This window comes from Tasmannia lanceolata, unplaced genomic scaffold (assembly GCF_043159265.1).
Source record: "Tasmannia lanceolata isolate RefF3 unplaced genomic scaffold, GAP_Taslan_0.1 ptg000013l, whole genome shotgun sequence".
In the NCBI taxonomy this organism is placed as follows: Eukaryota; Viridiplantae; Streptophyta; class Magnoliopsida; order Canellales; family Winteraceae; genus Tasmannia; species Tasmannia lanceolata.
The window spans coordinates 14,680,589-14,743,874 of record NW_027518690.1 but is presented as its reverse complement, the minus strand read 5'-3'; the positions used below and the strand labels follow the sequence as shown (position 1 = coordinate 14,743,874).

General features: G+C 38.6%; 2 protein-coding genes across 2 annotated transcripts in view; both read right to left on the bottom strand.

The window, feature by feature from the left end:
- Nucleotides 1–12,435: 12,435 nt before the first annotated feature.
- On the bottom strand, nucleotides 12,436–34,700 carry LOC143890996 (uncharacterized). Its single transcript, XM_077395657.1, has 7 exons — nucleotides 33,383–34,700; nucleotides 32,916–33,232; nucleotides 32,231–32,528; nucleotides 31,810–31,909; nucleotides 12,793–12,856; nucleotides 12,644–12,691; nucleotides 12,436–12,534 (listed from the first exon to the last, which is right to left on the bottom strand). The coding sequence occupies exons 1-7, from the start codon at nucleotides 34,698–34,700 to the stop codon at nucleotides 12,436–12,438; spliced, it is 2,244 nt and encodes a 747-aa protein (XP_077251772.1).
- Nucleotides 34,701–60,525: 25,825 nt separating this feature from the next.
- The window catches only part of LOC143890833 (putative WRKY transcription factor 75), a 3,596-nt gene continuing 835 nt past the window's right edge, over nucleotides 60,526–63,286 (bottom strand). The window contains exon 2 of the mRNA XM_077395509.1: nucleotides 60,526–60,872. Coding sequence (XP_077251624.1) covers nucleotides 60,695–60,872 — 178 coding nt within the window. The 3' untranslated portion in view covers nucleotides 60,526–60,694. The remainder of the gene's footprint in view (nucleotides 60,873–63,286) is intronic.

Genomic DNA, 63,286 nt, shown 5'->3' with positions numbered 1-63,286 from the left:
GCATCAGAGTGTTGGAACCCCGATCATCATTTCTTCCGTTTTGGCAACCAAGAAATGTGTCCCACTTTTGAAGAATGGTGTGCCTTGTTGGAATATCCTGTGGATGGCCCTCTAGTGAAACCATCCTGTGTGCCGGATTATCGTCCTTTGTTCCTTCGCTTAATGAATAATCCAGATGAATCCATGGACTCCTTCATAAAAGGTCAAGAAGTGTCCATGCAACAGTTGATCGACACTTACCCTCCTATTGGACACCTTGGCGTTGTTGATATTCAAAAGGCCCGACGTAGCGCTCTGAGATTCTGCTCTTTCGCTAGGTTCCTCACTGTCCAGCCTTTTTGCTTCGCGTCAGCTGTTCTTTTAGATCTCGTTGATCAAATGGATCGTGGCGCCAATCCAATTCCTACTATACTTGCAGAAACCTTCAATGGGTTAGATGATATGGCTCGCCTTCGTGCTAGCTCAGATCCAGGTCGTTATGTTCGCTCTTTCAATGGGTCCTTCTCAGGATGTCCTGCATTACTCCAGGTGTGGTTGTGTCACAAGCTGAAGATCGCAGCTCCTGTCCATTTTGATCATACATTGTATACCTTTAGCGAGTGGTGTCGTGATGTTTCATTTGATCACAAAAATGATTGGGTTGACTAGTTAAATTCTCACTAACAAGATCAGATTCGTTGGCAAATTCCTGGAATCCAAGAAGCTGTCTTCAATACTGGAGAAGCTAAATACGTTAGCCTTCTTGGTCTCAAAAAGACTTCCTTTTATGTTCCTGCCAAGATTCTGCGTCAGTATGGAAGGAGCAATCTATTGTGCCTCTCCTTCGTCATTTTTATCCGCCTGAGGATCTCAAGCCCAAGATTGTCAGAGCCGTTTCATCTGCTTGGGATGTCAAAATCATCAAACCTTTAAAGGAGTCAGTTGAGGAAGATTATCGTCCGAAGAAGAAGTCTAGAAAGAATGTTTAGTTTCATGTTTAATCTTATTAGTCTATCTTTGAAAGAGTGAACTATGTACTCAAGCTTTAATGATTGATCAATAAAGTCCATCTTTCTCTTTCATTATCTTCGTCTATGTGTGTATCATCGTCTATTTTTCCCTGTGATTTTAAAATATGTCTTTCAAATATTTCAGCGAAGTAACACCATAGCTAAGCCTACTACTCCTTTGGTTTGGATTTCTTCACGATTGGAGAGGAAATCTGTCTCTCCGCCACCTTCTCTGAGAACCTCAGCATCTCCTCCTTTCTCATCCTCATCCTCATCCTCGCCAATGGCAGAAAACCAAGATAATCCTCCACCCGTTGCTATTACCGATACTCTCGCCTTAATTCTTCAGCAACTTCAAGAGCTCAAAGAGGAGAACCAAGTTATCAAGGCCCAGCTTTCGGAGAAGTTGGGGCATCTTCTAAAGGTAAAGAACCTATGCACCATACAACTACTTCTGTGGCACCTACCCAGCCAGTGTTCATCCCTATCCTGGATAAAACCGAAGAAGAGTTGGAAAAAGAACAGTACATCGAAGATCACAGTAAGCCTTCTCAATCCACGGTTGATAAGACGATTATGGAGAAATTAGAAAGTCTTACCAGGAAAGTCCAAGACATCTAACTTCAAGACCAGGGTGGTTTCAACCCAACTGATCTTACATTGTTCCCCGAAATCCGTCTCCTGCCAATTTTCAAATGATTTCGATAAATATGATGGTGTGGGTTGTCCAATCACCCACTTACAGATGTTTACCATCATGTGTCAGCCTCAAGGCTTATCTCCTGAGCAAATGGCCCAACTATTCCCTGTTTCGCTCACTAAAGTTGCTAGGAGATGGTTCATGGTCCTAAACAAAACCCGTTATAAGATATGGAAGGACATCGGTGAACAATTCATCAAGTAGTTCAAATATGATGATGGGACGAAAATCACTAGAAAGGATTTAGAGAGAACCAAGCAAGACTCGAATGAATCTTTTCTAACCTTTGTGAAAAGATGGAGGAGACTAGCAGCACAATTGATGGAACGCCCTTCTGAGGAAGAGCAGGTCCAAATAATTATGAAGAATATTTCCCCCCAACTCCAGTATCACATGTCTTTACAGTATTACCCGGATTTCAACATTTCATCGTGGCAGGCACCCAAATAGAGGAGGCTATGGCTCAAGGTGTATTCAACCGTAGTAACCCAAACACCAGGGATTTCAAAAAGTCTCCCCCGGCCCAAGTTAGTAATATTTCTCGTTCCAATGCTCAGTCATCTAGGTCCCAGGAACCTCTAGTTATGGACTATGCCCAACCCGCGGCTGCACCTCGACAACGAACCCAGGTAGAATTTACCCATCTTCCTATTCCACCTTCAGAGATACTTAAGCAGTGTATTGCCTCATAATGCATAACCCTACTCGCCATCCGGCCTCCCCCCAATCCTTTACCTGCAAATTGGCGAGCTGACCAACACTGTGAGTATCACAGGGGTCCTGGTCATCTTACTGACAACTGCATTGCCTTGAAATTTAGAATTCAGAAACTCATTGATGAGAAAGGCATTGCATTCCAGCTAAGACCCAATGTTACCCAAAACCCATTACCTGGTCATGCCAATCCTCCTGCTGCCATTAATGCCATAACCATAGGAGATTCTGAATTTGACACTCTCACCCTCATCTGTGCCTTAGAACCCGTTTCTGAACCTCAAATCATCTTCTGTGATGAGTCATACCTAAGAGAGTCTGTATCTCCCTTGGTGATCACCTATGAGCCACACGTTCCTCAAGTTACTACTTATGACGAGCAAGAGTTAGATGAGGTCAGACATGTTACTAGGGGAGGAAGGATCTTCAAACCTGTTGACCTAAGAGTCAAAAATCCAGGGGCATTGGCTTGAGGAGAAGAGCTGCAATATGTGAAAGACCCAGACGATGAGGTTGTGCAACAATTGAAGAAAACTCAGGCTGTTATATCTGTTTGGGGATTATTGATATCGTCAAAGAAACACAGGGAAGCCGTGTTAAGAGAATTAAATACTACACATGTATCCTCATAAATATCTCCAGAACAATTGGCTGAGGTTGTTGCTCTAACCCAGGCTGTCAGAGTCATTAGCTTCTCAGATCAAGAGCTGCCTCCTCAAGGTCGGAATCATGCTAGAGCTCTTCATATCACTATTGTTTGTGAAGGCAAGAAAGTACCATCTGTGTTAGTAGATAACAGATCTGCATTGAATGTGTGTCCGTTGAGAACTGTCATTACCTTGGGTTTCGGACCCACTAATTTTACCGAATCAACTCTTGGGATCCTTGCATATGACAATACTCGCAGAAATGTGGTTGGGATCCTCACCACCAAGGTCATGATAGGTGGCAAAGAATTCGAGGTTGAATTCCAAGTCATTGACATCAAGGCCTCATTTAATATGCTTCTGGGACGTCCCTGGCTGCATAAGGAAGGTGTTGTTGCTTCGACTCTCCATCAGAAACTAAAATTCATCAGAAATGGAAAGATGATCACTGTCAGAGGTGACGAAGATTCGAAAATAGGACAGATCACAGGAGAAACTCTGATCTTCCCAGTTGCAAAAGCAGAAGACTACAACTTGAATGGTTTTGCGTTCGACGTTGCTGCTATCTCCTATGAAGAGGCCTTTCATGAGGAGTTGTGTTTGCCTTTTGCCATCAATCCCGTTGTTGCCAAAATGATGAGAAAAATGAATTACTTTCCTGGCATGGATTTGGGCCGTGGTCTCATTGGCGCCCAAGCAAAGCAAATCATGGAACTTTTGGTCTCGGATATGTACCTACTGAGGAAGAGGAGGAAGCCATGGAAGAATTGTTGAAATTAAGAGATGAACTCCGTCGCACTGGAGGAGTACTCCCAATGGCACCGTACTCTTTATCCATGAATGGTCACTTTGTCAGGGCAGGCGAGACTTCACCATACAATGGGTTTTCCAAACCATGGTATGACTCAGTGACAGAAATCATGATACCTGGTTTTGAAATATTTAGTGGCCTTGCTCTCCCAGAAACAGAACCGCCGGTGCATTATGTTGAGAAAACTGTTGAGGACTGGTTAGTCTACGTTGAGCCAGATATGTTGGAGTCCTTGTTTGAAGAAGATGAGCCTGATGTTGCTTGGCAGGAGTTGCCAATTTTAGACAATTCTGAAGAACAAGAAGAGACAGACCGTGAAGATGTGCTAGTAGCGGCTATTCAGAGCGATGCTACCTTTACTGAACCTCAGAGTCAGATTGCACATGCCACAAAAAATCTTTCAAACTGGAGTTCTAATGTTTTTCCTACTTATCTTATTGCTAAGTCGAGTCGAGTCAAGACGGTTAAGTCCGTGTCAGTGCCTAGTTCAGGCGAGTCATTTTCTGATTTTATTTATAATGTGAATCCTGAGCCTGTTCAGGATGAGTCCAATGATGATGATGTAATTTCTTTCAAGTCAATGAAATCCGATTCTCAGTATGTCTCTGTGTTTGCTTCTGACTTTAATAATGTGTAACGACCACCCTCCTTAAATCTATAAAATTAATTTTTTAAAAAAAAACGTGTGAACTTTTTTTTTTTAAAATCTAATTTTTACAGAAGGTCTTGCTATTAAATCGATCTAACGTTCATAAAGCCTTTCAATATTCATAATTAAGGGAAGTAATTAATTTGATGACTAAATTAAAAAGGCTAGTAACGTTAAAAAGGAAAAACGGTTGGAAATTATGAAGAAGGAAATCACGATCTCAAAATTTCAAGAGAAGAATGGGCAAAAATAAAGATTTCTTTATGATCGTATTTATTTTGTGGTAACACCCATCCTTGCTTAGAAAAACTTAAAAATCCCACCCAAATAAGTTACATACCTTATTGTTAAGATAAAAAATCAAGAGAAGAAGAGGGGAAAGAATACAGTGAGAGAGAGAGAGAGGAAGAAAAGAGAGGCTCAGACGGTTCTTGGAAGAAAATAAATAAAGTGATCTATTCTTTACCCATTCAATTTTCAATTTCTCCATGCTAAATCTCACGATTTCATCACCTGCAAAACCCACATCTTTGTTAAAAAAAAAATTAAGGTTGCTGTAAACAAATGAAGCAAGGCAGAAAGGAAAAAAATAATAACGTAATCTTCATATCTTCATATGCTTATGCCCCTTGTTTTACCTTGAGACACCCCCTTTTTGTTCATTCGTTTTTTTAAAAGATATACGTCTGTTCCAGCATTTTTGTATTTTTGGTCACAAATGAAACCTATATAAGGGACTTTTAATTTCCCAAAAAGAAAAGAATAGGGAGGCTGCTGATGTGGGCGTTCCCATGTTTAGCAGCAGTGTATTTTTATGCAGCAGATTTATCAATTTAATGTTTTGATAACCACACAAATATAGCTTGTCTTTTCTTAGGATAGTGTAGCAAGCGGCTGATTTTTAACACTCCAAAACTTTGTAAAAAAATTCACAGCCTCGGTCTGTTTTTCTTGATTGATGAATAGTTGCTGATTTTCAGCCCAGTAGCGTTTTGATAACTGCACAAATTAAGATCGTCTTGTCCTATTTTAATGCGAAAACCTTCACAAGCAAGGTAGTCACAATTGTGTTTTTATATATTTCACCTCACGAACAGACCTTCACTAGAGAAATAAATGCATTTAGGCATGTTCTCCACAAAAGATCTATTCGTATACTAAACACTTTTAAAAGGACCAGTTTATAAAAGTAAGCCTTCAGAAAGCAATCTTAAGATAAAATGGTAAGCTTATGAGGAACTCAGAATAATGGTATGTGTATGGCCTTACTTCCAGGTTGATCACTCCCTAGTCTTGTTGGGACTTTTCGGTTTCTATCTTCACTCAGAATTTGAAAAGGCAGGTGACAGCTAGACCTTGCCTTGTAATAGTTTTCAATATAATTTGTCTATGCAATGTAGCTCTACTTATAAAATTTTGCCTTATTGATACCTGCTTAGTTAATTTATACTTGCTTGCCTGGAATAAAATGAATTGAAATGAAAAATAAATTGTTCTAAAATCTTATGCGAAGTAATGCAGGAAGAGAGACAAAGGTAATGTACTTTAATTTCCTAATTGCATATCATACATGGGGGAGAGTGAAGGGGAACTTAAGGGTGTGGTGGTATCATCATGGGACCTAAGGTCCAAAGGCCAACGCGAGAAGCGTGTACAGCCTTTCGTTGGCAAACCATCCAAAAGGGATAGTATCCCCGAAACGGCTCGGCATTAAATGCGAGACCGAAATCCGAGTCCATAACGCCACTACCTTCAGACAGGGGTAGTGGGTAGTCGTGCGGCAAGGACACCGGCAGAGAAAATAAAAATAAAAATGAGAAAATCAGAAAAGAACTGACAGAAAAATAAACTGGGGAAAAGCCGGATGTACCTGGGGAATGTGCTGTCTCAATTTATATAATTGTTGCATACATAGTATAAATTTGAATTATTGTCACTCCTTTTATTTATATTGCCATGGATTATATTGTATGCACTGTTTATATTGTCTCTCTTACTCTGCTCGGTCTCTGGAGAACCCTGCTCTGATGTTGTTTCCTCCACCACAGGGGTTGAGGCGTTAGATGGTGGAGCGTTTGCAAATGACGGAACCTTGGGATAAGTGACTGTGTGATCAGAGAGTTTGTTTCTGGGGTTTTTGCATTTTGACGTCTTGCGTCATTTATCATTTTAATTTCTATCAAGACTTTATTTAGTTTGGACTTTGGTAATTTAAAACTTTACTTTTCTTTTGAAGTATGAGGATTGGAATTGTTATGGTAAGACATATTTAATTTGGAATAAAATTTTATCGTGGTTGCTGGAAAAAAATAAATATTTCCATGATTTTTGCGTTCTTTTGGTCGTAACGACTTGACGGAAATCGGGTCGTTACGGTTGTGGTATCAGAGCTCTAGGTTTTTGTGAAATACCTGGAGTACGTGAGTGTGGGTAGGTTATAGGATTGGGGTAGGCAATTAATACTTGAAGACCAAAATCTATGCACTCTGATTTCTATACCCTTAAAGGGAAGACACAGAATTAAATTTTAATACCTACTCAATCAATGGCAAACAAAGATTTCTATTAGTATGGTACTTCCTAGTAAAAATAATAATTTATGTCATCGATATATACATATGACTATGTATTGTTCATTTTGCAGATGTATCAGAGGAGGGGAGCTGCTAACCAGGCTAATGTCCCTAATAATGATGGACATGAACCAGTTCAGCCCGGTGCGCATGGCCAGGATGGACCTGACCCAGCTCAACCCCAAAATCAGGATGGTGTGCAAATGCTGGCAGAGATTCTTAGACAAAATCAGATAGCTAATCAGACTGCCCTTCAAGCCATCGCAACCAATCTCGGGGCTCGTCAGGAGTCGAGGCCTCGTGAGGATGCCTCGCAGGTGCACCGTCAGTTCCGGGACTACCATCCATCTGAGTTTACTGGTTCAGGTGACCCCTTAGTGGCAGATCATTGGCTTACAGAGGTAGAGGGGATCTTTGCCGTGATGGAGTGCTCTAACATTCAGAAGATTCGTTTTGCTTCCTTCCTACTGAAGGGAGAGGCGGGTGTCTGGTGGCGGACTATGATTCAGAACTATCCCGCAGTTTTGTCTGGAACTTGGGGACAATTCAAGTCTCGCTTCAATGAGCAGTTCTTTTCGGAGCGCATAAAAGATCAGTTGGGGGGGCAGTTCGCAGAACTAAAGCAGGGGGCGTTGACTGTGGCTCAGTATGGAGCCAAGTTTAGAGAGCTTTCGCTTTTTGCACCTGGATACTCAGCGACGGAGGCAGATCGGGTTCGGAAATTTGTTAGCGGTTTTCGCCCTTCCATTAAGGCGAGTATCGTTAACCTTGGTACCAGGACCTTGGCAGAGGCCTGTGAGAAGGCTGAAGTGGCAGAGGACTGCGAGAAATCAGTGCAAGCAGCTAGATCTCAATCATTTGTTAGCAGGAATCAAGGACCTCCACTCAAAAAGCAGAGGTCAAATGGTGGTTGGCAATCCAAGACCTTGTGCTCTCTTTGCAGAAAATTCCATTCAGGCCAGTGCTGGAAATCAATGAACGTTTGTTTCAATTGTGGGGATCTGAACCACAAGCAGAGGGATTGCCCTAAGAAGAAGCATCAGCAGTATGCCAGGCAGCCATATCAGCAGCAGCAGCAGCAGCGGGCTCTTCCTAGACCTCCACCCCAGCAGCAGCAGCAAAATCAGTGGAGGGGAAACCCAAATCTCATACCGGTCCAAGGAAGAAATGCACCCCAAGCTCCTATCAATCGGGTCTTTGCCTTGAGTCAGCGCGACGCTGAAGCATCCGATGCAGTTAACGAAGGTCAGCTTCTCGTTAATGGTATATCTGCTCATGTCTTATTTGATTCTGGCTCTACATTATCATTTATATCGCCTGATTTTGTTCGAGAATTAGCTTTATCCCCTGTACCCTTACTACATTCGTTGAGAGTGGTCACACCAGTAGGCGATGTGGTAGTTACTGACTTGGTATGCAAGGGTTGTAAAATTAAAATTGGGGACCGTGAACTTTTGGGAGACCTTGTCTTGTTGAATATGAATGACTTCAAGGTCATCTTAGGCATGGACTGGTTGGCATCTTATTACGCCAGTGTGGATTGTTTCCATAAGGTGGTGGTGTTCAGAATACCCGGAGAGGAAGAGTTCATGTTTGAGAGTGTGAAGCGCCCTGGCAAAATCAAAATTATTGCTGCATTAAGGGCCCAGAAATTGTTAAGTAGAGGATGTGAAGGTTTCTTGGCGTATGTGAAGAAAGAGGATGATGGTGTAGGGTTATCAGCAGCTGATATTTCCGTGGTGAGTGAGTTCCTTGATGTTTTTCCAGAGGATCTCACGGAGTTGCCTCCCCACAGGGAGATCGACTTCACCATTGCTCTCGAGCCAGGGACCTTACCCATTTCTAGAGCACCTTATCGGATGGCCCCTGCCGAGTTGAAAGAATTGAAGGAGCAGTTGTCTGAGTTGCTTGAGAAAGGATTTATCAGGCCAAGTTCTTCGCCGTGGGGTGCTCTTGTTTTATTTGTTAAAAAGAAGGATGGCAGCCTCCGTTTGTGCATCGATTATCGGCAACTGAATAAGGTTACTGTCAAAAATCGTTATCCTCTGCCTAGGATCGACGATCTTTTTGACCAGTTGCAGGGAGCTTGTCACTTTTCTAAGATTGACCTCAGATCAGGGTATCATCAGCTTCCTGTCAGAGATGATGACATATCCAAGACAGCTTTCAAGACCCGATACGGTCATTATGAATTCGTGGTAATGCCATTTGGGCTGACTAATGCTCCAGCCATCTTTATGGATGTAATGAACAGGATCTTCAAACCCTTCTTAGATCAGTTCATTGTAGTATTTATTGATGATATACTCATTTATTCTAAGTCCAAGGAAGATCATGCAGAGCATCTGAGGAGAGCACTTGAAACTTTGAGGCAGAATCATTTGTTTGCCAAGTTTTCCAAGTGCGAGTTTTGGTTAGAGAGCGTGACATTCTTAGGTCACGTGGTCTCTAGGGAGGACATCTCAGTTGACCCAGTTAAGGTAGAGGCAGTGTTACAGTGGAAACAGCCTACTAACGCAACTGAGGTCAGGAGTTTCTTGGGGCTAGCCGGTTATTACCGAAAATTTGTTGAGGGGTTTTCTGCATTGGTTGGTCCTCTGACCAAGTTGACTAGAAAGAATGTCAAATTTATTTGGGCGGAAGAGTGTGAGCTCAGTTTTCAAGAATTGAAGAAGAGATTGACTTCGTCGCCTGTTCTTGTCCTCCCTTCTGAAGGAGTGGATTTTGTTATTTACAGCGATGCTTCCATAAAGGGGTTAGGTTGTGTACTTATGCAGGATGGGAAGGTGATTGCATATGGCTCTCGACAGTTAAAGCGGCATGAGGTGAATTACCCCACCCATGACTTAGAATTGGCAGCGGTGGTTTTTGCGCTCAGGATCTGGTGTCATTATTTGTATGGTGTGAAATTTGAGGTTTTTACGGGCCACAAAAGCCTCAAATACCTGTTTGATCAGAAAGAATTAAATATGCGCCAGAGGAGGTGGCTTGAGTTCTTAAAGGACTACGATTTTACATTGAGCTATCATCCGGGTAAAGCCAACGTGGTTGCCGATGCTCTCAGTAGGCAAGGAAGTGCTAGTCTTGCATGCTTGATGATGGAAGAGTGGAAACTCCTTGAGTAGTTTAGAGATTTGACTTTGGATGTTTGCAAAGTGGGTGAAAAATCAGTCTTAGCAAATTTTCGAGTTCAGTCAGACTTTTTGGAGTCGATAAAGGCGGCTCAAGCAGATGATGCAGAGTTGGTCAAGTTGAAGAAAGAGGTAGATTCCAAACCGGACTTTTCAATTGGGGCAGACGGTTTCTTGTACTTTAAAGGCAGGATATGTGTGCCAGCTAAAGAAGATCTCAGAAGGAGTATCTTGGATGAGGCCCATAAGTCTCGCTATACCATTCACCCGGGTAGCACCAAGATGTATCATGATTTGAAAAGAAACTTCTGGTGGAGCGGAATGAAAAGAGAAGTGGCTAGCTATGTTTCGAAATGCTTAACTTGTCAGAAAATAAAGATTGAGCATCAGAAACCTGGAGGCACTCTAAAACCTTTGGAGATACCCATGTGGAAGTGGGATAGCATTTCTATGGACTTCATCATGGGTTTGCCCAAAACCAAGAGCGGTTGTGATAGCATTTGGGTGATTGTTGATCGTCTCACCAAGTCTGCACATTTTATTGCCATGAAAAAGACTTGGACTTTGAACAAGTTGGCTGAGGTGTATGTGGCTCAAATTATCAGATTGCATGGAGTACCTGCTTCTATAGTATCAGACAAGGACACCAGGTTCACTTCTGGGTTTTGGCGTGGATTGCAAGAGGCTTTGGGATCGAAGCTAAATTTTAGTACTGCCTATCATCCTCAGATGGATGGTCAGACCGAGAGGGTTAACCAGATTGTGGAGGACCTATTGAGAGCCTGTATTCTCGACTTTAGGGGAGACTGGGAGCGACACTTGCCCCTAGTCGAATTTGCATATAATAACAGCTATCAGCAGAGTATTCAGATGGCTCCCTTCGAGGCTCTTTATGGTCGTGCTTGCAGATCACCATTGTGTTGGGTTGAAATTGGTGAGAGGCAGTTGCTTGGGCCGAAATTGGTGGAAGAAACTTCTGCGAAAGTAACCTTGATCAGGGAGAGGTTAAAGGCAGCTCAAAGTAGGCAGAAGAGCTATGCCGATCAGCGGCGTAGAGAGCTCGAGTTCGCTGAGGGAGATATGGTTTTTGTTAAAATCTCACCTTTCAAAGCGGTTATGCGGTTCGGCAGGAAGGGTAAGTTGAGCCCTCGTTACATCGGGCCTTATCGCATCTCTAAGCGAGTTGGATCTCGAGCTTATGAGTTGGAATTACCTCCAAACCTTGATCGGATGCATAACGTATTTCATGTATCCATGCTCCGTCTATATCATCCCGACTCTTCTCATGTGCTAAAGGAGGACGAGGTGGAGCTTCAGGGTGATTGGTCCTTTTCGGAAGGGCCTGTGCGCATTCTGGAGAGCAAGGAAAGAGTTTTGCGGCGCAAGTCGATTCCCCTTGTCAGAGTACTTTGGCGTCACCATGGCGTTGAGGAGGCTACTTGGGAGAGAGAATCCGATATCCAGAAAAATTTTCCAGAATTATTTGGAGGTACGCCTTTAGTTATTTAGTGATACCGTTTATGTTTGAAATCATTGCTAGGTAGTGCTATATCAAGATTTGTTGTGTAACCCTTGATGTAATTACCCTTATTGAAAATTTGAGAGAGGAATTTCGAGGACGAAATTCTTTTTAAGGGGGGTAGAATGTAACGACCACCCTCCTTAAATCTATAAAATTAATTTAAAAAAAAACGTGTGAACTTTCTTTCTTTTTAAAATCCAATTTTTACAGAAGGTCTTGCTATTAAATCGATCTAACGTTCATAAAGCCTTTCAATATTCATAATTAAGGGAAGTAATTAAGGGCATTTGATGACTAAATTAAAAAGGCTAGTAACGTTAAAAAGGAAAAACGGTTGGAAATTATGAAGAAGGAAATCACGATCTCAAAATTTCAAGAGAAGAATGGGCAAAAATAAAGATTTCTTTATGATCGTATTTATTTTGTGGTAACACCCATCCTTGCTTAGAAAAACTTAAAAATCCCACCCAAATAAGTTACATACCTTATTGTTAAGATCAAAAATCAAGAGAAGAAGAGGGGAAAGAATACAGTGAGAGAGAGAGGAAGAAAAGAGAGGCTCAGACGGTTCTTGGACGGGAAACCCATCTTGATTCTTCGTCTTCCCCATTCACCGCCACCGAGAGGTATGTTGATTTTTAATTTCTTGAAATCCCATGGCAACTTCTTCTTCTATTTTTTTTTGGAAACCATGGAATTTCACCCCCAAACCGTGTATGCTATGAACCCTCTCTGTTTATTCTTCAAAACCCACTTCGTTTCCACGATTTTGCCATGCCCAATATCAAGCTCCAAAACCTGCAGAAAACCAACATCTTCGTTAAAACGAATTTAGGGTTGCTGCAACTAAGAAAGCAAGATGCAAAAAGGAAAAATAAATAAATAAATACAATAATCTATACATTACCCATCTCATTTCCACGATTTCTTCATGCTCAATTTCATGTTTCAACACCTGCAAAAATACAATCTGTGTTAAAAGAAATATATGGATTCTATAGTCAAAGAAAACAAAATGCAAAAAGAGGAAAATAAATAAAGTGATCTATTCTTTACCCATTCAATTTTCGATTTCTCCATGCTAAATCGCACGATTTCATCACCTGCAAAACCCACATCTCTGTTAAAAAAATAATTAAGGTTGCTGTAAACAAATGAAGCAAGGCAGAAAGGAAAAAAATAATAACGTAATCTTCATATCTTCATATGCTTATGCCCCTTGTTTTACCTTGAGACACCCCCTTTTTGTTCATTCGTTTTTTTAAAAGATATACGTCTGTTCCAGCATTTTTGTATTTTTGGCCACAAATGAAACCTATATAAGGGACTTTTAATTTCCCAAAAAGAAAAGAATAGGGAGGCTGCTGATGTGGGCGTTCCCATGTTTAGCAGCAGTGTATTTTTATGCAGCAGATTTATCAATTTAATGTTTTGATAACCACACAAATATAGCTTGTCTTTTCTTAGGATAGTGTAGCAAGCGGCTGATTTTTAACACTCCAAAACTTTGTAAAAAAATTCATAGCCTCGATCTGTTTTTCTTGATTGATGAACAGTTGCTGATTTTCAGCCCAGTAGCGTTTTGATAACTGCACAAATTAAGATCGTCTTGTCCTATTTTAATGCGAAAACCTTCACAAGCAAGGTAGTCACAATTGTGTTTTTATATATTTCACCTCACGAACAGACCTTCACTAGAGAAATAAATGCATTTAGGCATGTTCTCCACAAAAGGTCTATTCGTATACTAAACACTTTTAAAAGGACCAGTTTATAAAAGTAAGCCTTCAGAAAGCAATCTTAAGATAAAATGGTAAGCTTATGAGGAACTCAGAATAATGGTATGTGTATGGCCTTACTTCCAGGTTGATCACTCCCTAGTCTTGTTGGGACTTTTCGGTTTCTATCTTCACTCAAAATTTGAAAAGGCAGGTGACAGCTAGACCTTGCCTTGTAATAGTTTTCAATATAATTTGTCTATGCAATGTAGCTCTACTTATAAAATTTTGCCTTATTGATACCTGCTTAGTTAATTTATACTTGCTTGCCTGGAATAAAATGAATTGAAATGAAAAATAAATTGTTCTAAAATCTTATGCGAAGTAATGCAGGAAGAGAGACAAAGGTAATGTACTTTAATTTCCTAATTGCATATCATACATGGGGGAGAGTGAAGGGGAACTTAAGGGTGTGGTGGTATCATCATGGGACCTAAGGTCCAAAGGCCAACACGAGAAGCGTGTACAGCCTTTCGTTGGCAAACCATCCAAAAGGGATAGTATCCCTGAAACGGCTCGGCATTAAATGCGAGACCGAAATCCGAGTCCATAACGCCACTACCTTCAGACAGGGGTAGTGGGTAGTCGTGCGGCAAGGACACCGGCAGAGAAAATAAAAATAAAAATGAGAAAATCAGAAAAGAACTGACAGAAAAATAAACTGGGGAAAAGCCGGATGTACCTGGGGAATGTGCTGTCTCAATTTATATAATTGTTGCATACATAGTATAAATTTGAATTATTGTCACTCCTTTTATTTATATTGCCATGGATTATATTGTATGCACTGTTTATATTGTCTCTCTTACTCTGCTCGGTCTCTGGAGAACCCTGCTCTGATGTTGTTTCCTCCACCACAGGGGTTGAGGCGTTAGATGGTGGAGCGTTTGCAAATGACGGAACCTTGGGATAAGTGACTGTGTGATCAGAGAGTTTGTTTCTGGGGTTTTTGCATTTTGACGTCTTGCGTCATTTATCATTTTAATTTCTATCAAGACTTTATTTAGTTTGGACTTTGGTAATTTAAAACTTTACTTTTCTTTTGAAGTATGAGGATTGGAATTGTTATGGTAAGACATATTTAATTTGGAATAAAATTTTATCGTGGTTGCTGAAAAAAAAAAATTTCCATGATTTTTGCGTTCTTTTGCTCGTAACGACTTGACGGAAATCGGGTCGTTACATAATGATAACACTCCCTCCTCAGACGAGGAAGAAGAGATTGACGAAACTCTCCTTGAATTGCAGCATATGCTCAAACAAGAGGAGGAGCGCCGAGCCCAGCCTCTTAAAGATGAAATTGAAATTATAAACTTCGGAACAGAAGATTTAATGCAGGAAATACGAATTGGAAATATTCTATCTCCTGAAGAGCGCGACGAATTAATAAACCTACTTAGGAAATATAAAGAAGTTTTTGCCTGGTCCTACAAAGATATGTTCTGGTTGAGTGAAGACATCGTCCAACACAACCTACCTTTATTACCGGAAATTAAACTTAAAAAGCAGAAACTAAGGCGAATGAAGCCCGAGTGGATCTTGAAAATAGAGGAAGAAATTACTAAGCAATTGTGTAGACACCTCCATTTTCCTACACTTTAAAAAGCAAAAGATTCGGTAGTGTCATCGAGTCTTGAGTCGCGATCCTGAAAGTCTCTAGGGAATTCCATTAGTCTCCGGAAGATTAGAATTCAAGTTTCCAATCAAGTAAGAAAATCTACTATTTTGGAATTTCTCAGGATTTTCCTTAATTTCATCAATTTTTGCACCACAGGGGTAATTTGGTCATTTCCAATGTGTTTCATTTGACCCCCGCGTTGTGTCTGAAAAATCTTGAGTGATTCCATGAATTTTGAAAAACCTGCTAAATTTAGACCTCCAGGGGTTTCGCTTGATTTGGAAATTTTGAGTGTTGAGGGCATTTTGGGCATTTTCAGGGAATGCCAAATGATCCTGTTTGATATTAACCACCAAAAGAAGCAAACTTAAAAACTTTCTATTTTTGAGGTTTGACTACGAAAACTTTCCATTTTTAACTTTCCCCTTTAAAAAATGAACCAATTTGAGGGTATTTTGGTCGCATTTTGGTAGGTAATAGTCAAATAGGGGTGTTTTGGTCCAAAAAATTTATTTCTTTAAAGGGGATGGTTTAACCATATGTCAGGGGTGCACTATAAAGATCACATGGGTTAGGTCCATCAATAAAATATTGAATTTAACAGAGTTTTATTAAATTTTTATGAAAAAAACCTAAAATCCATATGAGAAGGCCCATTGGGCTAAAGTCCACAAGGTCGGGGTTCATGTGGACCCGCCCATGTGGGTCGGCCACATAAGTGGGTGCCCCACATGAGGAGGCCACTTGCAAAAACGTCTAACATGGGATGGGGTGGTTGGTGACATCATATTTGTTTTGAAAAAATAATAAAGAAATGAAGAGTTATACTTAGAAAGGGCTTGTAAGGTCAGGTTAGTAAAATAGCCATAACTTTTTATCTTCTAGTCCAAAAAATTTGTAACTATACTATACTTTTTTCAAATGTTTCGAAAAGATCTACAACTTTCTAGTTTATGACTTTTCCTGAATCAGCCTCTAAATAAGTCAAAAACGAGATCAAACGTCGGACAACCCTTTTTGAACGAAAATCATTCATAAAATCTAGTTTTCTATGTGAGAAGGCTTCTAGATTGACTTGAAGGATCTCCATTGTGTAATTTAGCACTGCTTGGCTTGCAAGAAATCAATATTAGAAGTAAATCCAATTTAGAAGGTAAGGGAAAAGCAAGCCATAGGTGAGAATTGGAAGCTAACTAAAGGTAGGAGTCCTCACATTGAAAACTTCTAAATCCGATCTAACCCTAACTTTTTCTATAAAAACAAAGCAAGCACAACCTTTGGCATCTCTCTAGAAAATTCATCTCTTTCTCTCTTCCTCCTTGGAATTCATTCATCTCTTTTGTTGCTTTGGTGTTCATCTCTCTCTCAAGTGTTCTTCACAAAAGGGATTCTTAAATTCCTTCTTCTTCTCCAAGGCATCACACAATCAAGGATTATTGGAGTGTTCTTTGGATCTTTTTGAGCGTATAAAAGGGTTGGACAAAGCGTATATCTCGGATTACCAGCCCTAAAGACATGGATCGCGATCAACGGTAAGAATTCCCTTCTTTGCGAATAAGAAAAACATGCTAGGGTTTTATTTTTTTGGAGCATCAAATCTATGAATTTTCTTTCAAAATTCCAGTGTGAAATAACATAGAATATAAGTTTTTAAAATAAAAAATTTCGCTCAAAAAATAGTTTTCTTCCATTCAAAGATCGATTTTCTTTCTTTTCTTTTCGGTATGGTTTTAAACGAGATTTACAAAACAAATCTTTGAAAATAGGATCCTTTTCAAAAACCAATATTTTTTTAGGATTTTAAAAATTCCAAAACTACTGGAAATCATGATCTTGGACCATGGTTTGACCCTCTCGGTTTCCGTTCAATTTTTCGAAAGGTAACCCAGCAAAGAGTTATTTTTTGAAGAATAAAATGGAAAACGGGTCAAATCAAGTCCAAAGTTGATACAATTTTGACCAAAAACCGATTTTTAAATTTCCAGTTCACCCAAAAAATTTTGAAATGTTTTGAATCTTTTTAGTATGATTTTCAATTATTTTAGATTTCGGCCATTTTTAATAAATATCAAAAGATTTTAAAAATTGATGAAACTCTCCAGAATTAATGTTCAATAATAAATTGAATTTCTCATGAAAATAATTTTAAATTTTTTTTATCCATTTTCTAATCGCTTCTTCGTTTTACGTTTCGTAATTCTTTTTTACATTAAATTAATGAAATTTCGAATCTTTTTCCTACAAACCAGTAGTTTAGGTCATTAGAAGGTTAATGAAAAATTTTAAAAGATTTTACAAAGGTTTAATATGAGTTTACAATTTTCTTTTAAAAAATGGGTTTTAATTCCTAGGAAACGAATTCCTCTTTTTATTCAAAAATCGATTTTATGGAGGATCATTGATTTTTAGGCCTTGAAATTTTGACAGTAAATCATATAACCTATTTTATATCTACTGGAATGTTTATATGATTTTATGGCACCATTTAATGTAGTTTTTAATTGATTCATTGATTTTTTCCAACTTTTATGTGAATTTTAATTGGCATCAAATCTTGATAAAAACCTTTGACATTTTTACAATAGTCTAATACCATGATTCTATATACTGTAAAAGTTTTACTTGATTTAAGATTTGTATGCTATGAGTTGATTTGTTAATTTATAATCTGACCTAAATTTTGAAAATTCAGACATTGATAGCAAAACTTGTTATAAATTCATGAGACTCTTCTAGTAGTCAAAACTCATTCATATCTAGTTACTGGAAAAGTTTCAATGAATTTGGAGTTTGATTACTTATGGTTACTGTGTAATCCTAGCAATCTGGTCTTAATGTCAATAAATCACAATTTAATGGCAAATTAACACAAAAGTCAGTAAAAATCTCCAAAAAAACTTAATGTTTCATCGTGAATTCAATCCCTAACTTGTTTGAAACATAAACCTTAAGGTTCAGAGATCTCCCATGTAAATTTGCTATATCGCGATAGTTTAACTGCCGAGATCGCAACCATAATCGTATACTAATTGTGATTAATCCTACATAATTGGAGTGCGTAAATTATAGTATGATATTGGCTCCGAGGTCCACTGTCCACGGAAATCCTGAGAAATATGCCAGGCAATAAGATACTACAACTTACGTGCTAAATTAAACAAGGGTTGAGAGCACGATTCCCATCCATAGTTGTGATTCGAGGCCGAAACCGGCAAACCATAGAACATTTGGTATCCCTTAGATATTTAGGAATTGAAAATAAAAAATCAGTTAATCTAAAATTACCAATATCAACAAATTGAATTAACTTAATCAAAGTCTTAGGAGTTGTTGGATTGCGTAGGAACCTTTTAGGGCCCCTTAGGAACACTTACGTCACGTTGTGTCCTAGGTTTTAGGGAGTCTTAGAGCCAGGAGTCCAGCCTTATCATGGCCGTTTGCTATGGATAGCGACCGCGCCATAGATTTAGTTACACTAGTAACGCAATTTTCCCATAAGACAGGCCTAGTTACCTAGGTGTGGACCCCGATCCGGGAGCGAGAGAGGCAGCGGTGAGGGACGTGCCCCCACGTGCTAACAGTCTCTATGGATCATCCACGTGAATGGAGAGCTCTACCAAGGAACTCTCGAAAGAAGTATGCCTCTCACAGTATGAGTGGCGATATAAGGTGAGATACCTCTCGATTCGGGGACTAGCCCAGATTCGAGGCGTACCTTAAACAAAGAAGAGTCGCCATCCAAGGAAAAAGGAAAATGGGCCCTGGATCCCATACTATGCTCTGTTGCAACGGATAACCAGAGATTATAAAAAGAGGGTTCGTGCCTGGTTACGAATTCGGAAGGTCTTAAGAGCACCTCATCCGCCCAAGTGCAAGCACCTGGTCTCTTATGCCATTTGTTATTGATTTTGAAGAGTTTTGAGCGAAAGTCATATGAAATGGGAACATATATCTCTGAGAAGACGTCTACCTAATCATGCATGTCTCAGAGATGAAAATTAAACATATACACAAAATAAATGAAAGATGTGTCACCTAAGCAAAACTAGGTTATAAGTGACATGCCTAATGGGTGTCTAAGTTCTGGTGTGCAAACACATGCATGTCACAGCTAAATGTATAGGATCTGTACATGAAAGTAAGAAGACACAGCAAAAACATACAACACAAATCAACTCTATACCTGACTGGACAAAATGAGTCCTAACTCTAATGCGACCTGACTCGGACCAAGATGGCCGTCCATCCCAGCTGCTCTACGTATCCCGGCCTCGGGAAGAATCGGAGTCAACGTAGTTCGATGCCCTAATCCGAACTACTATGCCTAACCATCTAGAACCGCTATCCTAGACTCGATCCATTAGACTCAACTGATTTTTAAAGCTTTTTTTGTATGATTGCTTAAATTCAAGTGAATTGTAATTTTCAGGACTCTCTATATGCCCTAACTAATGTAAGTTGATTAGCCTTAAGCTAATGCAGGTGGGTCCTACATCCTATGTGTAACTAGGCTGTGCAACCTAAGGAAAACCAAGGGCTAACTATATGCTTCCTAGTCTAGCCATCGGTTCGACTAAATGTCTAACCGATCGACTTGAGGCCTCCTAACTCTAGGGACACTCACACGACAGGACACACCATATCAATACAAATCAGGACAGACTCCTAACTCTATGGGAAGATCTTTTTGAAAAGGTTTTGAAGAAGTTTTGTATTTTTGAAGGTTCGAAATGTTTATTTTTAAAGGTTTGGCTGGACCTGGGATGTGGATCCCAAGCTGCACTAAGTACCTCGTGGAAGAGGATCAAGCCAACGTAGTTCGGAAACGATTTTCCTAACTACTCCTAAATGACTCAAGATTTTTGAGATTTTTGGATTTTCAGATATTTTTGTTGTTTTTAAATGTTTTTGAAATGTTTTTGTTGTTTTTAAATGTTTTTGAAATGTTTTTGTTGTTTTTGACACCAGAGAATAGAATCCTATCATCATAAGGGGAGGACAGACTCCTGATATCCCGCAAAGGTTGGACAGAATCCTATGCTTTGCGGGGGGAACGAACAGAATAACAACTCTGCAAGGGTTGGACAGCATCCTATACCTTACAAGAGCGGATAGAAAAAACACAAGATTTGATGAGAGGTGGGATAAAATCCTAACCCCTATTATGATAGGACTGACTCCTGAAAGAAAGACAGACTCTTTAGCTAAGGACAGACTCCTAGGCTAAGGACTGACTCTTGAAAATAGGATTCTAAGAAGGAGGTGCTAATGAGACAAAGCCTGTCTCCTAAAAGAAAATGAGATAAAGAAGGGTGCTAGTGAGATTATCAAGCTAAAATAAAGCTCACAAGTAACAAGAAAAAAGAGGCCTTGCGCATATTTGGCAAAGGTAAAAACACCCAGCCGGGCCGGACAGCTACCTAGCCCTAGGGTGCAACAAATGTGCAACCCAATACCCATAAGGGTAAGGGGTATGTTGCCAAGCCGACTAAGGTGTTCTCCCAAAACCAAATGATGCACAAAGAGGAGGATGCTATTAGAATGAGACTGGGTAAGTCTCTTAGACACATAGGTAGGATAGAGAGAAAAAAAATATGAACAAGGAAAAAGAGACCTTGTGTATATTTGACAAAGGTAAAACACCCAGCCGGGCCGGACAGCTACCTAGCCCTAGGGTGCAACAAATGTGCAACCCAATACCCATAAGGGTCGGGGTATGATGCCAAGCCGAGTAGGATGTTCTCCCAAAACCAAAAGACGCACAAAGAAGAGGATGCTAATAAGAAAATGAGACTGGATAAGTCTCTTAGACATAGAGGTAGGATAAAGAAAAATGCTAGCAAGACTGGGCAAGTCTCCTAAGCACAAGGATGGTCTCCAAGAGAGGTGCTGACGAGACATGGCATGTCTCCTAAAGGTGAACCCTCTAATGAGACAAAGCTTGTCTCTAAAGGGTATAACTTTTCTTATATGAGACATAGCCTGTCTCTCTAAATTGAGGCTCTAAATGACAAAGTTTAAGGGTATCTCAAAAGACTGGGCATGCCTTAAAAAAAACAAACGAGGGGAGGGTTACTCGGACTAAAAGAGTCCCCTAAGGATGGGCTTAGGCTAGCGCCTTCATCGCCCTACAAGAAAAATGGATTCTAGTATCTAAAGAAAATTAACAGCAATCTATAAGACTGTGTTAGTCTATCAAAAAGAGAAGAAAAGGCTACCAGATAATCGCAAATTTTATTCTAAAAAAATAATCAAATGCTAAACAAAGAAGAATATACAATCTAATAGCAATCATAAAATGAGAAATAACATTAATTAGTCCAGACCAGCCGCTGGATAGCCTAATAAAGTAAAAATAATATCAAACACTTCAAAACCAACCACAAACCCCAATACGGAGACTCCAATGAAATCAGATGATGCCAAAGTAATCATCTGATATCAAATACACATGATAATATTTCTAATCCCGCCTTGAGATCAGACAGTACTCATGTCGATAATATCGAATAGAGTAGTCATCTGATCTCCTTCTTCCTATTAACAATTTATTTGAATAAAAAGGAATGAGTATAAGTGAATGTCTAAAATTTTCTATGGTAATATCATCATTGTATATCAACATCCAAGACTCCTTTTTCTTTTTACCTTCTCATTGAAAACCAAGATATTCTCAAATCATGGTATGTATATACATATAGGAACTGGATAGGACCATGTTTGAATCTAACCATGCTTAAACTAAATATATACATGAATACAATACAAAATATGACTGAACTGAAACAGATCTGAATTACATATACTCAAAACGAGTAATGACCTAACAAGAAAAGCATATGTATACTTTTGAGCAAGATGAATTACAATTAGAGAATATAAAACCCCAAAACCCTACCAGGGCAGCTACTATCATGCCTACACAGTATAGAAAATTGCAGGACAACGGCTATAAATTATAATTGTGAAGTGCGAAAATCCAAAGGATAGCAACTATAGGCTTCTAAGCAAACATGAATCATAACTATAAGGTGTAGAATCTTATAGGACAGCAGCTATACGGTTTGCCTGACAGCAACTATATGATTATGAAAATGAAACAATGAGCAACAGTTTATTCACAATAATGGGCAGCAAACAAAACAACAATGGATAGCAACTACGTGCTTATGAAAATGAACCAATGAGCAGCTATGTGCATAAAATGTGCTAAACTAGTGCCAACACAATGCAGAAAATGAGCTGAGCTAGTGCCAACACAATGCAGAAAAATGAGCTGACCCAGTGACAAAATGGTACAGGAAATGAGCTATCCCAGTGACACAATAGTGCAGAAAATGAGCTGACACAGTGACATACTAGAGCAAAAAGGTGTAGAAAACTATGGAAACAGCAACTGTGTATAAAACAATGAGCAATATTTTATCTTATGTCTTTGACCATGATCTGAAGAGTACTTTTAAAGTCATGAAACAAGATTCCGGAAATCTGTGTCCACTATTCTGTAATGGTACAGGAAATGAGCTATCCCAGTGACACAATGGTGCAGAAAATGAGCTGACACAGTGACATACTAGAGCAAAAAGGTGTAGAAAACTATGGAAACAGCAACTGTGTATAAAACAATGAGCAATATTTTATCTTATGTCTTTGACCATGATCTGAAGAGTACTTTTAAAGTCATGAAACAATATTCCGGAAATCTGTGTCCACTATTCTGTTTTGATAATGACTGGACTTATAAACTCATTTATTCCCGTTGATTAATGACATTAAATCCTTAAAGTATAGAGCTTAGATTATTTAATAATCCCATGTTCATGAACAATTTGAATGACTAGAAGGAAAAATGTAGCATTTCTATTCTAGATATGATTGAATCAAAAATCATGTGAGGTCCAAAATTTAAAATACATACAAGTGACAAATTAATTCAACAGACATGAGACCAAGGAATAAAAGAGGAACCTAATCTATAGGTTCTAAAAAAAACATTCAAATAAAAGAAAGAATTATTTTTAAATCAACTATTAATCATAACTTACCCCTAATTTCATTAAAATGACATTGACAAAGCATTAAAAGGTTCAGTTTGAGTAGATAGTAGAACAAGAAAATTAATAAATAATAATAAAATGATCAAGTTAATTACAATAAACTTATACAAAAAAAAAAATTCTAAAACGCAAGGGAGCATCTTTCTATTCTTTCCTTTTGCTCTTTTCAATCAAAAATATATTTTTCTCATTACTCAGCCATCTATTTATACAAAATTTTTCAAAAGTAACGATGAAGAGATAAGAAGAATAGGGATTGGATCTAGAATTTTTCAAATCAATGGCTGCCATAAAAAGGGTTTACATATATCAAAACCAAATGAAGGCTGCTATGGTTTTGCATGTTTAGCCAACAAAAATGGGGCTGAATCAAGATTTAATACAAATTATCCATAAAATCTGAGAATTGGATTTCTTAACGATAAAAAAAAAAACTATAAAGCTCAATTCTCTTCTAGTTGGAAATACAGATCAAGTATAACCATGTAAACATTAAGCCAAACACATATCCACTATCTTTTAGCTCAATTCGTACAAATCCAGAGTATTTTGATAGATTATGACAGAAATTATCAACAAACACCATGAGTTTATCAACATAGAAGAAAACAAATTGAGCTATCCATACATGTTCAAACAATATTATCAAATATTATTTCAAGTAGTCATAAATTTAAAATTTCTACTGTTGACATGCACAGAATTTAAGTTCAACAGATATACTTTCAACCTGAACAGAAAATAGCACTTCTAATTCGATTAGAACAGAACTCCCAACTCAAACAAAACCATTTCTTCACCTCCAGATCAAAGATTACAAGCATTACAACCATTATTAATTTTAACATGATCCTTTCTTTATGGTAAGAACAAATCCATATAAAAATAAATAAATAAATGAGTCAACCTACTTGATTACAGCATTACAGCCTTTTCTACACACAAACATGTAATCCTCAGGAAATGAATGTAAACATGAGAGAAGCAAAGAAACTCAAAAATTTAACAAGCGCACAAGCACATTCACACTTCGAAAAATAAAATACCTGATTTGCTAATAAAGCAAAGCTTGAAAGATCTTCCTTCCTTTTTTATAGATCAATTTCTGTTGAATTTTTCTAAGAATCTTCAAGCTTTTCTTTCCTTCCTCAGACAAAACTTTCACTAGTGATGACCTCAAACCGAAAGGCTCAAATTCAAAGCTAAGAAGATGAATCCAAGCTTGAAACAAGCAGATCTAAGTCTCTATAGCTTGGATCTAAAGTGTCTGGTCCAGATTTGCGACTGAAGAGTTAGACTATTATTCCTAGAGTAAGAGCACCATAGAATCAGTAAATTCAAAGAAAAATAAGAAGAAATCTTTCAATCGGAACTTGGACGATGTTGCCGGAGAGGTGACCGGAGAAATTAAAGATTGCCGGAGAAAAAGAGATTTCAAGAGCAGATCTAGGATTTCTAGGGTACGTATGATTAAAACAAAAGCAGATCTAGGATTTTTAGGGTACGAATAGGTAAAACAGAGCAGATCTAGGATTTCTAGGGTACAGATGTGTAAAACATAGCAGATCTAGGATTTCTAGGGACCTTAACTAGGGTTTAAATGTGAAAATGAAGATGAGGATATAAACTATGAGTAAAAATGAGGAAAATACCAACCGGAGGTGATCAGAACTAACCGGAGCTCGGCCGGAGAACAAGAAACGAGGATTTGAATTTCTGAGATAGAAGCAAAGAGAGATCAAGAGATGCAGTGGAAGATGAGAAAGAGAAAAACAAGCAAATTTTCTTGATCGGAACTTCGACGGTGTTGCCGGAGAGGATGATCGGAAACAAGAGAAGAAAATCTCTCGTTCTTTCTCTCTGCGAAAAATCCTTTTTTCCCTTTTTTTATAAAATGAGATAAAAAACAGTATTTAAAGACATTTTCGAGACTTGATATTGGCACTCCACTTGATGGGCGCGCGATTTTGCGCGTCCTATTCGGATAAAAAATACATCATTCCAGAATAAAATCGCCCCCCTCTCAGGATAAACACACCCCCCTCTTCTGCTTTACACTACGACTTCGCCTGGGTTCGTTTGCTAGGCAAACGCGCTCGGATTCTGACGAAATGTTGCAGGGACCTAGATGAAACCCTAACCTAGCTAAGGGTGGAATTTGGGATTCTACCTTATTGATTTGATGAGGTTTTGCTCAAACTGAAGGGATTAGGGCACGGTCAAAATGGGGTGTCTACAGATGCCCCTCTTTGGTAGAGCGTGTTTGTCACGCGAATGTCAAAGCTGAACAGACAACACATTTTGACTGGCCCAAGATTAAAGAGTTTAGACTTTTTGATTTTTTAATTTTTGAAAATGATATCCACAAGATAACATGGTGAAATAGCCTTTCACCAGACTCTGACTCTGCAAACGCTGGTGAGATAGCCTCTCTCCAACTCTTAACTCAGTACATATTGACGAGATAGCCTCTCTTGCAAAACATTAAATGACAGATTTGATTGTAAATGATCTTGAAATTCGGAGAGAAAATGGATTTGAATGCCGTGTAGAAACGGACTTGAATGCCGTGTGAAAACGGACTTGGAATGCCGTGTGAAAACGGACTTGGAATGCCATGTGAAAATGGACTTGGAATACTTGAATGCCGTGTGAAAACGGACTTAGAATACCATGTGAAAATGGACTTAAATGACTTGAATGCCGTGTGAAAACGGACTTTGAATGCCATGTGAAAATGGACTTGAACGCCATGAAAACACATTTTTTTTTAAATCTTTCAAATGGTGAAAGAAATGACCAAACTCCAAATCGCGGAGCCATTGGCGAAAATAGCTTTTAAAATCTTTCAAATGGTGAAAGAAATGACCAAACTCCAAATCGCGGAGCCATTGGCGAAAACAGCTTTTAAAATCTTTCAAATGGTGAAAGAAAGGACCAAACTCCAAATCACGGAGCCATTGGCGAAAACAGCTTTTAAAATCTTTCAAATGGTGAAAGAAATGACCAAACTCCAAATCGCGGAGCCATTGGCGAAAACAGCTTTTAAAATCTTTCAAATGGTGAAAGAAATGACCAAACTCCAAATCGCGGAGCCATTGGCGAAAACAACTTTTAAAATCTTTCAAATGGTGAAAGAAAAGACCAAACTCCAAATCGCGGAGCCAATGGCAAAAACAGCTTTTAAAATCTTTCAAATGGTGAAAGAAAAGACCAAACTCCAAATCGCGGAGCCATTGGCGAAAACAACTTTTAAAATCTTTCAAATGGTGAAAGAAAAGACCAAACTCCAAATCGCGGAGCCATTGGCAAAAACAGCTTTTAAAATCTTTCAAATGGTGAAAGAAATGACCAACTTTGATCGATTTCACAAGGTGAATAAGTAATTCTTTGCCAAGAATGATTGAAAATGCATGATCTTTGCTGAAGATAAAACTCAAGAAACTTGAAGAAAATTTCAGGTATTAACCCTTTTAAAGTGAGTGAAAAGCATTTTGCTGAGGGTTTGACGATTGCAGGAGCAAATTCTAGACTCCACTAGGGATAAGATTTTCTGAAAACTGGATTTCAAAAGAAAACAATTTGATTGAAGAGACTGACTCAAAGATCGTACTCAAAGTTCTCTGGTTTTCATTTGCTGAGAATAGTTATCCCAGTTATCATCACGTTTGATATCTTTTATGACGTAAGTCATAAAAAAAAGCCCCTAGTATGAAATACTTCCATGACAGATTCGTAAGAGAGCAAAACACAGGGAAATGGTCAAAAATTTTCATTTCATTGAATACTTGAGGTTACAATGCTTTCAGGTTTATAACAGACTGTATCTGCCCAACAATTGCCTTTCAATTCTGACGATCTCTGCCATTTCATATGTGCTTGAAAGCCTGCCATATGGACTTGAGAATCAATCATCTTCTGAACTTCGCTCTGCTGCGCATCACCCTTGAGGGGATACAAATTCATCATTTTTTTATCACCCCAGCCTTGGGAGGAATATTAACCACACAGGACTCTGGAATTTGAGCTTGACTCAACATAGAAAAAGACTTGGACAACCAGCAAATGAGGACTTCGACGGGCACAATGACTTAAACTCTAAGAGAGACTGAATCTGCTTCTTAGTCTGATAAGTATTTTTAAAATGGTACAGTCTACCACTCTTAAAATCTTTTGATAACCGTATTTAAAGGTGTTTCATTCCTTTTTCCGGTATTTCCATCATGGTTATTATTCCCTTGGATTGCTTAGTCTTAACCCCCTTAGCCTTGAGAGTGTCAGAAGAATTTCTGCCGGTGTTTACTCAGACTTTGGAGTAGTGCTGCCGAAGAAATGAAAGTCTTGCTAGCTTTTAGAGGTTCTGTCCTTTATGAAGTCACTGCCATGACCAAATCGCCTATTCAGGTTTTCGATTTGGCGGACCGCATGCCTTAATTTTTGCCTAAGCCGCCCTTTCAGGTTTTCAGCTTAGCGGGCGAATGACCCTAACTTTTGCCTAGACCGCCCTTGCGGGTTTTCAGTCTAGCGGGTCTAAGACTCCATTATTTTTTATTTTCTTTCTGTTTCTCTACAAACCTGGGCCTAAGTACACCAGAAGGACTTTTAGGTAGGCTTGGGTTCAAACAGGTTAACATTTGGTAAGTTTTCATGTATTTGACCGAATCTGGCCCTCCAGACTGCCTACGTATCCCCAAAGAAATGGGAATCAAGTCCGCGTAGTTCGCCCATTTGGGTTTCAAAAATTGTTTTTTTTTTTTTGTTCTTTCTTTCCTTTTTTTTTTTTAAGGACTTGAAAGGTTTGAAGGATTTGACCGAACCCGAATTAATCAGGCTACCTACGTACCCTGTAGAGAGGGATCAGGTCATGACGTAGTTCAGGCTATTATCTTTTATGACGCAAGTCATAAAAGATGCCCCTGGTTTGAGTTTATCAAAGAATGAAAGTTTTTTTTTATTTAGGCCCAAAGTGTTTGCAAATGGTTTTTGACTTTGAGGTTGTTGGCTTTTGAGCTCTGATCGATCAAAGACGGCCTCCTGGTGTATCTAAGCATAGTACTTTTTTAGTTGGTCCAGGTTTGTAGGTTCTGTTAATTTTTCTCCATTTTCATTAAGGAGTCTTACGGCTTTTCCAGGCAGGACTTCATCAACAATGTAAGGACCAGACCAATTTGGCCTGAACTTTCCTCTGGGATCAAACACCGGTGCTCGGTAAGACTTTAAGACGAGATCTCCTGGTTTCAGGTCTCGGACCTTGACTTTCTTGTTAAAGGCTCTTTCGATTCTTCTCTGATACCCTTGGATGTGATACAAGGCTCTCAACCTCTTTTCATCAATCATCTGTAATTCTTGATGTCTGGCTCTTGCCCACTCAGACTCTGACAGATTTGCTTCCATCATAACTCTTAGAGACGGGATTCTCACTTCAACAGGGAGGACTGCTTCCATTCCATACACCAGAGAGTATGGAGTTACACCTGTAGAAGATCTGATCGATGTCCTGTAAGCCCATAAAGCAAAAGGAAGCTTGTTCGACCAGTCCTTATAAGTCTCGGTCATCTTACTGATTATGACCTTGATATTCTTATTCGCTGCCTCTACAGCCCCGTTTGTCTGCGGTCTGTAAGGAGATGACTTATGATGCTTGATTTTAAACTCTTCGCACAGGTGGACTACCTCTTTCTTGAAGTGAGATCCATTATCAGAAATCAGCTCATCAGGTACTCCATATCTGCAAATGATATTCGCACGAATGAACTTCGCAACTGTATTGGAAGTTATGGAAGCATATGAAGCAGCTTCTATCCATTTTGTGAAATAATCAATGGCCACCAAGATGTATTCATGTCCACTTGACGATTTAGGATAGACTTTTCCGATGATATCAATTCCCCATACTGAAAATGGCCATGGTGAGGTCATAGAATGCAGCTCTGACGGAGGCACATGAATAAGATTCGCATAGACTTGGCATTTATGACATTTCTTCACGAATGCAAAACAATCTGTTTCCATTGTGGGCCAATAGAATCCAAGTCTAAGGATTTTCCTTGACAGCATCTTACCATTCATGTGAGGACCACAAACACCTTCATGTGTTTGCTCTATGAGCTCTGCAGCCTGATCTTCATCAACACACAGAAGCTGAATATCGTCAAATGACCTTCTGTACAACTCTTCACCACAAATGATGAAGTTGGCAGCGAACTTCTGAAGAGTTTTCCTCTCTTTGCTGGAAGCTTCAGGCGGATGCCCCTTGCCTGAAATGAAATTTCTGATATCTGTATACCATGGCTTTCCATCTGGACACCTGGCAGATATTTCAATGGCATTCACATGTGCTGGAGCCCATTGCAATCTTACAGCTAAAGGTTGAACCTCCATTGTAGCAGAAATGTCCAACATTGATGCCAGAGTAGCCAGAGCATCAGCAAAGTGATTTCTTGTCCTCGACAGATGAGTGAAGGTGACATTCCTGAACTTTTTGATCAGAGATTCGAGATAAGTGTGATATGAGATCAACCTCGCCTCTTTTGTCTTCCAATCCCCATTTATTTGACAAATGATCAGGATTGAATCTCCAAATACATCGATGTCTTGAATTCGCAAAGCCAAAGCTGCCTCAAGTCCTGCGATGCATGCTTCATATTCTGCCATGTTATTGGTGCACTCAAATTGCAACTTGATGGATAATGGAATGTACTCCTTCTTTGGAGATACCAAAACAGCCCCTATTCCTTGACCGTGATTATTGACAGCTCCGTCAAAATACATAAGCCACTTGGAACTCGGAGTCTCTTCTTCAATGTCCATGATCTCCTCATCAGGAAAATCAGCCTTCAGAAAAGCATTCTCCTCAACAGGAGCATCAGCCAACTACTCAGCGATGACCCGTCCCTTAATTGATTTCTGAGTGACATAAGTGATGTCAAACTCAGACAATAATAGCAACCATCTGGCTGTTCTTCCAGTAAGAGCGGGTTTTTCGAACAAATACTTTAACGGATCCATCCGTGAGAGCAAAAATATCTTGTTCGACAGAAGATAATGTCTAAGCCTTTGAGTCGCCCAAACCAATGCTAAACACGTCTTTTCCAAGACACTGTACTTGATTTCATATTCCAACATTTTCTTACTGATGTAGTAGATGGGCTTTTCTTTCTTAGACCCTGCCTCCTGCTGAGCAAGCATACAACCCATTGCTGTATCCGTGATGGACAAATACATCAACAACGGTTGACCAGGAATGACTGGGGATAAGACAGGAGGCAAAGACAAGCATTGCTTGACCTTTTCAAACGCTTCCTGCCATTCTTCATTCCATTTCTTAGAGGAATTCTTTTTCAATAACTTGAAGATGGGTTCACACGTCATAGTTAAATGAGATATGAATCTCCTCAAGTATTGCACTTTGCCAAGGAATCCACGAATCTGCTTTTCTGTCTTTGGTCGTTGCATTTCTTGGATAGCCTTGATCTTCTGAGGGTCCACTTCGATTCCTCTTTCACTGACCATGAATCCAAGCAACTTCCCTGACGTGACCCCAAATACACATTTATTAGGGTTCAAGCGAAGCTGAAACTTTCGGATTCGCTCAAAGAACTTTCTCAAAGCGACTGTATGCTCTGGCCGAGTCCTGCCTTTGACAATCATGTCATCTACATAGACCTCGACCTCCTTATGAATCATGTCATGAAGAAGAGTAGTCGCGGCCCTCTGATAGGTGGCACCAGCATTCTTGAGACCAAATGGCATCACTCTGTAGCAATATGTCCCCCACTGAGTAATAAATGCCGTCTTCATCATGTCCTCAGGCGCCATTTTGATCTGGTTATACCCTGAGAATCCATCCATAAAGGATAAGAGTGCATGTCCAGCGGTATTGTCAACCAGGAGATCAATGTTCGGAAGCGGAAAATCATCTTTCGGACTGGCCTTGTTCAGATCTCTGAAATCGACACACATCCTGACTTTCCCATCCTTCTTGGGCACCGGTACAATATTTGCAAGCCATTCAGGGTACTCAACTACTTCGATGAATTTCACTTCTAGTAGTTTCTTAACCTCATCATGAACTTTCAACTCCCATTCTGTTTTCAGTTTCCGGAGTTTTTGCTTCTTCGGCTTGATGCCCGGGATTAAAGGTAATTTGTGTTGGACAATGTCCTCACTCAATCCTGGCATGTCATCGTAAGACCAAGCAAAAACCTCCTTAAACTCTTTTAGCAAGGTGATTAATTCTTCACGCTCCTCAGGAGATAAAATTTTGCCAATTCGTATTTCCCGAATTAAGGTTTCATCACCAATATTTACGGTTTCAATTTCCTCTTCAAGTGGTTTAGCGCGGCGACTCTCCTCTTGTTGAATCATATGCTTGATTTCAAGGGGAGTTTCATCGGCTTCCTCATTAGAGGGGGAGTCTTGATTGTTATTATTAGTTATTTGATCAAGTTCAGAAGCAGAATCAGCAGAAGAGACAAGTACAGGAATATAAGCAAAAGAGTCTTTTATTTCATCAGAATTAATGATTACATCAGATGACTCGCCCACATCAGGCGTTACAGACTCTGAAACAGAATGAAAAAATAAGTCGACATCAGTATCGACACAACCAGAAATATACACAGACGAAGAATCAATGAATACGTCCTCAGACTTGGACTCGACACCATCAAGGACAGACTCGTCACCCACTCCAGAGGTAGACCCGACCTCTACAGTACCTGCATCAAAAGAAAAGTTAGAAATGACAGACTCTGGGACGGACTCAGAAACTGACACAAATTTTGAAACAACTGACTCTTTTGAAGAGACTGGAGTATACTGAAGGACTACTTGGGGTATAACCTGTGAGGTCCAGTTATCCAGAGGTCCCTCGGCTGGGGTGATATAGTCCTCTGGGTCAACAAAGGGTGTGTCTCTCCCAATCATAGCAATGACTGGTGCCTCGGTCTGAAACAAAGAATTCAGGAATTCTGGCTCAAAGTTCTCAACCCAGTCTGAGTCTGATTCCTCTGTTATTATTGTCTCTGTAATCTGCTCACTGTAAAAATCTGCTGGCAGCTCATCTGCGAAGAAGATCTCAAGACCAGGCAGCTTTACCCCGCTCTCATTATACCATGGCTCTGAAAAACCGTAATAAGGGCAATCAGCTCCTTCTTTCCGGAATCTGCCATTCATGATCATACTGAAGGGTCCCATTGGAAATTCTAAACCCTTGCGGCGACACTCGGCCCATTTGAACATGTAAGCTCTCATTTCTTGCATCTCCTTGCGAGTTGGCTTGTATCCCAACCCAAATAATCCGTCAACCGCTTTCAACTCAGGCCGCTCAGTCGGACCCTGCATATTCTTCCCCAAACCTGCCCCTGGGAGATATCCAAATCGGTGCATCATCTTGACTACCCGAGTATTGGTGCTAGAGAGAAACATAATTTCTTCACTCATAGCCTCTTTCATGGTGATAGCCGAAACCTCCACTGAAAATCCTGTCAGACTGATATCTCTTGTGTTTTCAGTAACAAGCTCTTGAGATATTTGTCCAACTTCTGGCTCGGGATCTCCCTTGACTGTGATCACCCGGTTGTTTCGAATGAATTTCAGTTTTTGATGAAGTGTGGAAGGGATAACTCCAACCTTGTGCAGCCAAGGTCGACCAAGCAATAGACAAAAAGAAGTCTTGATATCCAACACCTGAAATTCAATGTCAAAGGTTTCTCCTCCAATGACAATCTCAGTAGCCAAGGTTCCAATAACGTCCCTTCGGGTTCCATCATATGCCAGTATACCCTGCTCAGACGGAATGAAGTCTTCAGGCCCAAACCCCAGAGTAGTGGCAGTGCTCAAAGGACACACGTTCAAAGCTGACCCATTGTCTACTAGTACTTCGGAGACTTTCTTCTGGTTGCAAAGCAGGGTAATTTTGAGAGGACGAGTATGGTCTTTCCCTTCTGACGGCAAATCCTCGTCTGAGAAAGACAAAGCTTTTGAAGCTTTGGTCATGGCTACCAGACCGACCAACTCGTCTGGAGTAATCTCAACTGATACTTGAGACGAATTCAATTCACGAAGTACAACCTGTCTGTGCTTCGGCGATGCCATCAGTAAGCCCCAGATAGAAACATTAGCTTGTGTTTTCTTAAGCTGATTCAGCAGGTTATCTTCTTCTTCATCAAGTCTTTGCTTCTGTTTCTGACTGTCAACTGCTCTTGCAACCTCAGCAGGATTATCAACTCTGAGCTCAGCTGGTTTGAAGACTCGTCCACCACGTGTGACGTGGCGGAGCTCATCGCATTGATCGTTCAAGAGCAACAGATCTTCATCATCTATCTTAAGGATGTATGGGGTTTTTATCTCTTCTTCCTCATCATCACTCACCCTTAAGACGTACAGAGATTCGGATTCTTTCTCTTCATCCTCACACTGGAAAACATATGACTGGTTTGACGGCCCAGCCACATCAGGGTCGTTCCAGGATAATACATATGGCCTTTCGGATTCTGCCCACTGATCTTCTTCTTCAAATTTCCAGACATAGGGTTCTTCGGATTCTACAGCACATATGAAGGAAGCCGGATCAATGACAGACTCCTCGGCGCAAATGACATTGACCGAGGATGGAGGCGGCATTGCATGCGTAGGAAGGGGGTTTCTAGTTACATTTGGTAACTCGATTGACAGTTCCTTCCTATCAATCATGTTCTGAATTTGGTGTTTCAAAGCTAAACACCTATCAGTAATATGGCCAGTGTTACGATGATAATCACAGAACTGATCCTCTCTCCAGGATCTCGGCAACGGGTTGGGAGGAGGCTTAATATCAGGCAGCTTGATCTTTCTGTCCTTCAACAGCTTCTTCAAAGCTACGGACAAAGAATATGGAAGGGGATCAAAATGACGATGAGGTTTCTGCTCCATCGGCGGCCTTCTCACTTCAGTGATTACCCTGGGTGGAGGTCTGACATAATTAACATTATGTACTTCTTTCGGCGCCATTACAGGTCGCTTCCCCTCTCGAACATCAGATGGAATTCTTGATTTCAGGCCTTTAGCCAATGCATCTTCTATCTGGGTCCCAGTCTTAATGAGATGGTTGAAATCGAGGAAATACTGGATAGCCATATGGTGATAATATTGCGGCGACAGATTTTTCACCACAATTTTGATTTGCTCCTCATCTGAAAGACGATGAGTCATTTGCGCTGCTTTCCTTCTCCATCTGCGGATGAAGGAAGTAAAGGTTTCATTATGGCCTTGCTTCAAAGCCTTGAGATCTCTCTTGGTCACGTCGATTCCCTCCTCCATGGAGAACTGCTCGACGAACCTATTTGCAATATTCTCTAGAGTTCTGATCTCTTCAGACTTTAAGCTCAAAAACCACTTTTTAGCCACTCCGACCAAAGATCGGGGAAATAAGGGAGCAACCTGCTCCGGAGATAGACCATGCTGCTGTAAAAGCGGAAGAACCGACATTAGATGGCTTCGAGGACACCCGGTCCCATCGTACTTATCCATGTCCGGAACTTTGAATCTAGGAGGCAATGTGACTCCTGGATACAACATAAAATCGGCCATGTTCAACTTCTTCGGGCCTTGAAATTTTATGTTTTCCACCTCTCGGGCCAACATATCCATTCTGTCCGCTATCGCTTTGCCCTCATTGGCTCTATCTATATTGGGATGGCAATTCTCTTATGCATACTGCTCATCATCGAGATCGTCTTCGACATTTAAAACAGCAGGCCGAGCCATTGCAGGAGGGGGAGGAGGTAAAACAGAAGGGTGCTGAGCCACATGCTCTTTGGAGGTAGATTCTCTATCATTTTTCAGACGGGCTATCTCCTCATTCATGTTATTCATTTGCTGGAGCATAACCTTCATCATCTCACTCATCTCAGCTATAGCGTTTGCAGATTCAGCCATCTGTTCAGGAGTAAATTGAATGGGCGAAGGGATTTCCTAGAGATTGGAGAAAGGTAATGCAGGGGAGGTAAAAGAAATTGGTGAGGAAGAAAAACGACTCAGCCTGGAATCAGCGGACTGACGGGACCAGGTTGATTTTGAAACGAGGATTTTCTTAGGAGCAATGGTTGCTCAATCAAGAATCCTGAAATGGAAGTATAAGCACTAGATTAAAATTTTGATAATCGAGATAAACTATTTTGATCAAACAATGACAAAAGAAACAAAAACACACTTTCATTAATAAGATTCAAATTGTGATTACAATGGATGAAAAATATTAATCTCTAATCACAACTGGATAAACAAACTGACAAAAAAAAAAAAAAGGAAATGCAGAAATCAGAATAACAAAACATGATATGGATCTTCAAGGCTCCTCAATCCGAGCTCTCTTGCTTGCGGGCTTTTCTGGTAACTCTTTCCGCTGGACTTTAGATGATAGAGCAAATCTTTTATATGTAACTTTGTTTCCCCAAGCAGCTACAATGGACTTTATGAGATCGGGAGTAAGCTTTTCACAAGGAGGAGGAGTTACAAATCCGGGAGGACATGGATTTCCCGTGATCTGGTAAAGCAGACGAGTGGGAGCATAAAAGGTTGACTTTTCCAAACCCATAAGGTATACAAATGGATGCGGGTAAGTGCTAGTGATAACGTGTAAACATGAATGACTTACCCAATGGAATTGATCATTCTCCACGTGTTGCAACCAATTATGCCAATCATCATTGGATTGAGGTTTATTAGCCATGGGTTGCCACGAAAGGTGATCCTTGAGGGTGTACTGAAGGGAGCTCCGTGGCCGAAGGATGGTGAGTTTTTCACAAAGCCACAAATAAAGCAATTTGACACATCCATGGAAATTATCTTTAACTTCTCGCTGAGCAATAAGGTCTAGCCCAGAGAAGGTTTCTGCTAGCATGATTGGGATAGGATTTCTTCCTACGTTAATTTGATCAACTACACTCAGTAAGGTCACAGGGGCAATACTGGATTCTTCACGGATAACGTGACGTGCAAGGACACCAAAGATTAAAGCACTGTGCCGACAATTTTGAAAACGGTAATCGGTAGGGTCAATGCTTTTAGAAAAACGCTCAATGAGGTCATCGAATTGCACGTACGTGTCCTTGAAATAGGGCATAGCATCAACAGTTTTGTTCTCAAAAAGCTTACAGAAAAGGGAACGAGGAGACGCTATACTCGAAGGCTAGATCCAGAGTCCCTCAGGTGGGAGTTCTAATAAGGCGCACCAATCCTCGAATATAGGACAGATTTCAAAGGGACCAAATTGAAAAACATGAAGAATAGGATCCCAGAGTCTTGCAGCTGCTTGAAGAAATTGCCAGTTCACACCGGATGCGCTCAAATTATTAAATGTGCTAATGAATCTGTCGGCCACACTCCACTCTGCACGCTCGCGCGGAAGAGCTTGAATTGACTCACTTATCCAGCTCCTCATAACCTTGTTCGACATGATTTAACCTAATCACAGATAGGATAAGATCAGAAAAAAGTGAAGATGATCCTGAATAACAAAATGATAGGGATAAATTTGACCGATCATATGGGAAGGATACAACTGGTGACACTGATTTTGTTCATCCATAATCATAGACTTTCGAATAGATCAGAAAGGTAGACCACGGCCACAAAATGACAGAAGTAGGTCATAGACTGGATCTCAAATCTGATGATGAACACTGACAACTATATGATCAAGAGGATCGATAATGATAGATCATGGTCACAGAGATAGTGAACAAGCTATCAACCATATCTAAGACAGAGCATGTAGATAACAAAATCTAACCCAATAAGTAATATCCATACACAACATGGATCTATGACACATCAAAAGAAAAGGTACACAGTCGAAGGATAATATACATACATGACATGGATCTGTGTACACAACACGAATGAACTCACGATCAGAGGGAAATGAAGATCATGGCCACGAGAGCGACAAGTACAAACCACTAATTAGGTGACTCTGAAAGAATGTATATATGATTGATTAAACCAGGAATCCCTCACTGAAAAAGAGGGTTCTAATCTAACCAACCAACAAAACTGAATATATAGGAGAGATTCGCACAATCTAAAGACAAAATGACAGATATAGACCCAACAAAGGTGAAAGAAATACTATCGATTGCATCAAAGGAGTGATGAATCAAACCTAGAATACCTACTGCAAAAGAGGCCTGATCTGAACAACTGACTCAACAAATAGGGTATGTACAAGAAGATGACAAAACCGTACATCGACTTAGCGAGTAACACATGTACAAGGAACAACACCACTGTACATTCAGGAGGCAAAACATAGACCATGATCAAAATAAAGACCAGAGAAAATGATTAACCATTTTGAAGACTGGAGAATGAAACTATGTAGCTAATAGTTAGACCAGAAAATTCTATTGACAGACAGATCCTGTTCTAACAGATTAACACAAAAACCGATCAGGACAATACGGAATCAAGGATTGATCATGGCCATAAAAGATGATGAGAGAAAGTCATTGGCTAAACCCACAACTGAAAGAACAAGAAAGCTTTAACTGATGATAATAGATCAAGAAATCTTCTGGACATAAACCTAAGATACTGGAATAATCATATGATAAAAAGTCACAGGATAGATCACGACCCAGGTGACGACCAAGTAAAAGCAATGTCATCGATCAGGTCTGAAGGAATACACGACTTGCGATAGATACGGAAACCTAATCTAGGAGACAGGTCCTAATCTACAAATAGATATAATACATGTACGTACATATATACATACATACCCTAACCAGGGGCACCAGCCCTAACCTGATCTAGCAGAGCCAAGAAAATCTTGACTCAAAAGTGTCTGTGAGTGTACTAGATAACGCGGCGGGCAATCACGGTGTGACTTGCCCTTCTACACTACATGGGTAAGCTGACTTCTATCCTAGGCTTACATATGCTGGTCGCACATGTTCGTCCTATATGAGTACATATATATAGTGTCCTAGCAAGGGTTCCCTAATTTTGGTTATAAAGGGATCAACTAATATATATATACATAATATAATGAAATAAAAGTAGGGCCCAGGCATTTCTGCAGGGTACTATGCTTATGACCATACCCTTGATGTATAACGCCAGCACACCCAGCATTATACAGAGTAAGTTCATTGCTCATCGGCTACTGTAGAACACCAGCACACCCAGTGTCTACGTCTGCAGCTCTGGCGCATAGCTTGGAAATAGATACAATAGCACCAGCAGGGTAATGACATCCCATCTGGCACGCACTGTATCTATCCCGTGGAGCCCATAATAATAAAATCAATAAAAGAAAAATGAAAATAAAATGATGCATGTGGTGCAGTGTGTGATTCCATTGTTTTAAACATCTATTTGGTGCCCCTGGATTCTAAGCGATTAAATTCCCATTTATAATGATTTTAGCTCAAAATTCTTCAAAATTAATAACAAATGGCATTTTAACAGAGTTAGGCAATATCTCGAAAGAGAATTCCCCAGCAGAGTCGCCAGCCTGTGGACCCCGATCCGGGAGCGAGAGAGGCAGCGGTGAGGGACGTGCCCCCACGTGCTAACAGTCTCTATGGATCATCCACGTGAATGGAGAGCTCTACCAAGGAACTCTCGAAAGAAGTATGCCTCTCACAGTATGAGTGGCGATATAAGGTGAGATACCTCTCGATTCGGGGACTAGCCCAGATTCGAGGCGTACCTTAAACAAAGAAGAGTCGCCATCCAAGGAAAAAGGCAAATGGGCCCTGGATCCCATACTATGCTCTGTTGCAACGGATAACCAGAGATTATAAAAAGAGGGTTCGTGCCTGGTTACGAATTCGGAAGGTCTTAAGAGCACCTCATCCGCCCAAGTGCAAGCACCTGGTCTCTTATGCCATTTGTTATTGATTTTGAAGAGTTTTGAGCGAAAGTCATATGAAATGGGAACATATATCTCTGAGAAGACGTCTACCTAATCATGCATGTCTCAGAGATGAAAATTAAACATATACACAAAATAAATGAAAGATGTGTCACCTAAGTAAAACTAGGTTATAAGTGACATGCCTAATGGGTGTCTAAGTTCTGGTGTGCAAACACATGCATGTCACAGCTAAATGTATAGGATCTGTACATGAAAGTAAGAAGACACAGCAAAAACATACAACACAAATCAACTCTATACCTGACTGGACAAAATGAGTCCTAACTCTAATGCGACCTGACTCGGACCAAGATGGCCGTCCATCCCAGCTGCTCTACGTATCCCGGCCTCGGGAAGAATCGGAGTCAACGTAGTTCGATGCCCTATTCCGAACTACTATGCCTAACCATCTAGAACCGCTATCCTAGACTCGATCCATTAGACTCAACTGATTTTTAAAGCTTTTTTTGTATGATTGCTTAAATTCAAGTGAATTGTAATTTTCAGGACTCTCTATATGCCCTAACTAATGTAAGTTGATTAGCCTTAAGCTAATGCAGGTGGGTCCTACATCCTATGTGTAACTAGGCTGTGCAACCTAAGGAAAACCAAGGGCTAACTATATGCTTCATAGTCTAGCCATCGGTTCGACTAAATGTCTAACCGATCGACTTGAGGCCTCCTAACTCTAGGGACACTCACACGACAGGACACACCATATCAATACAAATCAGGACAGACTCCTAACTCTAAAACATCCCAAACAAACTAGGACGGACTCCTAACTCTATGGGAAGATCTTTTTGAAAAGGTTTTGAAGAAGTTTTGTATTTTTGAAGGTTCGAAATGTTTATTTTTAAAGGTTTGGCTGGACCTGGGATGTGGATCCCAAGCTGCACTAAGTACCTCGTGGAAGAGGATCAAGCCAACGTAGTTCGGAAACAATTTTCCTAACTACTCCTAAATGACTCAAGATTTTTGAGATTTTTGGATTTTCAGATGTTTTTGTTGTTTTTAAATGTTTTTGAAATGTTTTTGTTGTTTTTAAATGTTTTTGAAATGTTTTTGTTGTTTTTGACACCAGAGAATAGAATCCTATCATCATAAGGGGAGGACAGACTCCTGATATCCCGCAAAGGTTGGACAGCATCCTATGCTTTGCGGGGGGAACGAACAGAATAACAACTCTGCAAGGGTTGGACAGTATCCTATACCTTACAAGAGCGGATAGAAAAAACACAAGATTTGATGAGAGGTGGGATAAAATCCTAACCCCTATGATGATAGGACTGACTCCTGAAAGAAAGACAGACTCTTTAGCTAAGGACAGACTCCTAGGCTAAGGACTGACTCTTGAAAATAGGATTCTAAGAAGGAGGTGCTAATGAGACAAAGCCTGTCTCCTAAAAGAAAATGAGATAAAGAAGGGTGCTAGTGAGATTATCAAGCTAAAATAAAGCTCACAAGTAACAAGGAAAAAGAGGCCTTGCGCATATTTGGCAAAGGTAAAAACACCCAGCCGGGCCGGACAGCTACCTAGCCCTAGGGTGCAACAAATGTGCAACCCAATACCCATAAGGGTAAGGGGTATGTTGCCAAGCCGAGTAAGGTGTTCTCCTAAAACCAAATGATGCACAAAGAGGAGGATGCTATTAGAATGAGACTGGGTAAGTCTCTTAGACACATAGGTAGGATAGAGAGAAAAAAAATATGAACAAGGAAAAAAAGACCTTGTGTATATTTGACAAAGGTAAAACACCCAGCCGGGCCGGACAGCTACCTAGCCCTAGGGTGCAACAAATGTGCAACCCAATACCCATAAGGGCCGGGGTATGATGCCAAGCCGAGTAGGATGTTCTTCCAAAACCAAAAGACGCACAAAGAAGAGGATGCTAATAAGAAAATGAGACTGGATAAGTCTCTTAGACATAGAGGTAAGATAAAGAAAAATGCTAGCAAGACTGGGTAAGTCTCCTAAGCACAAGGATGGTCTCCAAGAGAGGTGCTGACGAGACATGGCATGTCTCCTAAAGGTGAACCCTCTAATGAGACAAAGCTTGTCTCTAAAGGGTATAACTTTTCTTATATGAGACATAGCCTGTCTCTCTAAATTGAGGCTCTAAATGACAAAGTTTAAGGGTATCTCAAAAGACTGGGCATGCCTTAAAAAAAACAAACGAGGGGAGGGTTACTCGGACTAAAAGAGTCCCCTAAGGATGGGCTTAGGCTAGCGCCTTCATCGCCCTACAAGAAAAATGGATTCTAGTATCTAAAGAAAATTAACAGCAATCTATAAGACTGTGTTAGTCTATCAAAAAGAGAAGAAAAGGCTACCAGATAATCGCAAATTTTATTCTAAAAAAATAATCAAATGCTAAACAAAGAAGAATATACAATCTAATAGCAATCATAAAATGAGAAATAACATTAATTAGTCCTGACCAGCCGCTGGATAGCCTAATAAAGTAAAAATAATATCAAACACTTCAAAACCAACCACAAACCCCAATACGGGGACTCCAATGAAATCAGATGATGCCAAAGTAATCATCTGATATCAAATACACATGATAATATTTCTAATCCCGCCTTGAGATCAGACAGTACTCATGTCGATAATATCGAATAGAGTAGTCATCTGATCTCCTTCTTCCTATTAACAATTTATTTGAATAAAAAGGAATGAGTATAAGTGAATGTCTAAAATTTTCTATGGTAATATCATCATTGTATATCAACATCCAAGACTCCTTTTTCTTTTTACCTTCTCATTGAAAACCAAGATATTCTCAAATCATGGTATATATATATACATATAGGAACTGGATAGGACCATGTTTGAATCTAACCATGCTTAAACTAAATATATACATGAATACAATACAAAATATGACTGAACTGAAACAGATCTGAATTACATATACTCAAAACGAGTAATGACCTAACAAGAAAAGCATATGTATACTTTTGAGCAAGATGAATTACAATTAGAGAATATAAAACCCCAAAACCCTACGAGGGCAGCTACTATCATGGCTACACAGTATAGAAAATTGCAGGACAACGGCTATAAATTATAATTGTGAAGTGCGAAAATCCAAAGGATAGCAACTATAGGCTTCTAAGCAAACATGAATCATAACTATAAGGTGTAGAATCTTATAGGACAGCAGCTATACGGTTTGCCTGACAGCAACTATATGATTATGAAAATGAAACAATGAGCAACAGTTTATTCACAATAATGGGCAGCAAACAAAACAACAATGGATAGCAACTACGTGCTTATGAAAATGAACCAATGAGCAGCTATGTGCATAAAATGTGCTAAACTAGTGCCAACACAATGCAGAAAATGAGCTGAGCTAGTGCCAACACAATGCAGAAAAATGAGCTGACCCAGTGACAAAATGGTACAGGAAATGAGCTATCCCAGTGACACAATAGTGCAGAAAATGAGCTGACACAGTGACATACTAGAGCAAAAAGGTGTAGAAAACTATGGAAACAGCAACTGTGTATAAAACAATGAGCAATATTTTATCTTATGTCTTTGACCATGATCTGAAGAGTACTTTTAAAGTCATGAAACAAGATTCCGGAAATCTGTGTCCACTATTCTGTAATGGTACAGGAAATGAGCTATCCCAGTGACACAATGGTGCAGAAAATGAGCTGACACAGTGACATACTAGAGCAAAAAGGTGTAGAAAACTATGGAAACAGCAACTGTGTATAAAACAATGAGCAATATTTTATCTTATGTCTTTGACCATGATCTGAAGAGTACTTTTAAAGTCATGAAACAATATTCCGGAAATCTGTGTCCACTATTCTGTTTTGATAATGACTGGACTTATAAACTCATTTATTCCCGCTGATTAATGACATTAAATCCTTAAAGTATAGAGCTTAGATTATTTAATAATCCCATGTTCATGAACAATTTGAATGACTAGAAGGAAAAATGTAGCATTTCTATTCTAGATATGATTGAATCAAAAATCATGTGAGGTCCAAAATTTAAAATACATACAAGTGACAAATTAATTCAACAGACATGAGACCAAGGAATAAAAGAGGAACCTAATCTATAGGTTCTAAAAAAAACATTCAAATAAAAGAAAGAATTATTTTTAAATCAACTATTAATCATAACTTACCCCTAATTTCATTAAAATGACATTGACAAAGCATTAAAAGGTTCAGTTTGAGTAGATAGTAGAACAAGAAAATTAATAAATAATAATAAAATGATCAAGTTAATTACAATAAACTTATACAAAAAAAAAAAATTCTAAAAAGCAAGGGAGCATCTTTCTATTCTTTCCTTTTGCTCTTTTCAATCAAAAATATATTTTTCTCATTACTCAGCCATCTATTTATACAAAATTTTTCAAAAGTAACGATGAAGAGATAAGAAGAATAGGGATTGGATCTAGAATTTTTCAAATCAATGGCTGCCATAAAAAGGGTTTACTTATATCAAAACCAAATGAAGGCTGCTATGGTTTTGCATGTTTAGCCAACAAAAATGGGGCTGAATCAAGATTTAATACAAATTATCCATAAAATCTGAGAATTGGATTTCTTAACGATAAAAAAAAAACTATAAAGCTCAATTCTCTTCTAGTTGGAAATACAGATCGAGTATAACCATGTAAACATTAAGCCAAACACATATCCACTATCTTTTAGCTCAATTCGTACAAATCCAGAGTATTTTGATAGATTATGACAGAAATTATCAACAAACACCATGAGTCTATCAACATAGAAGAAAACAAATTGAGCTATCCATACATGTTCAAACAATATTATCAAATATTATTTCAAGTAGTCATAAATTTAAAATTTCTACTGTTGACATGCACAGAATTTAAGTTCAACAGATATACTTTCAACCTGAACTGAAAATAGCACTTCTAATTCGATTAGAACAGAACTCCCAACTCAAACAAAACCATTTCTTCACCTCCAGATCAAAGATTACAAGCATTACAACCATTATTAATTTTAACATGATCCTTTCTTTATGGTAAGAACAAATCCATATAAAAATAAATAAATAAATGAGTCAACCTACTTGATTACAGCATTACAGCCTTTTCTACACACAAACATGTAATCCTCAGGAAATGAATGTAAACATGAGAGAAGCAAAGAAACTCAAAAATTTAACAAGCGCACAAGCACATTCACACTTCGAAAAATAAAATACCTGATTTGCTAATAAAGCAAAGCTTGAAAGATCTTCCTTCCTTTTTTATAGATCAATTTCTGTTGAATTTTTCTAAGAATCTTCAAGCTTTTCTTTCCTTCCTCAGACAAAACTTTCACTAGTGATGACCTCAAACCGAAAGGCTCAAATTCAAAGCTAAGAAGATGAATCCAAGCTTGAAACAAGCAGATCTAAGTCTCTATAGCTTGGATCTAAAGTGTCTGGTCCAGATTTGCGACTGAAGAGTTAGACTATTATTCCTAGAGTAAGAGCACCATAGAATCAGTAAATTCAAAGAAAAATAAGAAGAAATCTTTCAATCGGAACTTGGACGATGTTGCCGGAGAGGTGACCGGAGAAATTAAAGATTGCCGGAGAAAAAGAGATTTCAAGAGCAGATCTAGGATTTCTAGGGTACGTATGATTAAAACAAAAGCAGATCTAGGATTTTTAGGGTACGAATAGGTAAAACAGAGCAGATCTAGGATTTCTAGGGTACAGATGTGTAAAACATAGCAGATCTAGGATTTCTAGGGACCTTAACTAGGGTTTAAAGGTGAAAATGAAGATGAGGATATAAACTATGAGTAAAAATGAGGAAAATACCAACCGGAGGTGATCAGAACTAACCGGAGCTCGGCCGGAGAACAAGAAACGAGGATTTGAATTTCTGAGATAGAAGCAAAGAGAGATCAAGAGATGCAGTGGAAGATGAGAAAGAGAAAAACAAGCAAATTTTCTTGATCGGAACTTCGACGGTGTTGCCGGAGAGGATGATCGGAAACAAGAGAAGAAAATCTCTCGTTCTTTCTCTCTGCGAAAAATCCTTTTTTCCCTTTTTTTATAAAATGAGATAAAAAACAGTATTTAAAGACATTTTCGAGACTTGATATTGGCACTCCACTTGATGGGCGCGCGATTTTGCGCATCCTATTCGGATAAAAAATACATCATTCCAGAATAAAATCGCCCCCCTCTCAGGATAAACACACCCCCCTCTTCTGCTTTACACTACGACTTCGCCTGGGTTCGTTTGCTAGGCAAACGCGCTCGGATTCTGACGAAATGTTGCAGGGACCTAGATGAAACCCTAACCTAGCTAAGGGTGGAATTTGGGATTCTACCTTATTGATTTGATGAGGTTTTGCTCAAACTGAAGGGATTAGGGCACGGTCAAAATGGGGTGTCTACACTAGGATGTAGGTTAACCTGCATTAGTCTAAGGGACGTCGTGCACTTAGCTAGGACCATATATCATCTTAGATAAAGTCTTAGGATAATAAAATTTTCAACTTGAACTAAATAGTTTCTCTTAAAACTGTTGAAACAGTCAATCCAGTCTAGATCGGTGTCGTAGATGAGTTAGGCATAAGTAGCTTAGTTTAGGTGCACTGAACTACGATCAACTCTGATTACAGTGAGGCTGGGATACGTAGGGAACTCGGATGCTTGAGTGGCATACCAAGCCCGGGTCGGCCCCATACACAAATGGTGGGGTTTTATATATTACGTTTTTATGAATTCTTAACTAAATTAATGACAATACCTAGAATTTTTCATGAAACAAGATTTTAGGAGAATATTCACTTAGATTGAATTTAAACAAATTGAGAAATCAAGATGCACATTTAGGAATTACATTAAAATTAGATTTTAGGAAGCATGTCACGTAGTTCGCATATTAATTTAGAGTTAAGTGAGCCATTTAAAAGAAATTCAAAAGAGTTAACTTTTGAAATTGAAGACCGATTATCAGGCAGGAATGGAGCATGTGGTGGTAACTCCCCACACCTTCGATTCTCATAACCAGGTAACGAGTCTAGATTTCTGGTCAATTATGGGTCCTAGATCCCTCATCTAGGTGGTGACTTTGTCACTCTCTTTTGCGTGGAATTCAGATTGCCTTAGTGATCCCAAGTTCACTGAAAGGATGAATTAAATCACACCTTGCTAAGCTCGGCAGCTTACCCCTGCCCTTATTGGTACTGGGTTGCACGTTTGTTTGCACCCTATGGCTTGGTTGTTGCCGGCTTGATTGGGTAATCAATAATAAATCAATAATAAAAGACACGCGCCATTCGTGTGGGTATGAGAGACCAAGAGAGAGGGAGGCAGCTCGCGGGCCATACCCATCTCGCGGGATCGGATCCCACAAGTTGACTGCTGGGTTTCTACAAGTAGCAGAATATCCAGAATGGCTTGCAAACATAGTGCCTGTACCAAAGAAAGATGGGAATGTGAGAATGTGTGTAGATTTTAGGGATTTGAACAAGGCAAGTCCAAAAGATGATTTACCTCTATCACATATCGATATCCTATTAGACAATACGGCCGGGCATAAATTACTATCTTTCATGGATGGTTTCTCCTGTTACAATCAAATTAAGATGGCACCCGAGGACATGATTAAGACCTCGTTCATTACACAATGGGGGACCTATTGCTATCGGGTAATGCCATTTGGTCTTAAGAATGCCGGTGCGACATACCAAAGAGCAGTTACAGCCTTACTCCATGACATGATACACAGGGAAGTTGAAGTCTATGTCGATGATATGATTGTGAAAGCCAAAGAAAAGAGCGATCATATCCCGAATCTCAAAAAGTTCTTTGAAAGAATACTCAAATATCAGTTGCGCCTGAATCCGAGCAAATGTGTATTCGGGGTTACATCCGGTAAATTGTTGAGGTTTATGGTGAGCCAAAGGGGCATAGAGGTAGATCCTCAGAAGATTAAGGCTATCCAGGAGATGCCGCCGTCTAAAATCGAGAAGAAAATTCGATGATTCGTAGGAAGGATACAGTTTCTAATACGATTCATTGCTCATCTTACATCAACTTGCGAACCTATCTTTAAGCTCTTAAAGAAAAATGTTTCCAAAGAATGGACAGAGGAATGTCAACAGGCCTTTGAGAAGATAAAGCAAAGTTTGTCTGAGCCACCGATATTAGCACCAGTAATACCGCGGCACCCATTGCTGCTTTACTTGTCAGTCGCAGAAACCACCATGGGTTGTATGTTAGCACAGCAAGATCTAGAAACCAAGCATGAAAAGGCTGTGTATTATCTTAGCAAGAAGATGTTGGAGTATGAACAGAAGTACACTGTCCTAGAAAAAACTTGCTTATCCTTGGTTTGGGCTACTCAGCGACTCAAGTATTATCTTTTATCACATAAGGTTTTGCTTTTGTCAAGGATGGATCCTTTGAAGTATCTCTTTGAAAAACCAGCCCTAACAGGCAGGACCGCCAGATGGTTATTATTGTTGTATGAGTTTGACATCACCCATGTAACCCAAAAATCAGTAAAAGGTCGAGCTATTGCTGAACAATTGGCAGAAGCACCCCGAGAAGAAATTTAGCCTTTCAAGCCGATGTTCCCAGATGAAGAGATCATGATGATAGAAGATGAATATCCGAAAACTGGTTGAACCCTCTATTTTGATGGTGCAGCAAACCAAACAGGGCAAGGAGTAGGGGCATTGCTTGTGTCACCCCGAAATGAGCATGTTTCCCTTGCAATTAAATTACAATTTAATTGCCCCAACAATATGGCAGAGTATGAAGCATGCATTGTTGGACTTGAGGCCGTATTAGCCTTAGGCATAGAGGATCTTGACGTATATGGAGATTCAAAGTTAATCATTTTCCAAACTCAGGGAGAGTGGAGAACCAAAGAAGAAAAGTTACAGTCGTATCATGAATACTTGGACGTTCTTCTTCAACAATTCTGGTGCATCACTTTCAGTTATTTACCAAGGTTGAAGAATAGATTCGCCGATGCCCTAGCGACACTAGCTTCTATGATTGGCATACCTCACCATATGAAGATGAGACCCATCACGGTTCAGGAGCAATGGGCTCCTGCATATGTTGATGCTATAGAAATAGCTGCAAGATGTCCCGATGGTAAGCCATGGTACACGGACATAAAGAACTACATCTCAGACCAGGGGCATCCCGACGAGGTCTCGAATAAATAAAGGAGGACTTTGCAGAGATTGGCAGCTAATTTTGTCATTTGTGGAGGGGAGTTGTATCGACGGTCGTTCGACGGAATTCAACTCTTATGTGTCACTGAAGATCAAACAGAAGAAATTCTCGCAGATATTCATGAAAGGGTGTGTGGACCTCATATGAAGGGAAAGATGTTGGCAAGGAAGATCCTACGTCTGGGGTACTATTGGCCAACATTGGAAGCAGATTGTCACACATTTGTGAAGAAATGCTATAAATGTCAGATACATGCGAATCTTATCCATGTACCACCCACTGAATTGAATTCTCTTACCTTTCCTTGGCCGTTTTCGGTGTGAAAAATTGACATTATTGGCAAGATTTCTCCCAAGTCGTCTAATGGTCACGAGTACATACTCGTTGCGATTGACTACTTCACCAAGTGGGTTGAGGCCGCTTCTTACTCAAAGCTTACATCCGCATCAGTTGCTAAATTCATACGCACCAATATCATATGTAGATATGGAATTCCCCATGAACTTATCTCAGATAATGGATCTTATTTCAAGAAGGAAGTAATCACTCTTTGCCAAGAGTTCAAGATTATGCATCATAAATCCTCACCTTATCGACCACAGACAAATGGAGCGGTAGAAGCTGCAAACAAAAATGTTAGCAAAATGTCAAAAACTTATAAGGATTGGTCGAATAAGCTACCGTACGCCTTGTGGGCTTACAGAACATCAATTAGAACTTCAACTGGGGCAACCCCTTATTCTCTGATTTATGGGATGGAAGCAGTGCTACCTGTTGAGATCCGTGTACCTTCGTTCTGAGTGTTAACTGAAGCTAAGTTGTAAGAAAATGAATGAGCAGATGCCAGATATAAAGAGTTGAACATGCTAGATGAGAAGAGATTAAAGGCGCTTTACCATGTGCAGGGTTACCAGCGCAGAATAGCTCGGGCTTTTAATAAAAAGGTTAAGGTCAGAGATCTAGAAGAAGGCAATCTTGTTCTGAAAGAGAACCGAGCACCAGTGTTTGACCCAAGGGGCAAGTTCAAACCTAATTCGTCAGGACGATACATGGTGGACCAAATCTTACCCGGAAAAGCCGTCAAGCTCCATAATTTAAATGGAGAAATATTACCAGAACCAACAAACCTTGATCAACTCAAGAGGTTCTATGCTTGAACACCAGAAGGCCGTCTTTTGGCCGAATAAATCCCAAATTCATAACCCAAGATAAAAATATATATATAACCTTTTGCGAACCCTTTTGAGCATAAACAATATTTTCCTTCGAAAACCCATCAAACTAGGGGTATTCGCCCCGAACTACGCATGACCTGATCCCTACACTGGGGTACGTAGGCAGCTCGGTCAAACCAATTTCGGTTGTTTCAAAAAAAAAATTCAATCATTCCAAAAAGAAGTTAAAAAGAAAAAAAGAAAAAGAAGGAAAAAGAAAAAAAATTCGAGTGAAAAGAAAAGAAATGAAAAATTAAAATACTTTCAAACTATGGGCATTCGCCCTGAACTACGCACGGCCTGATTCCTACCATGTGATACGTAGGCAACATGTTCACAAGTTCGGTCGAAATTTTTGCAAAACCTTAAGCCATTCTTTGAAAAGCCCTACCCCACATATAAAGTCCATTTGGTGTTCAAGTATAAGAAAAAATGAAAATGATGAAAAAAGAAAAAAAGAAAAAAAAATGGAGCTTGAAGATTCGATAGATTGAAAACCTGAAAAGGCAATCTAGGTAAAATTTAGGATCATTCCCCTTGCTAAGTTGAAAACCTGAAAGGGCGGCTTAGGCAAAAGTCAAGGGGGTCATGAAAGTCCTTTATAATATGGTGTTATTAAATCCTTTGCTTCCAAAGTTATTAAACGGAGATTTCGATTTTCTTTTTCTGATAATCTCTGTCAAAACTCAAATTATCGTATCTCTAATTTCCTTTGAGCATCATATGAATATGATGTCTCATTTTCTTGAAATCTGTATAAATACGAAACTTCATTATCTTTGAGTCCATTTGAAAATGGTCTCTCATTTCTTTTGAACATCATATGAATATGATGTCTCATTTCCTTGGAATCCATATAAATACGGAATTTCATTCTCTCTGAGTCCATTCGAAAATGGTCTCTTATTCTCTTTGAATATCATACAAATATGATGTCTCATTTCCTTGGAATTCGTATAAATACGGAACTTCATTCTCTTTAAGTCCATTTGAAAATGGTCTCTCATTTCTTTTGAGTATTATATGAATATGATTTCTCATTTCCTTGGAATCCGTATAAATACGAAATTTTATTTTCTCTGAGTCCATTCGAAAAAGGTCTCTTATTCTCTTTGAATATCATACAAATATGATGTCTCATTTTCTTGGAATCCATATAAATATGGTATTCCATTCTCTCTGAGTCCATTTGAAAATGGTCTCTTATTCTCTTTTGAGCATCATACGAATATGATGTCTCCCTTGGAATCCGTATAAATACGGTATTTTATTCTCTTGAGTCTATTTGAAAATGGTCTCTTATTTTCTTTGAGCATCATACGAATATGATGTATCATTTCCTTGGAACCCGTATAAATACGGTATTTTATTCCCTCTGAGTACATTCGAAAATGGTCTCTTAATTTCCTTTGAGCGTCATATGAATATGATGTCTCATTTCATTGGAATCTATATAAATACAATATTTCAAATCCCTTTAAGTCCACTCGAAAATGGTCTTTTATTTTCTTTGAGTCCATATGAATGTGGTATCTCCTATCTTCCTTTGGCCTGTACAATTATAGTGCCTCATTTCTGTTGAGCCTGTTTGAAAACAGTATCTCATTCTTTCGGAATCCATTCGAAAATGGTGCCTCCTTATCCTGAAGGTTGTTTGAAAACAGTATTCCTTTCCCTCCGAACTCCGTTCGAAAATGGTATCCCTTTCCTTCATTGCCCATTCAAAAACGGCGCCGCATCATAATCATATTTTGTTCTGAATTGCAAGATTTTTGCACCCAAAGTGAATCCGATTCTCCGTTATTCTAAACTGCCAACTCATGGTGCTTAAAATAATTGATTTTTTATAACATTCCAATTCTAGGACTTCGTCTAGGGTCTTGCATTAGGAAGCATTTAGTATGCATTTGCATTTAGGTTGCATTTTTGCATTTTGAGTCCTTTGTGAGCTAAAGCTACTCAAAATGGTGTTGTCTCTTTTGCTTTGGCATACGGTTACTACGTCACCTCTGCCAGAGAGGGGCATCTGTAGACACCTCCATTTTGCTTCGCTTTAATTAACAAAGAAGTTATTGTTTTTCTATCGGTTTTCTAGTGTCTCTCCTTTCCGCGTTCGTCTCTTACATTTTTAAATCTTTTCGGTCATTTCCGTCATGTTTCGCGTTTTCCTACTAAGTGTTGAGAAGGGTTATTCGCAAGAATCAAAACAAGAGAGAATTTGGACCCACTGGGTGGGCCCGCATTGAACATTTTGATTAGAATGGGATCAAGCAAGTGTGCTCTGCATTGATATTCATGAAAAATATGAGTTTTGAACTTATTTCGATCCAATGAATAAAATCATTTTTTTATGGAGGACCTACATATGTTTTGGTCATATATGCAATGGGGTTCGCCGAGTGTCGGTTTGGATTATTCCGTGAAAAAATGATTTGGGGGAGCACAACCCGTTTATGCCGTGGCTAATAAAGCGGATCGTTCAGATCATTTTATGGAGGAAATGTACAAGGCATGCCAAATTCAAGTAGTAACTCATCATTTGGACGGTTCAAGATAGTCCAATGGAGGGGATTTAGAGGTACAACTTGGTTGTGCCGCAGGCCCATCAATTTGATAGCTCGAATCAGCCCATGGAAATGTTCTAAAGAGCGCAACCAATTTACATTTTTGGCCTATCAAGTGAACGGCTTGGATCAGTCCACGGAAGTGATTTGCAGGGTGTAACCCATTCAAATTGTAGCTCATCAATGGTCATGGATATAATTTGGGGCACGGCCCATTTACACGGTGGCCCATCGTTTGGATGGGGTGGATCAGACCATGGAAAGGATTCAAGGGGTGCAACCTGTTTATAGTAAGGCCCAACAATTGAACAGTCAGGACCATCCCATGGAATTGATTTCGAGGGGGCACAACCCATTTATGGGGAGCCCACTAAATGGACAGCTAGGATCATCCTATTGAACTAATTTGGGAGCACTACCTATTCATCTTGATGGCCTACCATTTGGACGGTTCTGATCATTATATGAAATTAATTTGGGGTACAACCTTACTTACATGATGGATTAAGATTGTCATGTGATAGGGGTTTGGGCATTATCATATAACATTAGAAAATTTCATTCTCATGAGGCTCGGTACACAAAACCAAGGGCATTGTTGCTATTATGGGGATAAGAAGGTAATTTCGTTAAGGAGAATTCTTCCTTTGTATCCAAGGAAATAGATCCACTCTTGTTTGGAATGATAAGGTAAATATTTTGTTTCTTAATTTTTATCCAAACCATGTCTGCCACAATTCTTGTCAGCAGGTTTCCCATTTTCATAAAAGATTTAACTGAATCTTGTTCTTTAAAGGATAATCAAATCTTCTCACTTTGTAAAGAAGAATCCAACCGGCCCCTTTCCTTCCGTATTTTTTTAGCTTATGACTCTTGTTTCTTAAAATTATGGCAATGATTTCAATCTTGAAAATTCGGTTGTCTAATGTGGGTGAGATATATTCGACAACTTTAGAAGTTTTCTATAAAAAGAGTGATTTCTTGGGCAAGTTATTCTTGAGAAAAGAAAGAAAATTGGAAAGTGGCTTATTTTGTCATTGGGATCTTTATAAAAGCAAAGGATTGGATTAGCTTTTGGGGGGGCTGGACAATTTTCGGCCAACATATTCTCCCTCTCTTGAAAAATTGGTCCTCTCTCTCAAGGTTTGGCTCACCCATTCATCACTTTGGAATTTCGTCCAAGCTCCTGCTCTCTCTTGTTCTACGGCCCTCTCTCATCTCTCTTAGCAGTTTTCTCGGTCTTGCGATCTCGGATTCTCTCTCACTCTCACAACCCTCTCTCATTAACTCTCATCTCTCGGATCTCCCCACATCCTTCATCATCTCCTCTCTCATCCATACACCCTCAAACCCATTACTCCACCCCTTCCAATCTATACATTCATACACCATCCATCTTGCTTCTTAATCTCTATCTCTCTCTCTCCACTGAAGTTTGGTCATCCTTTGGTTCACACACCTGGAAAATGAAGGGTTATTTTTCATAAACATTGGGAGAGGCTTTTAGATTCAATCTCGAAATTTCGACATCAAATCATCATCCTCGGACTCTCATGCTTTCAAATTAGGCTCGGATCACCACCAAAGGTAGGAATTCTTCTCAGATTTTTTTAGAATTATTCCGTATTTTTTACGTATTTTTGCATGGTTTTAGTATTTACGCTTATTTAATTCAATAATATCTGGGTTGACTCAAAATCGTGTTTTACATGAGTGTTTTAAAGTCTAATTTGTCTCAAAATTTAATACAATGATCTATTTAATAGGACTAAAAGAACTATCGGATTGGACGTTGGATCTAAGGATTTCTAGAATTTGAATGAAGTTTGAAATTTAATTTGAATTAATGACCGGAATATTAGGAGATTGGAAAAAATAACTACCTTAGGATGATCTGTTTCTTGGAATATTATAATTTTCTTGTGTTCATCATATCAGAGCAATGTTAGAAGAAATCTTTCAAAGTCATAATTTTCTCAAAAATCATGTTTAAAAAATAGAAAACTCTTAAAAGACATCTTTTTGAAGAAGAAAAATGGAAAATATACCAAATAAGTTCTAAAATTAATAAAATTTTGTATTAAAATAATTTGATACTGATATAATCTACCATGAATTTTTAATGATTTTAGGATTCTATTTGGTATGTTTTTTTATGTTTTCTTTTGAAAGAGACAGATTTTGTGAGGTTTTTTTTATTAATATCGAATCATAATTAAAATTCTCAAAAACTTTCCAGTAGTCTTATATTACGAATATCATGTTACTGTAAAAGTTTCAATTGATTTGGAATTTGTTTGCTAGGGTATGCTGTGTAAATTCATAATCTGGTCTGAATATTTAAAAATCTGAAATTGATAATAACTCGTACTCAAAATTCATGAAATTTTCAAAGTACACTATATTCATCCATACCTTGTTATTGTAGAAATTTCAATTTATTTGGAGTTCTATTTCTAAGGGTTTATTTGTAATTGTAGCAACTTGGTCTCATTATTATTAAATCGAAAATTAATAGCAAATTAATATAAAAATCCATGTAATTTTTTCAGTAAGTTATATTCATTCATACTTTGTTATTCTAAAATTTTTAACTTATTTCGAATTTTTTTGCAATGAGTTTATTTGTAAAATCATCCATTTGATCTGAAATTGATAAAATCTATTAAAATTCGAAATTAACCAAAATCATTATGAAAACTTCTAGGGAACTTTAATTTTCTGTCACGTATTCATTCCCTAAGCCGCTGAAATAGAAATCTTAGGAGTCATAGATTTCCTTTGTAAAATGGCCATACTATGATAGTTTAGATGCCGAGAATGCATCCATAACCGTATCCCAATTGCAATTGATCCTTGATAATTTGAGTATTTAAATTATAATATGTTATTGGCTCCGAGGTCTACTGTCCACGAAAATCCTGAGAAACATGCCAGGCAATAACGTGCTATAACTTAAGTATTAAATTGCGCAAGGGAAGAGCGCACGATTTCCTTCCATGGATGCAACTCAAGAAGAAAACTTGCCAATATTAGAATCATTGGTATTCGTTAGATTTTAGGATTCGAAAACTTTTAAGGAACTGAAAATCATTAACTTCAACACATTGCGGTCTCCATCGTAAGAACCTTTAGAGCCCCCTTTAGGAACACTTATGTCATGTCGTGTTCTAGGTTTTAGGGTGTCCTGGAGTTAGGAGTCCAGCCTTATCACGGCCGTTTGCTATGGATAGCAATCGTGTCATAGATCTAGTTACACTAGTCACCTCACTTTTCCCATAGGATGGGCCTAGTTACCTAGGATGTAGGTTAACCTGCATTAGTCTAAGGGGACGTCTTGCACTTAGCTAGGACCATATAGTATCTTAGATGAAGTCATAGGATAATAAAATCTTCAACTTGAACTAAATAATTTTTCTTAAAACTATTGAAACAGTAAATCCAGTCTAGATCGGTGTCCTAGATAAGTTAGGCATAAGTAGCTTAGTTTATGTGCACCGAACTACGTCGACTTTGATTCCAGTGAGGCTTGGGTACGTAAGCAGCTTGGATGCTTGATGGCATACCAATCACGAGTTGGCCCCACACACAAATTGTGGGGTTTTGTATATTAATTTTTTGATAAATTCTTAATTAAAATATATAGGATTTTTCTCAAATTAGCATTTTAGGAGAATATTCACATAGATTGAATCCAAATAAATTAAGAAAATCAAAATACAATTAGGGAATACATTGAAATTAGATCTTATTATGCATGTCACGTAGTTTGCACATTAATATAGAGTTAAATGAGCCATTTAAAAGAAATTCAAAAGAGTTAACTTTTGAAACTGAAGACCGATTATCGGGCAGGAATGGTGCATGTGGTGGTAACTCCCCATACCATCCATTCTCGTAACCAGGTAACGAGTCTAAATTTCTGGTCAATTATGGGTCCTAGATCCCTCATCTAGGTGGCGACTTTGTCACTCTCTTTTGCGTGGAATTTGGATTGCCTTAGTGATCCCAAGTTCACAGAAAAGATGAATTAAATCACACCTTGCTAGGTTCGGCGTACCCCTGCCCTTGTGGGTACTGGGTTGCACGTTTGTTTGCACCCTATGGCTTGGTTGGGTAATCAATAATCAAATCAATAATAAAAAGCACATGCCAATCATGTGGGTACGAGGGACCAAGAGAGAGGAAGGCGGCTCGTGGGCCATTCCCCTCTCGCGGGATCGGGTCCCACAGGTGGTGACAAAGTTTTTATAGTTGGGACAAAGCCCGTTGAGGAACTTAGCCTCCTTGATGGATATAAAAATATTAATGATGGATTTTAAAACAATCTAAAAACATACATTTTGTATGTTAAAAATATCTAAATAATTTTAAAAATATTATTCGAGATAGATTTAAAAATCGGTCACTATAAATGTAGATCATGTTTATTTAAAAATATTCAGAAAAAATAAAACAATATTACTGATGGATTTTAACATCCATCGCTAAAAATGTAATTTTGTATATTAAAAAATATTCAAAAAAAAATTAAAAATAGTATAGGAGACGGAATTTGAAATCTGTAGCTAAAAGTATATTTTTAGTGATGAATTTCAAATTATATTGCTAATTTTCTATTAACGGCTTTCCATCCCGAAAAGTCTTTTATTGCAACGGATTTATGGGGACGGTACATAAATCTGTAGCTAAAAAGGGTTTTTCTTGTAGCTGAATAACATATAGATTTGGAAGGACGCAAATAGTTAGTACCTTTTGGATTGCAGGTATTTTTGGGACAAGTTTGGAAAGGAAAAATATTTCTAAAATTTCTTACATTTTGTATACATGGAAAACGACATCTTGAACCGGCCCTATTCAATTTTTACTTAGAGGAAGCTTCAATTTATGATGATATCACTCAAAATTACCCATAATCATATCATTTCCGTCTAAAATATGAAAAGAAAAAAATTTCCTAAGAAAAGTTTTACCATCAGAAACGTTTTTCTTGCAATCCAAACAAGGCCAAATGATGGATTGGTGGGTTAGTTTTTATTTTGTCAGTTGACAAACTATGTGTTCATGTTAAAATGGAATATGCTGTGAAATATATATTTGGTCTTATGTTGGTGATTAACGTCCATTTTAATGTATCGGGTATTTATATTTGTTGAAGTACAAATGATTGAGTAACACCAACTCTAACAGCTTAAGCTTTTGGAGTAATTGGCTGTTTCACATGGTATAAGAGCAATTGCCACACGCAGGTCTTGAGTTCGAAACCCAACAACTCCATGGTATTAAAAGTCCACGTGTATGGACAACCCAAAAAAAGAGGGGCCACACGTGAGGGAAAGTGTTGAAGTATAAATGATCAAATAACACTAACTCTAAAAGCCTAAGCTTTTGGAGTAATTGATTGTTTCACAATATTCTCCAAGGCTTCATTTTTGGGTTATCAGAAACCACTACAGTTTGAAGTTTTGAGAGTGGTGATGGAGAGAAAAGCCTGTAACCCTAATCTCAGAAATGATGGAAATCTTCTCATCTCCTCCGAAATTGTAGGCCCACTCTATGTAAATCTCGTTGTGTTCTCTATTTTTTATTTAATTTTATTTTTTTACTTCTCACACAGTTTGATCTAGGTTTGCACTCACCAAAAAATAGGCAGCGAAGTATTTTGTTTGAAATTATTACAATTCTTTCGCGGTTTGACATTTTGTATGAAATTAGTTCAGGCCGGATACATGGATTTTATAATCCAGGATTGTAAAATCCTAAATTTTACAAGATGAAATACCCCAAACGTTCACATGTTTTGGAGGGGTATTTTTGTCCCAATAAATTAATAATTGATTTAATTAATTTCGTTAAATCAAAGATAAATACGGACGTTCCCAAATTAAACCAACTAGGGTTTCCTAGTTGAACTCAATTAGAATTCCTAAGTAAAATCTATAAACAAGTAATTAAGCCACAAAGGGAGATTTCTGGAGGGAGAAAGAGCGCTTTAGGAGCTAAGGATAAAAAAGGTGTGGATTCTTGGAGGAATCGACTGTCAAAAGGTATGTAAATAATTGAAAATTTATTTTGTAGATTAATTCTATTCTCTACGAGATTCAAATCTCCCATGAGAACGAAATTTAAACGTTAGATATAGGGTTTGTTGGATCTGAAACAAGAAACATAGATCAAGCATTGTAGAAGAACCATGGATTAGGGTTGTGGGAATTGGTTCCCGAAGATCTTCGCATTGTTTCTGCATTTGATGCCCTAATTAAGTAAGGAAATTAAAAAAAGATTTATTAAGTTATCTAATACACTTAAAAGAGGATAAGAGGTGGGATTTCGGGTGGAAGATTTTGCAAAAAACAATGTTCTAGTGCGTTTTGGAAAACTCAAATGTGATACTTGGACGCCCGAAACGGACGTCCAAAGTAGCTTTCGCACGCCGAAGGGCAGGGGTCGGGTGCCTGAAGACGCGCACCCGAGAGATACCAGAGAACTCAAAAATCTCAGAGACGCCCGAAGGAGTGATTCGGACGCCCGAAGGAGTGATATTCATGATATTGAATTGTTAGTATAGCAGTTGTCTATTTCATTGAGTTTTGGCTCATTCCATGTATTATATGTTACAGGTGGAGGTCAATAGAGTGCTTTGTTGCGCGGGCTTTTGGGAGTGAGCAAGGGCTCAAGTTTAGGAGTTGATCATTTCAGTTTTTCTTTATTGAGACAGTACCCGTAGTAGAAGTAAACTTTAGTATTTCAGATGATTTAAGTTGATGTAATCCATTCACCACAAGAAGTGTGAGAACTCCCGTCGTTCTTTTACCAACGGTCATTCTAAAATGCCCCAAAATGTAAACAATTATCGGCAGTCTTGTAAACATAGTTGTATGTAAACAATCAGTGATTTTTTAAAAAAAATATCAAGATTCATCGACGGTCATGTAGACGTTGCTGTGTAATGACGGACTCGGTCCTTCAAAGTGCATTTAGCGATGGTTATGACCGTCGGTAATATTAACAACGGTCACTAAACCGTCGGGGATTCACACCATACAATGATCCCCATGATTCTGTTAGTGACGGACTTTACCGTTGGTAATTATACCGACGGTCAATAAAACATCGGTAATTCTTATACCGACGGTCAATTAAACATTGGTAATTCTTATAAGTACAACCGTTATGGTTCTCTTACCGATGTCGTGGCCGTCGGTAATTAAACCGACGGCTAATAAAACAACGGAGCCGTCGATGTAGTTGATATTTCCGGCATTATAAAAATAAATTTTGTGACGTTAATAAACGTCAGTAGAAATATATGCACCGACATTTGTTAGAACGCGTCGGTAAAAACCTTTAGGCACGGTTGAATTGCCAATAACCGTCGGTGTATTATACACTGACATTTTTTGGTATATGCACCGACGGTCACGATCGTCGGTGAAAGTCATTTTTCTTGTGGGAATATTGGACAAAGATTTTAGTTTTCACATTTATTACTCTGACAGTTAGTTGATTATTTATCTATGGATTACTCATTTTAGTTGCTCTTTCTTATTGCATGGTTCTTTTGAATGCCTCACATATTCATGATTTGATGACTATGTGGCGATGTTACGTGACTAGACCGGAACTCGGTTTGGGGGCGTGACACAAGCTATCGATCTTTATCGCCATTTTTTAAAGAAAATGATAAATTTGCCATTTTATTTACCAGGGCCATCCCCTCCCATTGGTTTCATTACTATGAATGATGTCTCAGGAACACTAAAAAGGGAGTGCTATGGTTAAAACAGGGGGCACATTTATCACAATTACCTTATTTTTTCAATCACTTAGTTGTAGATGATGGAACCCTCGAGGATAAGCTCGAGGTAATTGGGAAGTCACGTGATTAACTACTACATACACTTTGTTCAATGAGGAAATGTGTCATCCCTTTTGAAACTGAAATATGTGCGCAGCCAACCATACATATAGCACAATAAAATATAGGAAAGTGATATATTCACCCAGTTTTCTGTTGGGAATATAGTATAACCCTAATTATGTTATAATATAAGCCCAACAAGATAATGGACCGGTGTAGTGGGCCTACATGGGCTAGAGTCCACTAACCAGTCAATAACTAGTGTATCTCTATATATAGGGGCTGGAGGCAACAAACTAGGTATTCCGAACTAGATACCTAGGCTGTAATGCTTCAAACAATCCTTGCTTGACCTAACATTTTCTTCCCCAGGACATCTCCTTCTAGTGTAGAAAGAGTGGTCATAAATGCACCGGAGGGTAGTGGCCCAGGGAAGAAAAAGGGGGAATATATCACTTCCGTAAAATATAATAGCAATCTGTGAGAAAAATGTAGACTTATTTTGATCAAAATCTATATGTAATTGATTAGTGTACTCAAATGCTAGGAAGCAAAAAGTATGGCCAAACAGCAAGGTGTCATAAAACGAAATGGAGATTAATAATAAATATTACTTACATATGAAGATCTATTGAGTATTCAAAGTTTGTAACAATAGCAAGACATATTTCATGTTTGACCATCAATGTGATAGTTATTCTTTACAAATGATGGCTCACTTCCTCTTGTTCAAGCTTCAAAACATTTAAAAACTTGAGTAGATTTGCATCTGACTCAATATATGTTCAAAGTTGTCTGTGGATTTCTCAATTGGATGTGTATGCATCCCTTCATAAGTAGTCACAACAATCCCTTCATCCTTTGATAAACGTTGAACTTGTTTTTTTACAGTGCATCCTTGATGGGTGCATCTGTAATAGCTTCTGCAAGCAAAGCAAGAATGAAATTAACAACAATAGAAATATTTGATCATTTGTAAAATTGAAGGGATATGGTAGCATGAAATGCAATTACAAGTAAATTCCCCAAAAATGTTATGATTATGAGCATCCACATGAGAGAAACATGGTTTGGACTGTTTATCTGTTGAGCCAAAATTCAATAGAGTTGGAAAATCCTAAGCGTCCAATGAGAGAACTTTTCTCATTAATCTGAACAGGTGTTCTAAATTGTTCCTATCTTCCTTTCTTACTTTCAATGCAAAGCAATATATTGATAGCATATTTTAATAGAGTATTTCCTACTTCTAAGACACCATATACTATTATAAGGAAAATGACTTGTAGTCTCTTTGAATAACTACTTAAATAACTCATTAAATAACTCCCTTTATGGGGATCGGGAAGTGACCAATTCTAAGGGAGAAAAAGAAAAATTTTAATTTAGAGATGAGAAGACAGTTGATATGTCTGATATAAATAGAACTCTTGCGAAAAATGCTATTATCCATGATCAATTTTTAGTGTGACTCCAGTAGATCGAGATCGAGATCCGCTACTGGTTTTCAATGATTTTCATGGCAAATTTTCTAGCTTTTTCAATGAGAAAAAATCGTTCATCCCACATCAGGAAAGAAGAATGTGTTTTCTGTTTAGTAAGGGCCTTGTCGTAGGATATTGTACAAACCTGTCGTGAGAGAATACGTTGGAGATCCAACATGGAGTTGATTGAATGAACAGTCGAGATCAACTTATAAAGAGTGGGCCCATGTTATTAAAATCTTAAAAATATAACTTTCTTTAGCTGTTAAATGTTTTATATACCAATGAAAATATTCAAAATATAGGTATGTATGGGAAGGTTCCAATTCAAGTGGGTGGCAATTTCAATTCCTCATAAGGCTTGTTCTTTCCTATACTTAGAGCTACACATGTGCGTGCACACATATACGCTAGGTTCCAGAACCTAATCTACTCCAAATAATGAATTAGATTAGTGAAGAGCATGAGAGATTTCTCACATGTTTTATCTAATCTACAGAAAAGTAAATGAATAACTATGTAGAGTTCATGTTAGGAAGCTATCCTTCTTTCCAAGAGGATAGGATTGTCAAAGCTAGGTATACAGAGCAACTCCTTGACAGTAGTACGAGCTTTTAAAAAGGATTTCTCCTTTGGAAAGTGACTCCCTTTACACAAAAGCTGCCCAAATCCTAAATAAGTTTGATTAGACCTTCAACTTTATAGGAAGAGAAACTAATGGCCTCCCCAAGATGATCAAGATGGTTTAAAGAAGTTTCAATAAGTAATTTAAAAGATCTTTTATCAGTTTTATACCTCTTTATAAGCTCTTCCATAAGATTTGTAGCTATACATGTTCAATAACTCTAACCTGTTTAGTGATTGTTGAGATCATAGTTGCCAGAGTGGGAAGTGAAAGGGAAAGCATAGCTCTAAGAAAATGAGCAGGAAGCATTGCCAAAAGTAAACACGAAGCATGTAATAAGCCTCATTGGAAGTGAACAAAAATCACATAGAAAGAAATAGGGTTATAATAGGTTTTTCACTCATTGGAAGTTAGTGCAAGAAGCTGTGCAGGAAGCGAAGGGAAAAGCATGCTAGAAGAGAAATTATGGGAGAAGTGAAAAGCTCTAAGAAAAGCAAAGGGAGAATATTTAGAAAGCTTCACTGAAAGTCAACATTAATCATGTAATAAGCCTCATTGGAAGTGCACAAAAAACACATAGAAAGAAATAGGATTATAGAAGGTTAGGGAAGAAGAGCTAATATAGGTTAGGGTTGAAAGTAGTAAAGAAGATTTTACAGCTGATTAGAATTACAAGTTTTGGAGATTTGTAGTTTATTTATTATTCATGTGGATTTAATGTTAAATTTTTTCAAAAAAAGATCCATATAAGTTTTATTTGAAACTTAATTACTAAGAGTTTAGAATTTTTGAATGTAGTCTCTTCTTAAATACACTCATTAGGACTTGGGCATTATAAAAGGAAAAAACATTTTTCTAGGAAAAAAGTCATCTAAAGTGTATTTTAATTAAAGGAAATTGTATAAGAAGCATGGTTCTTTTAAATTTAGAAAGCGAGAAGAACTTAGCCTCCAAACGAATTCCGAAAAAAAAAAAAAAAAAAAAAAGTAGCTTCCCACCTAACTAGGAAGTTTCCTCTAACTAACTATGGCTGAGATTATTTCTTGCATCTATGACTTTTCTATAGATATAAAACTGCCAACCAATAGCTTGGCTTGACAATTTAGATCAAAATCTGTAAACCAGCCATATCCAATTACTGTAAGATTGAAAGAAGAGAACCATAAAGCTCTAGAAACTTCTCTATGGATATCCATGAAAAGTCCTTAATGAAAAGCTTGAAAGTTCATCA

Coding starts and splice junctions, on each gene's coding strand:
- LOC143890996 (XM_077395657.1), bottom strand. CDS start 34,700: ATGGATAAGTACGATGGGACCGGGTGTCCTCGAAGCCATCTAATGTCG. Junction 31,910..32,230: donor GCTGCCAGCAGATTTTTACA/GTGAGCAGATTA, acceptor CTTTTGATGCAG/GTACTGTAGAGGTCGGGTCT. Junction 12,692..12,792: donor AGAAATCGAAAATTGAATGG/GTAAAGAATAGA, acceptor GTATTTTTGCAG/GTGTTGAAACATGAAATTGA.